The sequence below is a fragment of the Clupea harengus genome, chromosome 12 (assembly GCF_900700415.2).
Source record: "Clupea harengus chromosome 12, Ch_v2.0.2, whole genome shotgun sequence".
Taxonomy (NCBI): Eukaryota; Metazoa; Chordata; class Actinopteri; order Clupeiformes; family Clupeidae; genus Clupea; species Clupea harengus.
Window position 1 is genome coordinate 25,199,582 of NC_045163.1, and position 65,267 is coordinate 25,264,848.

General features: G+C 44.2%; 5 protein-coding genes across 8 annotated transcripts in view; 4 read left to right on the top strand and 1 right to left on the bottom strand.

Moving 5' to 3' along the window:
* Positions 1-2,437: 2,437 nt before the first annotated feature.
* Positions 2,438-4,480, top strand: rbp4l (retinol binding protein 4, like). Its single transcript, XM_012837836.2, has 6 exons — positions 2,438-2,529; positions 2,914-3,031; positions 3,198-3,334; positions 3,493-3,605; positions 3,728-3,940; positions 4,252-4,480. Exons 2-6 carry the CDS (start codon positions 2,915-2,917, stop codon positions 4,260-4,262), a joined length of 591 nt encoding a protein of 196 aa, XP_012693290.1. The 5' UTR covers positions 2,438-2,529; position 2,914; the 3' UTR covers positions 4,263-4,480.
* Positions 4,481-8,559: 4,079 nt separating this feature from the next.
* Positions 8,560-14,980, top strand: slc26a1 (solute carrier family 26 member 1). Of its 2 annotated transcripts, none has more exons than XM_012837634.3 (3): positions 8,560-8,635; positions 12,313-12,963; positions 13,146-14,980. In XM_012837634.3, exons 2-3 carry the CDS (start codon positions 12,340-12,342, stop codon positions 14,661-14,663), a joined length of 2,142 nt encoding a protein of 713 aa, XP_012693088.2. In that variant the 5' UTR covers positions 8,560-8,635; positions 12,313-12,339; the 3' UTR covers positions 14,664-14,980. The 2 variants fall into 2 exon arrangements, with proteins under 2 accessions (XP_012693088.2, XP_031434101.1); XM_031578241.2 differs by lacking the exon at positions 8,560-8,635 and adding an exon at positions 9,734-10,429.
* Positions 14,981-15,927: 947 nt separating this feature from the next.
* Positions 15,928-26,087, top strand: zgc:86764 (uncharacterized protein LOC797431 homolog). 2 transcript variants are annotated; one of them, XR_004164848.2, is made up of 15 exons: positions 15,928-16,035; positions 16,554-16,686; positions 16,766-16,888; positions 18,301-18,534; positions 18,859-19,029; positions 19,301-19,447; positions 20,181-20,331; positions 20,562-20,698; positions 22,226-22,321; positions 22,938-23,084; positions 23,937-24,032; positions 24,198-24,329; positions 25,240-25,314; positions 25,749-25,897; positions 25,929-26,087. XR_004164848.2 is itself a non-coding variant. In XM_012838031.3 (14 exons), exons 1-14 carry the CDS (start codon positions 16,019-16,021, stop codon positions 25,824-25,826), a joined length of 1,737 nt encoding a protein of 578 aa, XP_012693485.2. In that variant the 5' UTR covers positions 15,928-16,018; the 3' UTR covers positions 25,827-26,087. The 2 variants fall into 2 exon arrangements, 1 of the variants encoding a protein (XP_012693485.2); XM_012838031.3 differs by having other exon boundaries at positions 25,749-26,087.
* Positions 26,088-26,870: 783 nt separating this feature from the next.
* Positions 26,871-53,366, bottom strand: si:dkey-247m21.3 (5-hydroxytryptamine receptor 4). Of its 2 annotated transcripts, none has more exons than XM_031577623.2 (7): positions 53,209-53,366; positions 47,560-47,653; positions 47,004-47,150; positions 44,521-44,721; positions 42,176-42,329; positions 40,561-41,147; positions 26,871-27,939 (listed from the first exon to the last, which is right to left on the bottom strand). In XM_031577623.2, the coding sequence occupies exons 2-7, from the start codon at positions 47,586-47,588 to the stop codon at positions 27,846-27,848; spliced, it is 1,212 nt and encodes a 403-aa protein (XP_031433483.1). In that variant the 5' UTR covers positions 47,589-47,653; positions 53,209-53,366; the 3' UTR covers positions 26,871-27,845. The 2 variants fall into 2 exon arrangements, with proteins under 2 accessions (XP_031433483.1, XP_031433484.1); XM_031577624.2 differs by having other exon boundaries at positions 51,272-53,366.
* Positions 53,367-61,263: 7,897 nt separating this feature from the next.
* LOC116222818 (putative cytochrome P450 120) overlaps positions 61,264-65,267 on the top strand; it is a 44,254-nt gene continuing 40,250 nt past the window's right edge. Inside the window, exons 1-3 of the mRNA XM_031577672.2 lie at positions 61,264-61,879; positions 63,138-63,215; positions 64,310-64,394. Of these exons, the coding sequence (XP_031433532.1) occupies positions 61,690-61,879; positions 63,138-63,215; positions 64,310-64,394 (353 nt within the window). The 5' untranslated portion in view covers positions 61,264-61,689. The remainder of the gene's footprint in view (positions 61,880-63,137; positions 63,216-64,309; positions 64,395-65,267) is intronic.

The following is a 65,267-nucleotide window of genomic DNA, read 5'->3' on the forward strand; positions in this document are numbered from 1 at the left end:
GCATACATTTTGAGTTACGGTTAGGATAGGGCTATGGTCAAGGTAATATGACTTGATAGGTAGGTGAGAATTAGGCTCAGTTGACAACTGAAAGTTTGTTGAATAGTTTGAACAGCTACTAACAAGGATCATTGAAATAAAGATTGTTTTGTTGTGTCCTCTGAATATGTTCAATTGAAAAATGTCCCAATGTTACAGTAATAATGACATAATATGCTTGACTGTCATGTTCCGAGTTATATAGTGATCCATGTGAATCAGCACGGCTTCTTCTGAACATAAACTCTGACATAACAGGGCCATAGGAACAGGACCACACACAGACACACACATGCGCTTGCACACACAGACACACGCATGCACACACAGACATGCACACCACGCACAACCTTACATACACACCTGCACACACACACTCACACACATACACACCTGCACACACACACACCTGCGTATAACAGATTTGCATCAGTCATCTACAGACTGTCTTTGCTGTTAATGCCAATTAATTGGCTAATTAATGCCAAACATAATGAAAATGGCAGTATAGCAATACTGAGATCACATGGACTCATAGACAGACCATAGTCACCAGATCTGTACAGTGGAGGTCAGATACGGATAGCCCAAAGTAGTCTGACCAAAATAATCCCACTGTTTGTCAATACCCAGTCACAAATAGCTCCCATTGTGTAAGAGCACACACACACACACACACACACACACACACACACACCAGTCGCTCATGTGTTACTAATCGGTTTTGAACTTCCAGAGCTACACAATTCTAACAGGCAACGCATATATCTGCAGCATGCTCCCTTGTTTATGACTCATTCCTTTTCAGTTTGTGGGAGGCTAAATGTCACTATTATATATATAATATAAGCACCTGGAGGCAATTGAAATTGAATTTAAATATTACACTTTACACTCAAATAGTAATTGAGTAATTACACAAAGTAATTCAGGTGTCAATGCTATAAACAAAGTCAAACGTTTGTAGGTTTACCAAGCATGTTTAGTAGTTTGTGTAGTGTACAAATTCAACCCAAATGGATTCTCACGCTGGTCACTGTCTATGTTCATTAACTGATTGCCATCGTATGCTTTGGCATCCTATAGCAAACTTTTCAAACTATATAATAGTGTTGTTGTAAAGTCCTCAGAGGTTTTTATGAACAGTTCTGAAGATTATGAAGCTCCATAATGTGAAATACAAGCACTATGGGTTAAGTCTTTGTAAGCATCCTGATAAATGAAGTATACTAATAGTAAATAATGGTCGCTGTTACTCCTTCATGGTATTTTGAGGAAATAACAAAAATGCGTTGAGTAAAAAATATAGAATGACTCCCAAATGATATATACTTCTATTAATGGTAATGATAATCTCCTATCATGCACAAACAGTACAACATTGGTGCTCATTTAAAATCTATAATCATATGTGTGTCTGATAAACCCAAACATGTGATAGAAAGCATTACTTCAAGTCCTTACATAACTGAAAAAAATACAAAACCCCTACCAGTCAGCAGAGCTGACAGCCATTACACAACCGGAGAAGACACAGTCACAGACATAAACATGGGGTAATTATAGAGGAATGGGTTTCTACGTGTCCCTTTAGAGGCCACAGACTTGAGATGAGGCAGATGAAATGAGTGCCACATGAGGTGGGAACACTGCCGGGCGCAATAACAGAGGGATTACATAACAGACGAGGAAAGCTGCTTGAGTAATCATGGTCATGCCCATCACATCGAGGTGGCAGTCGGCCAGTAGCAGCTGCGCGGAAATGGGGTGGGTGGGGGGGTCACAGAAATAGCCCACTGGATTGTTTGAAACCGATTGACTGACTGAATGAATCAGCCTCAATACCTTCACCAACTCAGACATTTGAGGAAATGAAAACATTTTGTAAATGAGCACGCAGCTTCAAATGTACAACAGTGCAACATGTGTTTTCCTTTAATATTAAGTCTGCTGCATTGCTCTGTGATGATACTATTCCAGCTACTCAATCAGCCACTGAACACTTTTCTGTGTATTTAACAATGTATGCTGTCTGTGCTGCCCATGTGATGCATTAGGCGGCAGGCCAGCAGTCAACCCAAAGGCTTGAAATATTTCATCGGAACAGTCACTAAGCAGACAAGACAGTAACAATGATTTTTGTTTTTGTAACAGCTGCTATTATTACCTACAATGCCTTGTTGGTCGGGGCTGCGTCCCTGTGTTTGTTAGTCGTTACATAAAGACGTAATTGTTTTTACAGCAAACATGGGAGGGTTCAGCGAGAGAGAAGCCAGCTTACAGTAAGGATTTCTACAACCAGCTTATCCTTAGATTTAAGCACCTTATTTAGTTACAAGAAGTGAAAATAATCAATAAGCCCATCTATGGCAGGAATATAAAAGGGCGTCCTCGACAGAGAGACAACACAGGCAGGTGGAAAGCCACAGAGTGCATCCACACAGCAGAAACTTGACTTATTCTTTGGCTTTGATCAAACCAAACAAGCAGGTAAGGTTCCCTGTGGTTTACGGATTGGAGATGAAAGCATGGCTTGGTTTGTGGGTGGTTGGGGTCGGCTCCAGGCAGTGAGAGATGTTATGTTTTAGATCGGCTCGGCTTTTGGGTTGCGATTTTGTGCTGCCGATGGCTTTTGGTGCATTTGCGGTTCCTTGAAAATCCTCTCTACTTGAGAATCTGCTTTGCATTGTGTTGTATTTTCCTACTGTCTGCGATCTCAGCTGCCTGTATGCAACATATGTCCTAACAACAGGATCATGTACTGAGGAACTAATTTACAGTTAACGTTTTAAAACTCGGAGAGTTAACAACAGCAATTTCTACATCATGCCTTGGTCGCCTTGTTCACCATCACTTGTCTTCTTTGCCACACAGAATGGAATACTACAAGTTCGCTCTGCTCGTTGTTCTGCTCTCCTACGTCGAGCGCTGCTGGTCCGCCTCCTGTGTGGTGGACTCTTTCACGGTCAAGGAGGACTTCGACCCCAAGAGGGTGAGTCTGAAGTTGTGAGAAAACTACTACCTTTCCCTGTCTGCGGGGATACTGAAGGGGCTGAAATGTTGCATTTTCCCTCTGGCTCTCTGCTCGTCTGAGTAGCATAAGTACAGGCTGTGGGCTTTCCTCAGTTAAACCCCAGACTCCTTGTGTTCTTCTGCAGTATGCTGGCAAGTGGTACGCCCAGCAGAAGAAGGACCCCGAGGGCCTGTTCCTGCAGGACAACATCTCCGCCGAGTACACCATTGATGACGACGGCACCATGACTGCTTCTTCCAAGGGCCGTGTCACCCTCTTCGGGTAAGCTGTAGACCCCATTTGTGATGTGCTGAAAAAAAAAAAAACGTAACGGACGGGTTAACGGGATGGATTTGTTTTCCATTGGTGTCTCCATCACTTCAGTTTAGCATCAATGCTAATGTGCGCTGGATTTGTTTGTGTTTGTTGTGTGGTCGCAGATTCTGGGTTGTGTGCGCTGACATGGCTGCCCAGTACACTGTGCCCGACCCCGGCAGCCCCGGCAAGATGTTCATGAACTACCAGGGCCTGGCCAGCTACCTGTCCAGCGGCGGTAAGCCATCATCACAAAATAAAACACAACAGCCTTCCGTTGTCCATTGCAACGTTTTCATCTTCTTGCCATTTGTCTGTGTGCTGAGTTTTGTGCTCTTCTTCCCCCTCATCGTTCTCCAGGTGACAACTACTGGATCATTGACACCGACTATGACAACTACGCCATCACCTATGCCTGCCGCACCCTGAAGGACGACGGCACCTGCGAGGATGGCTATTCCCTGATCTTCTCCCGCAACCCCCGCGGCCTGCCCCCCGCCATCCAGCGTCTGGTCCGCCAGAAGCAGGAGGAGATCTGCATGGCCGGCCAGTTCCAGCCGGTCCTCCAGTCTGGTAAGCGTCTCACACAGCTTGAGAGCAGGTGGCAAAGCGTTTCCAGCAGCCATGAACTCATCATTTAGGAACGTACATCTTTCTAAGTCAACTGAATACTTTCAAAGTCAACTGAATACTTTCAAAGCCAACTGAATACTTTCTAAGTCATCTGAATACTTTTTAAAGTCAACTGAATACTTTGTAAGTCATCTGAATACTTTTTAAAGTCAACTGAATACTTTGTAAGCCAACGTTGAAATGGCACCATGAAGACTAGACCACATGTCTGACCTCCCTCTCTTGTCCATGTGTTTGTGTCTCGCCCACAGGAGCTTGCTAAGCGGTGGGCTCACCTTCAGAGGGATTCCTTCGGCATGCTGGCATGGGAGGGGGCATCCAGGGCATGGGAGGGGGCATCCAGGGCAACAGTGGTGCTTGAGAGATGCGTATAGCAAGCTGTACATTGGGAAGAAGCCTTTTGTGATTCACTCTCTCAAGGGAAACTGGTTGTGTTGTACCAAGTGACTGTGACAAATAAAATATTTTTAAACAAACAAACATTCTGGTGTTGCCCTGGTGATTTCATGGAGGTATTGTCCTCTCCTGTCCTCTCCTCTCCTCTCCTCCACTGTCCTCTCCTCTCCTCTCCTCCACTGGTATTCAGTTAGACTTTCTAGTTTATATCAGCTGTAGATTGATGTGGATTTAATGGGTCAATGTTATGTTATTACTATTCGAACATATACCAACACATGAATAGGAATCTTCATAATCATTATATGAATTATAGATATTTCATTTTGTCTTAAGTAGTAACATTTTTTTTAAAAATCGGCATTTTTAGCAAATTAGCAAATATTCTTTCAGTTGCTATGACAGTAAACATAACTTTATGCTTACCAACCTAAAAATGACTATATGTGCCTTCAATGCTTTACTCTGAGAGAGAGAGAGAGAGAGAGAGAGAGAGCAAGAGAGACCGAGAGAGAGACGAGAGAGAGAGAGGTCTAATCTCATTTGTAAAACAAAGCACTTGAAAAGGGCAAGGTTCATGACATGTCCACCTCTACAGCAAAATGTGACAGGTGTCTAGTCTAAAAAAAAGATTATCATCCACTTAAGATTGTACGGTTGGTTAGCAGCAGATAATTATGGCAAATGACGTTGGGCAACTCCTGGCACCAACCGTGTAGAATCTTCCAGAGAACCACAAAGTTCAATCATCAGTACAATGTTACACAAAACCTTCCAGTCCAATTAGAAGCTCTACGTGAAGCTTTTAAAATAATTCCTTTCAATGTTTATGTTGAGACACCACTTAAAAAGCCACCTACAACATTAACTGCAGGGGGGATCCACTTATGTAGCCTGAACAATGAGATGATGAGTGTGAAATCAACAAAGTCAAAGTCGTGCAGAGGATATCATCAAAATGGTCTATAGTAGAATATCATTAGTCAACCCTGTGACCATTTTTGCCTTGTCGCCCCAAGACAGGATTGGTATGTTTGGATAGGAAAAAGAAAACTGGTCAGTGACCGGTGACTCTGCCTCAATCTATTTTCTTCAGCCTTTCTGTCCTCTTGAAACGTTGAGCCCATACATATCAGTGTGTGCACCTGGGCGGCTCCCTGCCCTACACAGCCAAAGGCTGAGACCCCGGATCACCTGAGGTCTATCGTCACGCCACTCTTAAGTGGGAGTCTGTCTCTGATCCATTTCTGCGCCTGCACTGAACCCTCGGCTAAAGCCGCCTACCACCTGGATTACGGGTTCGAGGTTCCAAGCTGTCTCGGAATGTTGGACACAACGAAGAGATAAACACAAATTGGGCCAATGAGGTTAAGTGTTGGTGAGGGAAACAACCGCGTAGTTTCAACAACGATGGACTTGAAAAGTAGTTCCTTTGCTGAGTTTCAGGAAGTACATTGTAGATCATGATGTTAGTAGTGCCAAGGTCTTGGGTACATTTAAATCTTAACTTCATTCACAGAAACATTCTGTGTGTTTGGAATGCAGTATTTTTTTTTTCCTCAGTTATTAACTACTGCAATACACATTCCTGTCCCGTTGCGGTATTATCTGATGTGATATAACTAAAATGATTCAGAAAATAAACCATGTTTACAATGGAGTTCAATGGAGCAAGGAAACCGGTTTTTATCGGTTATACCTGAGCTGTTTCAAGCTCGGCCATAGTACACAAACCCAGAGGATGCTGAGTCCACTATTGCTGGGACCTACTGGGTTTCTGGGACCAGATGGCTCTCTTCACGCCAGACGGCAGATTGCACTGGCCGAGCCGATGAAAGCATCTGATGAACAAGACCTTAAGGAGGGGACAGAGCTCATTTTGTAATCAGATTTAAAAGCTCAGGCAAAACTCTGGCTAGGGTGGGTGTATGCAAGCAATAAGAAAAACTCCAAAACGTCTACCTGTGTGTATCAGAGAAGGTTGCCATCATCATTCACCAGTATGGTTGAACAAATATAGTTTCCACACTGTGGACACTGGGACAAATAGGACCTGGGCTCACCCTGTTTCAGTACCACACCAGATCCAATCCAATCTTAGCTTGTTTTCAGGTTGATTTATGCTACATTATACGATATACAGTATCACAAAGCAACCAGCACAGCATTTGTTTCCTATGTTAAGGGTTAACAACTTCTCTAGATGTAAATTGCACTCCACTCCAGTGTATTTTGTAGATTTGGTAGATAAGGATCTACCTAGATTTGGTAGATAAGGATAAGGATTTTTGTAGCTTTGGTAGATAAGGTTAAGGACACAAGATGGATATGCTTTAACATCATAAACAGTAAGTGTGGTTCATGATTCTTACGTGAGTCCTCACAAGCACGACCCTCTGATCAAGGTTTGACTGCTTTCGTCAAACCTTTGTTTCCCCCTAGTGGTGCGATCATGTGCCTGCCCCTTTTGTCCAGCCTTGGTCTAAGGTTGAGACTGACCCACATGAAATATGAAAAAGATCAACAGGTTTTCATGATCAAAACGAACAAATGCGTTTTTCTTTTCATGCAAACTACAGTGCCCATAAAGCCTGTCCAATGGGTAACAACAGTTGAGAAATCATAAACTTTCACGTATAAAATATAAGCCTTATCGCAGTGATCAAACCTTTGAGCTCATGGGCAGAATACATACCTGGGAAAAGTTATTGTTTTCCAGACCAACTGCAAAATCAACACAAACCCTGAAAAGACAGTAAGGCAATGAAGCATTTTTTTGACTTCTAAGTAGCATAAACCTACCATCAGTCATTTAGCATTGAAACGTCTTGATCCTTCATATAACAAATTCATTGTTGTAGATTTTACAGCTGTCCGCTACAATAACGTATTATTAACTAATTGTGTAATAAGTGACAAGGGCGCTGAAGCAAGTGTGAACTTTGATGAGCGTTAATAATAGGCCCTCATAAAAGTGTCAATTTAGCTGATAGATGGCATTAATATCAGTGATGCTATCTCAGTGAAGGTGACGCGGCTGTGGTGCAAGCCGAGGATAAAGCAGAGCACAGCATTTTCACACAACCCTAAGCACTGATGTGTGAATAGGACACCGCACACACAGATAAGAGCGCTTCCCAAGCACGAGACCTTGCAATAGTTTACCCCCGTTAACGGATTGGCGGGCAAAACATTTATGGTCCGAGATTGTCGGCGGGTTGATTTTTCTCCAACGAGTGAATGGATAATGATGGGTGAGCATGTCCTCTGAGCCTCCGGGAACACGAGTGGGTTTGGAGACATGAGGCACGCCGCCTGCCCGCCCGCCCGCACCACACCAAACAGGCCAGCTGGCCCCTGTGAAAATCCTTCCGTGATCCCTCAACTGGAAAGTCCGAACTACATGTTCACAGTTCAAAAGGTCACACCTGCAACAGACCAATCCCGTTAGCGATCATCATGTTCATGCATCAAATGATCATTTCACGCCACTGCTGCATAGAAGTATTTCTGGGAGAGTTTCAAACTTGACCTGAAAGTGTCAAGGATGATTCAAATTAGATATCAAATTACAAATACTGACTGATAACAATAGAAATATCTATACTCTTAGGAGTCTTGAGTCGTGACAACTTTGGATTACTTTCCAAAGAGGCAACATATTTATGAAACTGGTGTCACAAACCTAATCGCCTTGGATTTGATTCCCTTGGATTTAAACAGGAAACTATATTGTGAATATTGTGTATAGTGTAAAATTAACAATACAGCCTCATCAGAGATTAACTAAATCTAACACACAAAAATACATGTACTGATATATGCATTATATACAAAGAAAATGTGTGTGTTTGTCAACACAAGAACTAGTAGCTCTCCTTTAATCAGACCAAAATAGTGCAGTAAAAATGCATATTTTTCATTAATCCTTGTCTTTGTCTTGCACAGACACTGTGCTGACCCATAAAGATAAAAGGGCATTTTCTCTCTCTCTCTCTCTCTCTCTCTCTCTGGCACAGCAGGGGGCTCTGTTGCCATAGAGACAAAGCAGCCATCCCACACACCCCCCCTCCCTTCTCCGCCTGCCTGTCAGGGATTGGATGTGGCCGTGAGGCTTGTGTGAGATGTGTTTTCCCACAATCCCTTGCTCCATTCATCCAGCCACTGCTCACCGGAAGACTCAGAGCAGACAAGGCATGGCAGATGCATTCTCTCCCTCTACGTGCTCCAGTTGTGTGGGTGAGTGGGGCTCTTTTTTATCAGTCAGGCGTTTCTGAAGACGACACTAACGCTGTGGTCCATTTCATTTAGACAAGAAAGGGAGATGAGGATGCTCCCAAGCCAGTGGAAATATAGAGAGCCATGATGGCTCCCTCCATAGAGGCTGAGCCAAACAATGACCCATCTGTCAATAAATGGGTCGCTGGTATACATAATACGAGAGGTAAATATCAGGCATATGTATTTGTAAGCTCTCTGTGATGTAGGTTGATTTAGAAATCATCTTCTAAATGGATATATAGTATATGCAAACAGAGGCGAGCGTAGCCATGGCTCCCTCACTGGCCATTCATCTGACATGTTTCTTGCCCACACAAATATGTGTGAATATGTGTGACCCTTTTCCATACTCACACAAGGCATAACACACTAACAACTAAGAACTGAAAGCTTATTTAGATGGTGCTAAGAATAGTGTTTTGGCAGTAACCAAACCAAGGTTTTATTCTTGAAACATTGACACCCCGTGGCTTTCCTAAAATCCCCCAACTCTCCAGTACACCCTCTCCATGATTTCTTAGTGCTACATTTATTACCATAACATGAATTAAACACGCGTGACTGCCATGCAGCTATATACACTGGTGCTGTCCGTCAATACCCATCAGAAACAATGGAGTCATTGTGTTCATGTATGAGGGACTGCTGAGGAACAAATAGTCATCATTGTCCTGGCTCTCCCTTTTCATCATTTGTGTCTTTTTTTATATGATTATAGACTCCAAATATCTGAAAAAAAAATTTCCATTAAACTGTCCCACAAATGTTGTGGTGTTTGGATTGCCCCGGTACTGTGAAGAAAGGAACATAGGAGCAGTGGGCGCTAACATCTGGATTTTATGCTTCAGAATTGGCAATCGATTCGCCCTCACATCACAAGATTGGTGGGTCACAAGCACACTGTGCATGATGCATTAGGGCCCCATGTCTGTGAGCAGAAATTGGGGTCACAAGTCAACCTGAGACCCAAAAAAAAGTCAGAAAGACTATCACTAATCTCAGAAATTCAATCTGCAAATGTACCGAGCTTTAAAAACATTGAAACAAACAACAATATTTTTACATTTGAGAACACTGCCTCTCTTGTTTTTTGACCTTCTGATTGGTCTGTCAAATTGTATGCAATATATTATTGGGGAGACTAATAACCCATGTGTAGGCATGCAGCAGAGAGAGCTGTAATGATTAGCTGAGATAAACGCACGCTATCTTCTTAGCCTGTTAGCTGTTCAATTAGCCACAGAGGAGACACAATGGATTACGCTTTTAGGAAAACATCCTCTTAATAATTACTCAGCAAATGTCAATCAGTGTTGAAATGAATGTGGTAAGATGAAGAAAACACTGTGTGCATCTGCAAGAAGACTGTGAGAGAAAGATGCATGTGTGTGAGAGAGAAGTCAGACACCAACCCTTTACCCTCCCACTCCCATTCAACCGGTCAAAGATTGACTTTTTCCCTGCCCTGTTGCCCCTGTTGTTTCTTTCCATATTGCCCAAGCCAGAGCTCAGCAAATACACAGACATCACACTTCACACAAGGCACACTCTGCTCTGGCCCACCCCGTGTTTATTCAACCTATCAGAACCATCTTAACGTGATTAGAGACTTCCCCTCTTTTTTGGTGTGGAGAGAGAGGAGAACATAAGGTTTACTCCATGACTGTAGGCATACTAGACTAGACTCGGTCTACTGTGAGAGCACGTTCTGGACTCTCTTCTGCCAGCAGAACACTGACTCTTGAGTTTAGGGTGAGTGCATTTGCTTTTTTTTTTCTTTCATACAAGCTACTAGAATTGTTTGTGGAATATTACTTTGGAGTGTTTGCTCTTTATATGAAAGTTCCTGTAAATATTTTCAACATTTCACAAAGTTTTTGTGGATTATGCATTGTGCTCTGTTAGTTTTTTTTGTATTTTATCAAATGTGTGATTAGGTAATACCGACAAGAAGGTCAGGTGACAACAACTTAACTGTTTAGAAATGCAAATAGTTTGTTCAACTGTGCATACAGATGTTTGCATTACCGCAGCGAATTAGCACAGTTTCCTTCACTGTTAAACATTTCCTGTGAAAACTACGGTAAGTTACTGGCAGCTATTGGCCAGGAACAAAGTGTAGTTCCTTTCTTTCCTTGTCCTGTTAAGACAAAATATTTCAAATATATCATTATATCATTTGATGATCTGCGATAGTACTGTAGTAATGTTATGCAGGGAAGTACTGTAACTCCTATTTGCATTATGGCAAAATGTGACTGATTCCAGTGGGAATATATCGAATTGCACCAATATGGAAATCAATGTTAAATGATCCGTTTGGACTGGCCTTTTTTGTGTAATTACCTTTAGCATTAGTTATGATGGTTCTGTGGGAAATCATTACTTCTGGAATGGTGTAAGAAGCAACACAGTGACTGATGATATAAACCTCTACAGATGTTTTATCAACAATATACATTCTTATTAGCATGTGTGCAGCCTGGGTGTTGAACTCAAGAGTCTTGATGTTGTTGTCCCCCCAGCCCTGACAGATGAGCTAGAGGAATTCACATAGATGAAAGCATACAGAGATACATATATTTTTAGTACGGCCTTAAAATGAATTCAGACATAGAGCTTAATATGTGTTGTGCATCAGTTTATATTGTTACACTTTTGGGTGCAATGCAGTTAACACCTCTGGGTCGGACTTCTGACCTGATGTATTAACTGAAATAGCTTAATTGTCATTTTTGCTCTTTTCCCGCTTTTTGAGTTCAATTCAAATCAATTACATTCATTTATATAGCGCTTATAAGAATGTTCCCTGTTCTAATGCCCCTAGACCCTCCTAGAGCAAGCTTTTCACAGTAAAAGGTTATATTTTTCCACAATCAAAGTGTGTCTTACGTCTTACACAGTACTATGCATGACATCTGTTCTACAGTAAGATACTGTTTCATTTATGTGCAATTTCCCTCAATGCATTTGTGATTTACAGTACTGCACTGCAAAGCAGTTACACAATAATGTACTATACAAATCACATTAAAAACAAAAGTGCAGATTTCACACACATGTATAACAGTGTTGGCCTTACCTCTCTTAAACCAAATGTTTTCCTTGCATCAAAGACAGTTTATTCGAGCATTTAGAGCGATAGCTCATCTCACAGTGTTTAATCTCATCCCTGTTTGATTTATTCTCCAGGGCACACAGTGATTGCGTAACCATTTACTCGTTAACTAAAGTTTGCACTGAATATTCCCCCTGGCAGACAAAGCTGCGTAAAATACTCAATGTCAACCGTTTTTTTTTTCCCTCAACATCAATAAAACTCAAAGAACTCAAGTGTCAGGATGCCATGTAATAAAAGATTATGGACACAGAGACGTGACAATAAAATTTACAGTGGTGTTCCATTATCTGAGCGCTTAACTGGTTTCCATTTCAGGTAAAGGATTTCTTTTGTCAAAATAATCTGTCATCAGTGCATATGGTCTCAGGCAACAATGATCAAGGCTGACATCTTTTGATAATGGCTCTAAATGCCTGGGTGATTGAAACCACTAAACGCCTGGGTGATTAAAATCACTGCTTTAAAGCACTTGTGGAAGATAAAAGCCTTCTGAGAATATACTCTCTCATTTCAGGAGCTTGGCTGAAAACCCAGTCACCCCATGGGTTCCCTGTTGCCAGACAACATGGAGGACAGCAAATCATCTGTAATAGGACCCTTGGAGAGGAGAGTCCGGCGACGCAGAGGCCCTTTGGAGGTGATAAAGTCCAAAGTGAACCGTAGCCTAACCTGCTCCGTGCCCAGGTTGAAGGGCGCCCTGACTGGACTCTTCCCCGTGGTGCAGTGGCTGCCAAAATACAAGCTGAAAGAGTATGTGTGGGGTGATGTCATGTCTGGCCTTATCGTGGGCATCATTCTCGTCCCTCAAGCGATCGCCTACTGCCTGCTGGCAGGCCTGGAGCCCGTCTATGGCTTGTACACGTCGTTTTTTGCGAACATTATCTATTTCCTGATGGGCACCTCCAGGCACGTGTCAGTGGGCATCTTCAGCCTGATGAGCCTCATGGTCGGCCAGGTGGTAAACAGAGAGGTCTACCTGGCTGGCTTTGATCTGGATGAGGACACTAAGCAGGGACCAGCCAGCGGGGGAGCACTGAACTTCACAGAGGAGTCCTTCGGTGCTGTTATGAACGTCTCAATCAAAGTGTTGGACATGGAGTGTGGGAAAGAATGCTATGCCATCGGGATTGCTACTGCACTAACATTCCTTGCTGGGATTTATCAGGTATGGGCAGCTTTTAAGTATATACATTATTAGTGCTATACTCTCTATTCTGCATACACTACTAACCGGCTATTTACTATCCACGTCTGCAATCCTGATTAGTGTTATTATATATTTTGTATTAGTAGGAGTGTTACAATAACACCCACCTTATTTTTAACCTGTCTTTTGTATGTGCCCAGGTGTTGATGGCTGTGTTAAGGCTGGGGGTTGTCTCAGTCTACCTCTCTGGACCAATGCTTGACGGCTTCGCCACTGGTGCCTCGTGTACAATCCTCACTGTCCAGGCCAAGTATCTTCTGGGACTGAAGATCCCTCGTTACCAAGGCTACGGCACTGTAGTGGTTACCTGGATCAACATCTTCAAGAACATCCAGAACACCAACTTCTGTGACATGATAACAAGTGCAATTTGCATCAGCATCCTGGTGGCTGGCAAGGAGCTCCAAGAGCGCTACAAGGATCGCCTGAAGATACCAATTCCCACAGAGCTGGTGGTGGTCGCAGGTGCGACCATAGCATCCCATTTTGCTGACTTCCATGGAAGTTACAGCTCCAGCATTTCCGGGGCAATCCCCACAGGCTTCATCCCTCCAAAGGTCCCTGCTTTGGACATGATGTCCCGGGTTGTGTTCGACGCAATCCCGCTAGCAGTCATTAGCTTTGCTTTTACTGTCTCCCTATCAGAGATGTTTGCTAAAAAGCATGGCTACTCGGTTAGACCCAACCAAGAGATGATAGCCATTGGCTGTTGCAACATCATTCCCTCCTTCTTCCATTGCTTCACCACCAGTGCAGCCCTGGCTAAAACCATGGTTAAGGACTCCACAGGGTGCCAAACACAGGTGTCCAGTATCGTGAGTGCCTTTGTGGTCCTCTTGGTCCTGCTTTTCTTTGCTCCGTTTTTCTATGCCTTGCAGAAGTGCGTTCTGGCTTGCATCATCATTGTGAGCCTGAGGGGCGCTCTTCGCAAATTCAGGGATGTGCCCCAGATGTGGCGCCTCAGCAAAGCCGATGCCGTGGTCTGGATTGTGACCATGGCCTCGACTGCTCTCATAAGTGTAGAGCTGGGACTAGTTGTTGGGGTGATGTTCTCCATGATGTGCGTCGTAGCGCAAACCCAAACTCCCAAAGTGTCTTTACTTGGTCAAGTCGATAACTCCAGCCATTATGACGACACAGAGGAGTACCACAATCTACAGACCATCCCCAAGATCAAGATTTTTCGGTTTCAGTCACCTTTATACTATGCCAACAAGCACATCTTTTTGAAGTCCTTGTACAAAGCCGTTGAACTCGAACCGTTCATTGAAATGACTCGGAGGAGGAAAGCAACGAAAAAAGCTAAACAGTTAGCGAAGAAAGCAGACCCAACTAATGGCGAGGTTAGCATAGGTCTCGTCCACAATGACTTAGAATTCCACACCATCATCTTAGATGGTTCATATATCCCCTTTATTGACTCCACTGGGACGACCACATTTAAAAATGTGCAGAAAGACTATAAAGAAGTTGGTGTCACTGTTCTCTTAGCCTGCTGCAATACTTCCGTCATAGACTCACTCAGGCGAGGAGCCTTTTTTGGGCCCGCTGACAAGGACATGCCCAGCTTATTGTTTCATACAGTTCACAGTGCTGTGGTGTTTGCCAGTGACATGCCGTCAGCAGCAGCAGCAGCAGCGGGCAATACACCTGTATAAATAACCGGGATCACTAGAGTCAACATGTGGTTTCTTCATTTTATTGGAGAGGTTAAGGGAAATACTGATGCCAATATACATGCGCAATCTATTTGTGAATGGGAAAATATCACTTTACATAAATGACTTTAAAGAATAAAATAGCTTTAATGACCATACTTGACTCTAAAGGGATATTCTCATGGTATATAAGTCATCGTTTTAGAGCATTGATTTTTAAGAGACCATATGACTGATACCCTTTTTTACTTCACTAATTTTGTTTATTTGTTTAATCATATTTGTAACTTAATAAACATGCGTATTTGTATTAATCAGATGAACCTGGTGCTCTTCTACCCATCATTTAAAAAAATTGTCAAACATGTTTGTGTTCTAAAAAAAAATCTTATTTATAGATATGCCATATTTTGATAACTATAGACTATTACTAAACTGCAAATGTTGTCTTTCTGTGTTTATGGCCCCACAGAGAAACCATTTGTTATTTGTTATTTTCTGTGGAATACATGGTTTTGTTGTATTTTTTGTAATAAAAATGATGCATAAAAAAACTCCACCCTGCTGAGCTGGAAGGCTGTTGTCTCAAGTGTGCATTATATAACACGGACACTGGTAAATGGCTATCAAGAGAACAATACAATATAACATCCAAGTACAGCATATTCTAAACCCATAGGCCCTGAATTCTGATCTCAACAGAAAAGTAAATAGAAGTCAGAAGTTACAATCTAGTTGTTGGAGGCATAGGCTAACTGACAACAATGAATGTGATAGGCCCTACTTTGTCTTAATATTCATAATTCACAATAGTTGACTGACATTATGCTAAGGAGAGAAGGAGTGAACTGAATGGAAAAAAAACTAAACAGACCAACCTTCTTTGAAGAGGATAGCCCATCCGCGGAAGGAAAGAATTGAACGCTGTCAGACATGCAACCAATTGTTTTTGTATTCAGCCTGCATATACAAGTAGCCAGGAACTGTTTCCTTTAAGCCAATACAGTGATACAGCTATTTGCATAGTATTATGCTGTCTACTCTGTTATACAGCACAAATAGTATTTTTCGCGACAGAATCATTTTAACCATTTAACATATTTGCTCATGTATGGTAGCTTCGTCCACTTCAGGTTAATATCAGCATATTCAGAACATCAATTAGGACTCCGAAACAGCAGGGGGCGATTACAACGGATGGTATCGTAACATCGATAGTTGACAAATCCAGGAAGGAAACAAGATGAAGAATTCAAATTTCGCCGCGTTTACGTCACTTAGGCTGGGCTGCTAGGCTAGGCTGCTCGTTGGTGTAATTTGCGTTGGTGTAATTTTCTCACAACAATCGTCTCAAGATGACATCTCGGAAAAGGTAACGGCGTTAGTCTAAATATTGAACATATCCAGTCACAGCTATGAAACCATGGGAGTTCTTTACCGTAGGTCTCAAGCTCTCTGCCTTTAGCAAGGGCCGTTTTTTCAATGTCTATGGCTCGGACAGAAGTCACTGAGTTTTCAGTCAGGTTAGCCGATAAGTTGCGTTTGTTCGTTAGCTGAAGTCCATGTCAATAAAATAACGTTAGCGGATAAAGGATAGACAGGAAACCTTATGGCTGATGTTATTCTAAGCTAGCCTAAGTTAGTAAATATAGCTAGGGTTATTGTGCTGGTTGGCTACTTAACGTTACTCAAGCCAGCTGTTTATTAAAGCTTGCTTTTCGCCCCTTTGCTAAAATAGTTTCTTCGTTTTGTTTACATTTTAAAAAGCAGGGCTAGTTTTCAATAAACAAACGCAACTGTTAACTAACATTAAGTTACTTTTGAAGCCTGCACAGTGTTTGGTTGGTGGTATAGCCTAACGTCACTCTCCTGGATATATATTTTCTTCAGCGAAACGATGGCCTCATCCATCATCTCTGGCATAAATATTGCCATGGCAGAGCTCGTGGATATATGGAATAGCATCGGCATCGTAGAGGAGCAGAGAGTCGAACGGATGTTGACCGTGAAGAAGCACATAGAGGTTTGTTATGTTTCATGCGAATAACTTGAAATAATGCATTTATGAAAACCCTGTTCAAAGTTTATATTTGTATTCAAAGGATCTTTTGAGGGATATGATAACGGAAGAGGAAGCCCTCAAGAACCGAATCAAATCGAGTATTGCGATCTCCCAGAAGCAGCTTGATGAGTTATATGAGGAAATGTCAGCGGAACCTTATAAGGTATGTGCCATCTTTCCAACGCGCTGAGTGGTAAGAGTGTCAACATGGCAATATTACATTAAATTAAGCCACATGAAGACTAAAACGGACTATATCTCAGGCTGACTAGCTGATTTTATACGCCCCGCCCCAAGCAGATTCATACCCTGCAAACCACGCCCACTGGAGGGGAAACCACCAATGGCTGAAATGCTGACAAAATGCTTGTAGCTAAAAAAAACCTTCCATTTCACTGTCAAAGGATTGTTTTAGCACCCTATGCTTTACCAGAGAAGAAAAGGTAAATTGACAAATTCAATATCGTCAATCTATTTAAGTGCCCCCTTCTCCACCTTGCTTTTCTTGGAAAAATGAAACCACTGAATGGCAAGAAGTGAACTTCTGTGATATTTACTATTTGACTGAATCACCAGGCAGGATCATCATTTAATCTAACAAAGATCCAGGCCTTGCATAGCTCAGTTAGCTTCAACCTCTAACATATTTGATAAATAATCAAGGCATAAAGACTTATGTGCGCTCTGTCTCTGTTACCGTGCTTGCACACCCCTATATCTTCTTACTTTGCTGAAGAAAACTAAAACTGGGGCCAAGATGGCAGCAGAGGCTGAAAGCTACATTTAGCATAACATTTATATGAAAGGAATCTAGGCTACTATTGGTGTCGCCAACATCAATTGCTATTAATATGTTAGATTAACTTAGTTGAGGCAAACGGACCCTATAGGTCTTTATTTAAGCACTCAAGCGTTTGAGCTAGTTGGCAGTCTAACTGTTAATGTTAACCATGCTTGGTAAATTAAATCCAGCACTCTGAAAATGGAGTGCAGCTCTGTAGCAAAAAAAAAAAAGTTGCATATTCCATTTCTACACAAATTAACAAACACTTTTATTTTAGCCTCTGAAATGGGATTTTGGCAATTGAAAAACACAATCCCTGACAATGTGGGTTTATGTCAGTGACTGCATCCTTGCTTTGCATTGGCACTAGCACACCTGGAGGTACAAAGTGGTATTATTTGAGGACCGGCGGGGACTAGCCGGATATCATGCTAACTTTAGTGGGCAACACAGTGTTAAGACAATACGTCAAATCGGTTATTTCTTCACATTCCAGTTAATTTCTAGCTATACGTTTTTAAATTAAATCCTGTAACACCCACAATTAATGTATCACCTTTAACAGTAAAACAGAAACTGGTCCAGGAGGTGTGTGTCTTTGGATGTGTGTGTCTTTGGAAGTGTATGTATGTGGATGTGTATGTCTTTGGAAGTGTGTGGATGTGTTGTCTGTATGTGGATGTGTGTGTGTGTGTGTCTTTGGATATGTGTATGTATGTATGTGTATGGTGCTATTTGTTTTTACTAATGTGCGTACAAATGTCCTTTTCCGCTGTCCATTCCTCCCCCAGCTGGACGAGGGCCAGACCATCCTGCAGATTCAGAGGAACCTGCGTCATAAAGTGGACGCCCTGCAGAAGGAGAAGAAGGACCGCCTGCAGGAGCTGAAGACTCTCCAGCAGGAGGACGACCAGCTGTGCGTCCAGCTCTGCGCCACGCCCTACTACGTGCCCTCCAACACCGTGCCCTCCCACGTGCAGCTGAAGGCTCTACGGGAGCACGTCCAGGACCTTGCTGCAGAGAAGGTAGCCAACAGCACAGCACAGCATTGCCGCATTGCAGGAAACAGATGATGGTTGAGGCCTTTATTGGAAACATACCTTTAGTTCTCATAAAAAAAAAAACAGAGCTGTTTGAGGAAATAAAATGGAATACAATGACTTGAAATGTTGGTGGGGGTATTGGTGGTCAGTTGGGCACAACTCCTGAATGTTTTTTTTTTTTTGTCTCAATGTCTGATGTTCATTTAACAGAATCCAGATCCAAATTGTGTCTGTGTGATTTCTTTGCCTTTTTTTTTTTATCACTCTCTCTCTTCTCCTCGCTCTGTTGTTGTGTCCGGCCTCCAGAGGAGCCGGCTGGCTGTGTTCACTGCTCTCAGGGAGGGCGTTGTGTGTCTGAAGAGTGAGATGGGGCACGATCCAGAGACCAGCCTGGAGAGGGAGGCTGCGAGCGACGACCCTGACGTGTTCCTGCTGACCCACGGAAACATCAAAGCTCTTCAGCTGCTGGTTGAACAGGTACTCCAGAGTGTAGACATCATTCCAACAACCATCTTTTCCAGCTTAAGACGCAGTTCATCGTTGATACACCAAAGCTATATACATTACACCCTGTCACTAATTCATTTGAATTTCCTTCGTGTGAAGTCTGGTGAATATCTTCCCCTGTGTGATGATGTGTTCAGCTAAAATAAGTTGGGTCTACTCCACAAACTTGACCATTGTCAGTGTTTGCCTCAGCAGCGCCCCCACTGGTAACCTCTGGTAATGCTTATTGTGCTTGGTGTAGCTGAAGGTGAAGAAGGAATCACTGATCTCCACCCGAGACAAGCTGAAGGAGCGAGCCATGTGTCTGTGGAACCGCTTGGATTGCCCTGAAAAAGATGGCCGCTTCCCGGTGGACACTCAAGGGACCCTCACAGACGACATCTCACGGGTAAGGGCCCCCGGGAAAGTATGCTAGTTGGGAGACCACTGCAATCACTTTTTTGGATGGAGCAGAAATGTAGTTTGTTCTTCAAAGTAAACAAATCTCACAAAAAAATGTACACTGTAAAGTTCTTAATGATGACGATATGTGACACTTGAGTATAAATTGGGTCCAGGCTTTGGGCTCTGTTTGAGACAATGTGTCTGGTTAATGGGGATGTATAAACAAATAAAAAAAAAAACGAAAATGTCAAAGTTGTGAGGATACTTGCAAATCTTGTAGCGTGACGTGGATGGGGTGTGCATCTGTGTAGCTGACAACTGACTGGGGATGTGTGTGTGTGTGTGTGTGTGTGTGTGTGTGCGCGCGCAGTGGATAGGGTGTGCATCTGTGTAGCTGACAACTGACTGGGGATCTGTTTGTGTGTGTGCAGTGGATAGGGTGTGCATCTGTGTAGCTGACAACTGACTAAGGATCTGTCTGTGTGTGTGTGTGTGTGTGTGTGTGTGTGTGTGTGTGTGTGTGTGCAGTGGATGGGGTGTGCATCTGTGTAGCTGACAACTGACTGAGGATCTGTGTGTGTGTGTGTGCGCGCAGTGGATGGGGTGTGCATCTGTGTAGCTGACAACTGACTAAGGATCTGTGTGTGTGTGTGTGTGTGTGTGCAGTGGATGGGGTGTGCATCTGTGTAGCTGACAACTGACTGGGGATCTGTTTGTGCGTGCGTGCGTGTGTGCAGTGGCAGGTGGAGGTACACCGGCTGGAAGCGCTGCAGAAGTCCCGGCTGGAGGACGTCATCGAGAAGGCCCGCCTGGAGCTCATGGATATGTGGGATAAGTGCCTGTTTGGGTCTAAACAGAGGGACACATTCCACTACTACTTCTGTGATGGTAGGGTTTCCTCCTCGCTGGTGTCTTAATGTTGGCATCTGTCTGTTTCGGACCCTGAAACTGATAAATAACGGTGTGTGTTTACGCCTTTTAATTCAGATGCTTTTCGTAATTTTTAGGTCAAACTGACCAGGGTTAGGTCATAGACTTTCCTTTTTTGCAAAGTGTTCGTTAGATACATGCAAGTATTTATGAATTTGTTCATGATCTTAATCCTTCTCTGGATTCAGTTAATTACACAGAGGCGCTTCTGATTGCGCACGACTCTGAGCTGGTGAAACTGAGGGACTACCATGACAAAGCTCGCCCCCTCCTGGACGCTCTGGATAAGTGGGAGAAGAACTGGGAGCTCTTCCAGGATTTTGAGGTACTCCCATCCAAACCCAAGTGGTTCAAGTAATACGGGGTTACAGAAGATGTACACCCGATTCTGTCATCTTCTGAATTTTATTCTGATGCGTTTATTGACTCCATTCTGTGATCTCTTCTGATTGGACTTTGTGAGCATGATGAGAGTGAAGTCTTTGATTGGCTCCCAGTCAAAGTGAAAAGCTACCCCATTCCCAAACCTTCGCATTCCCAGAAAAGCGTGTGATCAGATTAGCATGCGCTCATTACTCTAGCACTGTGATCAGTAAAGTAATGAGTAATGAGCGCATGCTAATCTGAACACAATACATGCAAAGAGGATTGAAAAGGAACTGGTTTTTATTGACTAAAATAGGCTTGGGCAGTATCGATTTTTCTATACAGTCATACCTTTTTGACAATTCACCAGGGTATAAGGTATATCAGTGGTTCCCAAACTTTTTACAGTCCCGTACCCCTTCAGACATTCAATCTCCATCTACGTACCCCGCCCCGTTTAAAAAAAAAAAAAAAAAAGTTTTCCTTTTCACCTTTTTAGGTGAATTCCGTTTCGGCTCATTTTGTTCACCATGAGGTAGATTGATGGCTTAAAATGAGTGAATAATATGTGCCACAAGTGACCCAAACCTTCTAAGGTTGTTGTTTTCCAGCCAACAGAACAGAAGACTAAAAAAACATTATTTGCAGGCGATTGGGAAGATGAGCGAATTAATTTTACAGGCCGTTGAGCAGGGGGGCGTGGCCGGAGCAGAGTTCAGCACAGACGTGACATTTTGTCAGTGGTTTTGTTTTTTAATTAATGCTTGTTCATCGTTGCGATCGTTGTTGTGTTTATCAGAAAGAAATACAGCCTTGCAGGGCAAAATACAGGGGAATTTGGGCGATTTTGATGCACAAAATGATGTTTCCGTCTGAAAGTTGCAATTCTGTTTCAAAGGGTACATTCTGCGAATTCCGTCCGTTTTCCGTTATCGCGGAAATGTTCTCCCCGCGTACCCCCTGAACCACTTTGCGTACCACCGGGGGTACGCGTACCCCAGTTTGGGAACCGAGGCGGTATATGATGGCATTTGTGTCTTAAAAAGGGAAAAACTGAGTTACTGGTGATGGAGCCCATTGTAGCATATACAAAGCTGTGTGTCTAACATGCAGTTAGCCTACCTAGACAAGTCTTGCTGGGTTTAAATACTTAGGACTGTAGAATAATGAATAGATAAGAAGCAAGTGCCCTTCCTGTGGCTAATAAACTGCTTTTGCAGTTGGAAGAAGTCATGTCAAGATGGTTATATGTGGCAATATTTTCATGATCTCATAGCTAGTTCTATTTAATGAAGTAGCTAGGAGACATGTAGAGCACAAATGATCTAATTTGAGCAAAATTGCGTTAGCATCATGCCCTGTAAACTCTGTAATTGTGGAAGAGTAAACGGAAATGATCTGTGAAGTGATGTGACTGCCACTCCCTCTCCTCTCCCACCCTCCTCTCCTCTCCTCTCCCCTCCTCTCCCCTCCTACCCCTCCGCAGAGGAAGGCTTCTGACCCAGGCAGGTTCTCCAACAGAGGAGGAGCCTTGCTGAAGGAGACCAAGGAAAGGACCAAGGTCCAGAAGATGCTCCCAAAGGTACAGCATAGCTTTCATTGGGTTAAAAGTGCTGTCTGCCATTCTGGGAAAAGGTTGTTGATATCACTCCCCTAACTTTTGTGCTCCTGAAGCAACATGTTTTTTTTAATATTTTTTTTATTATGTTGATGGGCAGTTAACCATTTACTATTGTTACAGTTACTATATAACGCGTCATAGTTCAGGTCATTTGTGCGTCCCCCAAGGTCAGACTGTCTATGTCGAGTTCTACTGTAATGTTGAGAGGCGTCTGAGGGAGAACGTTTGGCACAACTTAAAGTGTGCCGCTCTGGCCTTCAGGTGCTCCATCATGACTCCTTTTCAACCCCACTGCTGTTTAGAGCGGCCAAAAGTGCCAAAGGACAAAACCCCCCCTAGAGGAGCGTGACATACAGAAACTGTGCTGGTTTAGAAAGGCTGACTGCCTTTAACATACTGTTCAAAAGCAAAGGAGATGGAGTGTGACGGCTGTGAGAAATAAAGACGAGAGCTGTGGCACCCTCAGTGAATCCACAAGATTCAATGGTGAATTCTGTATGAAAGGGAAGGTCATTTTCTGACAGTTCTTTGACTGACATTTTTTTGTGTGCCTGTGTGTGATTTAATGTATGAATAGCTTGAAGAAGAGATGAAGGGGGCTGTGAGCGCTTGGCAGAAGAGTCACGGCTCTGAGTTTCTGGTGCGAGGACTCAAGCTCATGGACTACATCGCTTCTCAGAGGGAGGAGCACAAACTGCTGAAGGACAAGGAGAAGAATGAGAGGGTATGTCGCTCTCACCACGACAGACAGACAGCCACACAGAGACAGACAGACAGACAGACAGCCACACAGAGACAGACAGACAGACAGACAGACAGACAGACAGACAGACAGCCAGCCACACAGAGACAGACAGACAGACAGCCAGCCACACAGAGACAGACAGACAGCCAGCCACACAGAGAGACAGACAGACAGCCAGCCACACAGAGACAGACAGACAGCCAGCCACCCACACAGAGACAGACAGCCAGCCACCCACACAGAGACAGACAGACAGCCACCCACACAGAGACAGACAGACAGCCACCCACACAGAGACAGACAGACAGCCACCCACACAGAGACAGACAGACAGCCACCCACACACAGACAGACAGACAGACAGACAGACAGACAGACAGCCACACAGAGACAGACAGCCACACAGAGACAGACAGACAGACAGCCAGCCACACAGAGACAGACAGCCAGCCACACAGAGACAGACAGCCAGCCACACAGAGACAGACAGACAGCCACACAGAGACAGACGCACAGCCAACTCTCACAAGGTCAGATGGGACTGCTTCCCTTGGTGACAAGGGGGCTCATCAGGGCCTGAGCTGAAATGTGGTGGTGGCTGACCTGAGCGCCACCTACAGCTTGATGAGAGTGTCATTCATTCTTGCGGTTTCCTGTTTGAATCAACACCACTACTTTGAGCTTTGCCTTCACAAGGTGCTTAGTGGTGTTAGATAATAAATCTCACCTCAATTTTGGCCAATTTTCCTCTGTCACCAGACCTATTGTGATTAATTAATTATATTTTTGGTATAGTATGGTATAAAACAAAGGTTGTTTCTGGGTTTTCAGATGACCAAGAAGTCAGAGAACACTATATTTAAGACTCCCACCAAACGGCCCCTGACGGGCGCTTCTGGAATGGCCACGCCCAACAAGACCAGAAAGGTACGGCCAATGAACTGATCCGCTTACATTTAACTGCCCGATTCTGCTTGCATCCGTTTTCAGACATTCACTGACCTGGTGTTATGTTTAATATTTAGAGTGTATTTGCTAAACTATACAAAACCAAATCTGCTGCTAAAAATTCCCACAATGCTCTTGTCTTAGCAAACACCCAATCAGACAGTTTTGCGGTGCAACAGTACCAGTGTAAGCAGCGGCAGCGGCAGCAGCGGCTGCTCCAGCTCATCCACCTACCTGTCTGTGCCCTCAGCCAAGCCTCCGCAGGGGTCCACAAAGGTACACGCATGACCTCAGCTTGGTTATTTACATTGCGTTCATTTACTCAGTTAGTAGTATTACTTACGTACATTTACTCAGTTAAATGTACTACTTACGCAATCACACAAGTGCACTTTGAACAATATTTGGGTTGGCAAAATAACATGTTGGTTTCCATTACTTATAATGACACGTGTAAAAAAAAAAAAAAAACAGTTAATGCAGATTAATCTCATTCTATGATGACTGGTACCTCTTTTGGGGAAATCTATGTCAATCAAATACAAAACAAACAAGTGTACCACACCATAAACCACCACATTCATTCTGAAAGACATGGGTTTCTTTAGTTGCACAGTGTATCATTGGATAAATTGGCTGCAGCCAATAAAATGTCCTGCTTTTTCAACAGTGACACTATTGGTCCGTACCTTCACTTACACTTATTGGACCAGCAGACACAGTGACATTGACTTTGAAGATCTTAACGTTATCTTTAAAGTACCATTGACATTCATGATGGCTGTAGACAAAACCCAATTCACACATTCAGCTGTTTGCTAGTGGAAAAGTGTGTCTTTCTAGAGATTTCTCCACAGCTGGAAATGGAACTAATGCAGTGTTAGAATCTTTCTGACCTTGAAAATCAGCCTGGCAGTTTTTGCGTAATCCTGCTAACAGACACAACAACAAACCAACAAATGGCAATGAAAACAGAACCTCTTTAGCGGAGGTAACAAGGTTGAACACCCTTCTCTTCACCTGTAGATGGCGCAGTTGTTCTTGAAACCCTCCTGTCTCGTATCAACCTGGCTCATCTCGTAGACAGGGAGTGTCCTGTATGGAGCATGTGCCTAGTCCTTATATGTTTTATATGGTGTTTTTTTTATATTTATATATATATAATTATTTATTTATTTCTTCATAGAAAAACAGAATTCTTGAACCACTCCAGGTCTTCAACTATGAGCAATCTCCTGGCATCACCTACTCTGACTTCACGGTAAGGGTGACCTCTCCTGCCCAGCCCTCCATGTTTGACATGACTGCTCAGTATTGGTCATTACTAACCCCAGGGACCATTACTTGCGGGGGGGGAAAAGAAGAAATATGCTTATTTGGACATTTTTCATAATGCATGTTTTATTTTTCTGATAAGTAGACCTGGTGTTGGTGCCATTCCTTGTAGTCATTTGGGCATGCTCCCCATCGCTCTCATGCCAAGCCAAGAGTGCCCATGGCAGGGCAAGAGGTCCAGCTAAATACCTGAGCATTGCAACAAGTTTCTATTTATGAGCCCCTAACAGCGTCAAGACTTAATGCACTGACCTGTTAAAATCCCATAGCACAGAAGAATAATCCAATTTTGGGCTCTCCATCTGTAATAACATGGGCAGGATGTCAGCTTTACTGAACATTGTTTTGTCTCCTCCTCAGACTGAACTCTCTAGAAAGGCCAGTCAAGAAGCCATACTCAACAGCACCGTGCTGCTGGACGTGGAGAAGAGGAACTAGCGAGGAGAAGCCGTTGCTGTATGTCCGGCTCGATTCGGACCACTTTTTGTCCTCATCTTGGAGATCTGTATGGGTGCTTCCAGGGAGGACCTGTCACAGGTGGTGTGCCGGAGGGAGGACCTGTTACAGGTGGTGTGCCGGAGGGAGGACCTGTTACAGGTGGTGTGCTGTGGCCTTCAAAGCATGCTGTTTGCTTTTTAAATATGTTTATTTTCCTTTAGTTTTTTTTTGGGGGAGGGGGGTTTCTTGCATTTTTAAACACTTTGTGTGAGACCACACACACATACACACACACACACATACACATGTCTCGTTTGCGTGCCTTTGTATTCCTTTGTTTGTCCTTGTATATATTTCTCTTTCAAAGAACTGTTACTTTGGGGGGGGGGGGGGTCAGGGAAGGTCATATATATATTCTTTTAAACACAGAATATGAAAATATTTGTGTGGCTCCTTCATATAAAATGAATGAATAAATATATATTTTCAAATAAATGTTGAATAAAAGTATTCTCATCTTTTACGTTTTGGCTTCAAGGTCATTCCTGATCCGAAAATCAGGTCCAAAGCAGGCAGACTGGAGCAGGTCTGGAGATCAGGTCCAAAGCAGGCAGACGAGAGCAGGTCTGGAGATCAGGTCCAAAGCAGGCAGACGGGAGCAGGTCTGGAGATCAGGTCTGGAGATCAGGTCCAAAGCAGGCAGACGAGAGCAGGTCTGGAGATCAGGTCCAAAGCAGGCAGACGGGAGCAGGTCTGGAGATCAGGTCCAAAGCAGGCAGACGAGAGCAGGTCTGGAGATCAGGTCCAAAGCAGGCAGACGGGAGCAGGTCTGGAGATCAGGTCCAAAGCAGGCAGACGGGAGCAGGTCTCTGGAGCATTAGCTTAGTCACATGGGCCCCAGTGCACTGGGTACCTCCTCCACTGAATGTAGCCACATTCAAAGATGAAGACCTTATTACATTAAACTTCTCAAAATTGCACACGAGTCGATATAGGTTAAAAAGAGCGATGTAGATGTAGAACAGAGAATAGGCCTGTTGTGACTGGGTTTGCCATTTCTTTTAATCGAGTGAAAGGTTTTTATGTCTAATTGCCTCGTACAAACAATAGTATAATGGTGCTCTTATGGTATAATACGTTCAGGACAACAATAAACATTAGATTACTGAATCACTAGAATTGCTCAGTTGCATGGCATCAAATTGTTTAGATTACAAAGAGCTACAATGGTGTATTCATCAAAGTCAGGCTGAAATGGAGAGGAAGAAAGCTGTTGACACAGGGATTCCAATACCTAATTAACTGGAGTAGCCCGCACCTTTTGAAAACGGCTTGCTGTTCTGCCAGTCATCGCATGGAGAATTCAATGTTCATTTGACCCAAAGCCAATTCAAACTAAAATAAAAAAAATGCAAGAGAAAAAAACTTTACAAAACGTTGTCACATAGCAACAAGTTATTGCTCCTGAGTCCCGAAGCGCAAATGTGCACGTTAAAATAAATAATATTTAACCCCCCCCCCCCATCCCTGTATAAATGGCACAATACAAACCTCTGGTATTTTCAACATGCTGTGGAAAGACACCTCGACGAGACATTTAATCAACATGATACTGAAGACGACTGATGAAAACGTGAAGGGTCTTGTCAAAGCTTTTCAACGTTTCTTTCAGCAGGAAATATGAAAAATTTTATAGAGAAAAACACGAATTCAAAATACAAGCCCATCTTGAGCTCTTAAAACATAAGTGCCTTAATTTTGCTGTTGTTGAGGCTTTAAAAGCTGGCGTACATTCACGAGGGAGTGTTGTACAGTGCATAATCGCACAATAACCTTCAGCAACACCGTAAAATTGGTCCCGTAAGTATCATTTAATACCATTCAATATGTCCTTTTAAATAGTTTTTTCATGTTCCTCTTTCATCTGAAGAGCAGGTTCTAGATTCTCCCGTCTGTTCCAGTGCAGAGAATGACGTGCCCACACTGATGCTCATTCTGTGCGAGTTTATCGTGTAAGTGTCATAGCGCGCCCACAGAGTCCTGCGACTCAAGCTCACTCGATAGAATGCGTCGTCCATTGTCACTGTAGCTTCGGTTGGGCAGAAGGGATAATCTGGTGGGAGAAGACAAGACGTAGGCAAGATTAATGTGAATTGCACAGACAAAATAATGACTGCTGACGTGATCGATGATTTGACATTCGTTACAGGGCAGTTCACCATCAAAGTTGGAACTACGGGAGTTTTAGCTGAAGGGGTTTCTACATACTTATTTCCTTCAAAATGAAACGTGAACTGTGCGCTTTACCACGGAAATCATTTCATATATTTTTTCCCCTTCTTGACAGCTATGTAGTTTTGTCATTTTAACCAGCCCAAACCAATTTAAGAATGGCATTTTAGTGAAATCCAAATTATTCCCACTAGTATGTTATTGGACTTTCAGGATCAGTGATATAAATCTGCGTAGAATCCTGTCAAAATAATATTAAGTTAAAAGACGAGATTTAATTCAAACCATTTTAATTCAAACAACATTTCTGACCCTCCATGGTTGTGTTCTCTTTTGAAGTGATTGACCAATTTTAAGTTTTGAAAATGGCCGAAATGTTATGGGATGAAGTTGGCTTACATATATGAGACTGCGAAACCCATACTTCTAAGACATGAGGATGAATTCCTAACGTTTTGTATAATTTACTTCTCGACCTCAAATCTAGATCTTTAAAGTTGTTTGGGAAGTAAAAGACTTCGAGGCAACTACAGAATGACAGGAGGTATATCAACCTTAGGAGGATACCTCTAGAAAGTTGTCCAGCTTGTGGCACAAGACCTGTTTCTTCTAATATATTCCCTTTTCTAGTCAGTCTGTGGTGTCAGGTTAAAGAACATGCTCTTATTTGCAGTGGATTTGCATGATTTACTGTCCAACTAATCCTCACTATCCCTTAAGACGTGAGGTTCAAAAACGGATATTATGTAACTGAGGTGGCTTCCTCCACACTTCATAAGGTTCTTACTCGTTGGCCGATAACACGTGCCAGATTTATTCATTGAACCCACATCAGATACTTGACAAAGAACAATGGAATTATGATCAAATACCACACTATGCCCCAAAAACACAGCCCCAAACTACCACAAATCACGAAAAAATACACACAACATCCAAATCTGCGAGATTGTTTTAAACACCATGGAAACATGTAAACACCATGGACACAGACGATGGCATGAGGGCGATCACGACACAAATGAGTCATCGTTGACTACCTAGACGTCCTGTTGCAATGGGCATTTCCACGGTAACCGTGTTTCAGGAGCTGCTGCAGAGCTGGCAATGGCACCTCATAACATGTGTTCCTGATTGGCAAAACATACAAAATAAAAACACAAATGTACACCAACGTTTACTTTGACAAACAACAGCCCCTGTTTTCATTCTCTGGTCATGATTGTTTTATCTGATTTGTTGGAATTTATCAAATATGTGTGCAAGACAGTCCTGATGTACCTGTGTATGTAAGGTTAAGTCTACAGGCTTTAGGCAGTTTATCTCTGCATAGTTCATATGAGGTATGGTCTCTGCAGAAGCACAGGCCCAGGCTTGACTGACACGAGAGAACGTGTGTTGACCTTGAATGATGACTTTGGATTCAAGTGAACTGTCTTTGATGATGAGTGGAGAAAATTGCTTTCTCACATTTCTGACAAAATTATAAATCGAGTACCAAACCATTTCCATATGCTGGTAAACGGACAGTTATAGGTTGATGTGTGTGTGTGTGTATGTATGCATGCACTCTATTAAGACTGGGTTAGACAAACAAATAAATGAAATCTGGATACTGAGTTGTATCCAAACCTTCTGTTTTAACGGCAGCAATAGTTAATAATAGTAACAATAGCAATAATTGACAGTCAAATTAGCAATAACGTATTTAATAATAAGCCACCCCATACCTGCTAGTATCTGTTATAGTTGCTATGAAGATGCAACAAGGTAACACTGAGGCCAGCTTTTAATGAACTGTTCAGTGAGCTGTATGGAAACCTTATACTGTCAAAACATATCAAATGTTTCTGTAAATGAACCTACGAACTGAATATCCTAAGGCTTCATCGTATTAGATCAAACTTTCCCAAATCAACACACCTCCAGGGAAGATGAGAATGTGGTACTTGAGGCCTCGCCCTTGGAAACTTCTATCCTAGTAACTTAATTCTAAGCATCCCTAGAGAATGAAAAAATCGCTATTTTTGTCCGCGTACACAGTTCATTTTAGGGCAATATTTTCATTGGAGCAAAATAATAATCAACTCTTATCTTAGAGCACTAAAACCAGAAAACTCTGTTTACCACATTCCCATAGAAAATCCCTCCCATCTCAAATTTAGACTGTATGATTCCCGTCCAAAAGACACTCTGGTTACTAACTGCAGAAAGAAGGCAAACAAACTTTGAAGGCATTGCTGCGATCCTCCTTTTCATCCACCCATCATTGGCTTCTCTAGAGGCAGTGAACTGACAGGTTTCAAGAAATGTTTTTGGACAGTCTTCCATAATCAGGGCGATTTTTCTGATCCTCTTCTCCTCCTCCCATTTTTTAATTTTTTTTGGTTGGCAGGTCACCCAGAAAGGATACAGCCGTAGATACCGATCTTCAGTCTTTTAAAAGACGTTAATGCATCCGAGGCGGGGTCATATTATCGCGGATGTTCCGTGTCTAAGTATATTTGCACAGTGCAGAGAGAATGAGTGACCTAGTTCAAATGAATTCTGGAATGCCACGTAAAGTATGTTGGTGACATCTCTGTAGCGCTCGTTACATCAAGCAGGAAGGAACTCTGCCAATGTCCACCGACATGTCCGCCGCCTCTGACATAAAAGGACTAGATTTAAACGAGGGGACTCATGCTGTGTTACTAGTTAGGCTGGGAATGTGTAGAAAGCATACTGTATGTGCAATAGTATAGACTTCAGAATGCTTGCTATGTTTGCTGTGTTTGTGGCAGTTCAAATTTGAGGTCACTACAAGGTCACTTCGACATGGTCCAGCATGAAGTAGCCAGTCAATGGGCTTGAAGGGCATCCCTGCCTGCTGGTCATGTTGACTGGGAGCCACATACTGACATTGACAATGGGCATTGACTCCTAGTGCTAAATAGAGACATGCTAAATACCTTTCTTATGGAATTGTTATAGCATTATTACATAATAATGTCATAAGCAGTCATATTATTATTATTGTTATTATTATTAGTAGTAGTAGCAGTAGTAGCAATAGTAGTAGTAGCAGTAGTATTAGTTTTATTGTTATTTCTTATGACATATGATTATGGCATTATAATGGCCCTGCGGTGGATGGAGTCTCCAAGAGAGGCTAAATTCAATTCAATTCAATTTAATTCAATACAATATTATTGATATAGCGCCAAAACAATAAGATTGTCACTAATGCACATGTTTTGATAGGTCAGCATGTCAATGTGCCTCTGTCAAATTAAAAATTCTGTTGAAAGAGAGCATACTGTGTTCTAAGAAAATGCAAACATACCACACACACACACACAATCCATGAAACTACAAATTCCAGTTGGTATGAGCAATGAAAGAGGGCCCTTTTGGGGGAAATGTAGTGTACTACTAGCGTAGTCTGGCCCGTTAATTTGACATGAGTGGACAGGCTAAACCATGAGGGAAACGCATCTAGCCCCTGTTAGTTTGACATGAGTGGACAGGCTAAATCATGAGGGAAACGCGTCTGCGGGTAGAAACACAGAAAACCTGGCTGGGTTGGCTGGGGCTTATTTCGGGAGCAAGTCGGAAGCAAAGTCCCTTCCACTGATTCCATTGGTCCTACAAGGGGAGTGTTTTTGTGAGCAGAGGTCCAAAAATGGCTTGACGTAGTTTGCTTTTTTTTTGGTGTATTAACTTACGTAATAAAACCAGGGATCCCTTGGGGATAAAAATTCATTCCAGCAGGAGAATCAGAGTTCAGAAGGTTACATATTGAAATCAAAATTAGCTCAATCTGATTAGATTCTACAAACAAATTCAACTGCTTGTCTGTGCAAATACTGTTTTGATAAAACTTTTCAAAAGCTTTTGTGCCACAAAATGGCAGAATTATCTAGGATTCTGCAAACATGACCGTGATTGCAGTTCACCATCTGCTACGCCCTGTGTTCAGTCCAGAACAGCATCAGGGGGAGATGGACTGGGAGTTGCCCAGGGGTTGATCTCCATCGCCGGCCAAACTGACACCGCTCTGGGAAGCACTCAAAACAACGTTTGGCCAGCCCTGCCGTGGAATGCTTTCGCCATCTTGTCATAACCCTAATCAATCGTGGCTGCCTGGAGAGCCCAGTGAGGTTCAGTGGCATATTTTCACGCTGTTGCAAATGATTTGTACATACAGTGTCTTTATAAACAATGTACACACAGAGTGTGGCGAGGCGAGAGCACCACGCCGCTGGAGTGAAGGGCTGGCGTTTTGGCCTGAGATTGGCACCAGACCGCTAGAGAAGGCCTGTGGAATTCCCAGCCTCTGTGCCACAGCAACTGCAAAGTCACTCCAGTACCTCAAACCAGAGTTCTCTTTCTGACTCTGATACACAGATACAACTACAACCAGGGAAAGGGTGTCTGCGTGCAGTAAGACATCTCACAAACATGAGCCTGAGCTGTCATTAACAGGGTAGGACATTCAAACACTGTCGGTTACACTGAATAAACTACAAAGTTGCCTATAAGAGTTACATTCAAGATCCTAAACCATTTCCAGACATATGCTCTTGCAAAGTGTTCTGAATTATACATTTGAAATGTTTTAATTGGTTGATTTAATTATTCGGTTAAATATACTAGTGTTGTTCATATTAAAACTGGCTCTTGAACCCAAATATATCTCCTGCAGCTTAAGAAACTCAATAAATCCCCCAGCACTGAGCAACTAAATGGTTGAAGTCAGAATATGTACTGTAATTCACTGCAGACAGACAATTAGGCCAAACCTTGTGACTTTCAAACACAATAGTTACCACAAGAAGGACCTTGATTTATAGATAGGCCAACCGCGTTGCATGCTTTATTCACGGTCAAAGGATGCAAAAGCACATTTTGTGCACAACTGAATGTCCTCAATATTGAGCGCATACAATAACTGTTCCTATGTGCTTTAGGGAATCTCAAAGGATATCTGCATTAGCCAGGCTCCTCAGAACATAGGATGTATCAGTGCCATTTCATAAATATAATGCAATGAGCGAAAATGTTAAATCACGATTGAAGAAGTCAATCACTGTTTTACTGACAGAAATGAAATTGCCTTGAGGATTTGTAGACTATATGTGAATGTAGTCTCTGAGTCCTACTCTATATTAAGGCAATGCAAGATAACATCATTGATCCGCTTCAACTGGGTTAGCCTCTATTTATGAGTTACACTCATGCCCAGTGCTCAGTAATATTCCCCAGATGTCAAAACCAAGTCTTACAAGAACAGACTCCCCTCCTCATTTGTCATGCATTCTTAAAACGTAGTCTTAACCGCGATTGCCCTCCTTCTAACAAAGCACGCAAAAACGTCACAACAACTGGCCTACATCAGAATAATGTGTTTGACCTTTGAACTGGAGCAGTGGAAACATTTATGTCCATTTCAAAATATTTTAAGAGTTGCTCAAGTGTCATTTCAACATTCAGGCCCCAGAGACAATGATATACTTCTGACGTGAGGAAATACCCCAGTCGGGAGATAGTGCAGAATGTGTCTGCCCAACATCAGTCAGGAAAATAAAGAGTGTTGCTTAGAGTTTTAGTGTTCCTTGAAAACACTGAAATCATTAAAAACATACTCAGCACTATCCCCTGTGTCTTAAGGGCAATCATTCTCACAATGACAGAGACAGACCCATTCAATCTGCTGGACCTGGACTGATAGTGGTGAGGCCTTTGGGGGGTACGGGGGTGGGGAGAATCTGGGGTTACTGGGGAGGAAAGTATTAGGTTAGATTTAAATTTAGTTTACTCTTTTACAATCTGCCATTTACAGTTTAAAGTCATCAGTGACGCAATGTATCCCTGGACGCACAGCACTTAACTATTGAACTTTGCTATATAATTTACAATAAATTGTCACATTGTGGACTAGTACAGGTCAAATATTTCATACCCAGACCAAATCACTGATTGCAGGCAGAGGTTTCCTCCCCTGTCTGTCTAAAACTAAGTCTTGCCAAAGAGACCCTTAAAATACTATTTTTATATGTTTGCTTAATCAAATGACAAGAAAGAAAATAATAGCTTCAAACATCTAACATCCATGAAACATAGTGGATAACCCCAACGGATAGAGTTTGGCTGACTTTGGAGAAGCACGGTTACCACATACCTGAGGAAAATGAGCATATCTCCCGTGCCCTGAGAGATTGCACTCAGAGCTGTCTGTCTGAGCTCATTAAACGCTGTGCAAACACACTCTGGCCCTGATACATAAGTATTGGCCAGGACAACATAACCCAGCCAAACTCCCCACTGATTTAAAAATACCACAAGCACAATTCGGATAATTATTCCTGACGAATTTGCCAGTGTTGCTTGACTGGGCGAAATAGAGCTGCCGTTATCAGAGGATAGGGTTATTATTATTATTACCTACCTAATAATAATACCTAATAATAAAAATACCTACCTAATAATAATAATAATAATAAACTTTATTTGTCGTTATCAGACTGTAGGGTTATTGTATGAGTACGTCCTTCCTGCTGACTGCTTGGCTCTGTTCGAAGATAGTTCGGAGAAGAACAGAAAAGAACATGTTATCTTATTGAGATCAAAATTGAAAAAAAAAAAATAAGTGGAATTTTTATATTCAAGCATTTGTTTATGTGACCGTCATGGTGAACCTGCGAAATGGAACCTTTCATTTCACCTTCAGAGCAACGATTCCGACAATAAAGAATACTAACAATAATCTGATTGGTTAACACAATCTCAGAGGCTGATTGTGCGAGTAAGTCTATGTATTCATCAACCTGAAATAGGTAGTGGAAGAAGTCTGCCAACAGTAACATGTAGATTATGGAATATATAAAGAAACAAATGATTGTGAGATTGAGACAAAAGCCTTACTTGACCGCATCTTACATAAATCATGAGACAGCATCCTCTGACTAACGAGGGCTTGCAGACGCGGGTGGAAAATGTTGTGTGACAGAAAAGCTGAATGCTAGTCATAAATCGCCTGTATCAAAAAAAAATGTCAAAATGGGGTCATGTGCTGCACAAATGACCAAGTAAATTGTTTGTGTGTTTTTGTGCGTGTCAGCTTTTCAGACTCCCTTGGCTCTTGTACTGAAATGGCAGCAACCTGAGATGGGAGGATTTTAAGAGTATGAGATTAACCCTGTCCCATTTTTTGCCCCAAAATGGCAACATCCCTTTTTTTTTCAGTTATGGATTAAACAGGATAATTTTTCAAATGCTTCCAGCTCACCAACTGCAGATAACTGCACATGCGATTTATTCCTTAGCTACAGTGTCCATGGTGATGAGCAGCAATGAGCCCACCGATGACTGAGAGGCCAATCTAAATGCCAAGCTCATCTTTAGCCGGAGTGTCAGCAAATAAATACAGCTTTAAAAGGCTTTTATGAATTCAGTAGCACTATTAAAAAAAACACACTGAAAACATAGCCACCCCACCTTGGGCTAACAGTATAAACGTATCTGCAGTATAAACATATCTGCTATCTCTACAGCAAAATAGCTGTGTAACAGAAGTGTGCCTCTGTATGCTGTAAGTAGACTCGTTTTACCACTCCCTGATGACAGAAACAACAGTAGACTTTTTTTTAGAATGATAACAAAAACATTATATCTTACATGAAGACAGGCAAAAATACTTGCCTTTTAACATGCCAAAGCCTATGTTTAAAGAGTTACTATAGCTCACATCAGCATTTACTGTGTAGTTCTGCCAATGCTGTTTGTGTCAATCTCCCTCTAATGGCCCAGCATCTCCTTACTATCAATGAAAAAGTACATTGCAAAATCAATACAACACATCATCCTGCAGTCTGCCTGGATGAAGGAAGGCTGGCATATCTATAAGACTGCCCTGTGTGGCATATCTATGAGACTGCCCTGTGTGGCATATCTATGAGACTGCCCTGTGTGGCATATCTATTAAACTGCGCTCTGTGTGGCATATCTATTAAACTGCACTGTGTGGCATATCTATGAGACTGCACTCTGTGTGCTATGGAATAGACTAGAAAAACAAGAAGTAAAGAAAAAAATCTCCCACCAATCCCACCCCCATGTTTACTGCCTTCATTCATTAGATTTGAAATGAATGCTAAATGAGTCACTGATTATTTATGTAAAATCCCTCTAAGAATGCTCCGCTGCCGTTCTAATAAGGGTTTTTATTACTGAAGTAGGTCACCGCGGTGGTAAATATGCCTGAGATACACCAGTGCCACTGCGCTCTACCTGTCGGCGTACTCTCTTAATAACATGAAAACGTAACCAAGAATGTCATTACCAGCATTCAGAAACCACAGGAGCAACTCCTAACATCTTGCTTTTCTATCCCGCTACCCATCATGTGGGCCTGTTCATCTTGTGAGCATTAGAGTCACATGCCAACTTTATTTCAACCAGAGCCAGAGAGATTTCAAACTCTGCCTGTGTTGGTTTGACACGATATGATGGATGCAGAGGTAGGCAGTCGGCCTGAGTAGCGGTCAGTATCTATCAGTCTCAGAGGGGTTAAGAGGAGGACAGACCCTCAGATCTCAGCCAACCTGTACAACACACTACACAGTTCACTCAAAGGTTCCAAAGCAGCACACACAGCTCTGTATTGTTATGAGGGGGTCAAAGGCAGAGTTCCCCCGGACTAACAGAGCACACACAGGAGGAGCGACCAGCATGGACAAAGGGACGGTCAATGCACTCAGTGCTCAGGACAAGGACCATCTCAGTGGCTTTATGCAGTGTGTGTGTGTCGTGTGTGTGTGTGTGTTGTGTGTGTGTGTCATTTGTGTGTGTGTCGTGTGTTGTGTGTGTGTGTCGTATGTGTTGTGTGTCGTGTGTTGTGTGTGTGTGTCGTATGTGTGTGTGTCGTGTAGTGTGTGTGTGTCGTATGTGTTGTGTGTGTGTGTCGTATGTGTTGTGTGTGTCGTGTGTTGTGTGTGTGTGTCGTATGCGTGTGTGTCGTGTAGTGTGTGTGTGTGTGTGTCGTGTAGTGTTAGTAACACGAGGGAGCAGCATGTTTTTTGGACGCGCTGTTCGAATCCGTTCCATTGCAGGATTTAAATGCACTGAAGAGCTTAACACAGCTCAACACAGACCGAGATGCAAGGTCTCACACGGTGATCAAGAGTCCAAAGTCCTTCTCTGAAATAAACAGCATTCTTTCCTTTTTTTTCCTCCTTCTTCTCTTCAGAGCGTGCCACCTGGAAACGTGACTCGTTCCCCAAAACAAGCCCTTAATGCCCGGGCCGCGGCGGCACACTCTGTGAGCGGGCACAAGGCCGCCCCGCGGGACAGACCCGACTCCGGCTCCGGCTCCGCTCGGCCAGAACATCTCAGGCTTACAAAGCTTGTGTAGAACCTCCTAGAACACATAGGGGTTAAGAAGGATAGACACCCACTCATACAAAAAGAGGACACCCGTCACTTACGGCAGCAGTCTGACAAAAAAAACCTTAACATGAGGACACAGACAGACAGAGGGGAGGGGCAGAGAGAGAGGAAGGAAAAGAGAGAGAATGACAATAAGATTAAGAGATCTAGACATGGAGAAAGCCGTCACAACATCTGGACAATCGTCAGCCTAACAAAGCGAACGTACAAAATGTCATTTCTGGAATTTCGGTAAATTGTTGTAAATGTCTGAACGTGAGATTTGATGCGCGTGTGTCCTGGAATGGGGTCAATGGGGTCAGCACCAGTTGCACACCCACTGCGCTCTTCTTGCACATGACATGCTGTTCCTCACAGATCACTTCCATCAACTCTCAACCCTCACCCAGCGCAGTGTCTCAGACCAGCCTCCATACGCAACAAATGAGTTTCAAAATGTGAAAAAGATGAAACGCAACACACTGAAGAGCACAAGAGACGACTCGTTAGTGGCCTCTCTCAGCACCTAATTGATGATAAAAAAAGATTATTGATAATATATCTGCAGTTTTAAGCACTGGGAGCTACACAACTTTGAATGCAGTGCCCTTGATGACTGTTGTTCTGAACTGTTATGAATTTCCGAGGCTTTGGCTAGGTATACTGTGCAATCTATAAATATTTACCATCCCTGTGATTGGTTTCAACAAACATAAATTACTCCAAGCAGTAGGGGCTGAACTTTGCACTTGTGAACTGAGCTTGCCTCATGCAACTCTCCACGGCATTCTGGATTTCCACAATAAGCCAAATCACCCATCCAGGCTGGCGGCGCAGGTGCAGGTGCAGGTGCAGCCACTTTTGGAATAATTCAGTGTTTCATCCACTTCAGTTGGGCTGGTGAAGAGCAGGGCACTCAGCGGCTCTCCCACTCGTCCGCTCCCCTCACACCCAAAAAAGAAAGTTTCGCATCGATTTCTCTCAAATAACGTGGACATTTTGGCCAGATGCTCAAAACTACACAAAGTAAGCATCTTTGTCTTCTCACTTGCAAATACGTTGTCTCTAATGACACAAGCTTGCTCTTACCATCCTGCAAGCATAACAACTGAAAGACTTAAGAAAGTTTCTGGTGGTCTAAATTTCCACATTCAATACATATAATCCTGGATAACTTGCCCCCATTATATTTTGTCTTTAATATCTGGGGATTTGCAGCAAATGTGAATGCTAATTATACCATACAATATACTTTAAAAGAGGACCAGCTCTCCAGTGTATCGTCTCCCACTGGTATAAAGGTAACCAGACAAGGGGTTGTCACCTTAAAACACAGACAGATAGAGCGAGACGTATTCCCAATGTTTGGGATCAACAAGCATTTCTCTGCCAAAAGAAAAATAGGCAGAGCTAAAACATTGATCTAAATATAATGACCTATTTTGACTATGGCCAGCGCCGCTGAACCCATCAACAGACATATTAACACGCCATCCGGAACGATTTGCCGACGGCTTCTATTCTAGTTTCAGTAATTAAATTCCGAGCGGAAAAAAGCAACATCTGCTTTGTGTCTGGGACTCTTTTAACACGCACAGACATTAGGGTGGCGCTAATACTATTTGTTTTTTCACTTCCTGTTCGACACATTCTGGGGTTTTCAGCTGTGCCCAATAAAAGAACACGGCGCGGTGCGTCAAACCCACCGACTGCCATGTTTGAAATGTTCTTTTCCATAAATGAGTTAAAGGAAAACACATGCGGGTGAAGAGCTGTTTAGCAAAGTTGTGCAAAGCAAAAAAAAACATAAACATAAAATGTGGAGGGGGTGAAGCGAGGGAAAAAAGGCCACAAACAGCACTGGAACAAAAGAGCCAAGTGGAGACACACCCACTAAAATAACATGTAAAACTACTGTTCCCCACCTTAAAGGGGCAACAAACCGCCGACAACAACCTCATTAGCACATAAATAATATAACAGCAGCCAGTCAAGTGAGAACGGCCACAACATGAAGTCACACTGTTCACAGAAATAGCAACACAGTCACTGACACTCGTTGTGGTTTTTGTTTAGTCTTTGGGTCCTGGCGAATCCAAATGGCAAAGCTGGTATTCTGCTCCGCAACCCTGTCCATTAGAGGAGTGTTTGGTTTTGTTTTTGGCTTGGACAGGCATGTGTGAATAGGGGTTTACTACGGTGATGTCAGCCTTCTAAAGGCCATTTCTGAAGAGCTAGAAGGATCTAAAATGGTCCGAGACTTGACATGTGGGGGCCCTCATTCAAGCAGCACTTCAAAACAGACACCAAGCACCAGACAGGGGGAGGGGGAGGGGGGGACAATGAAACCTGTAAAAAATTCAGATTCCCCCTGTGCTTCCTCATGCAGTGACATCTACTCACCTTGACATTCCTTGGTAGCATAAATGAGAGAATATGAAGGCTTTCATGCACTCGATTGCTCCCTGATTCTATTAAATGAGCTGTTAAATGCTGCTAATAATAATGATTGATTGAGCAGATGGTTTATGTCATAAGGATGGCTTGTGCTTTGAATGTGTGGGTGTGTGTGTGTGTGTGTGTGTCGTGCGTGTGTGTGTGCCGTGCGTGTGTGTGTGTGTCGTGTGTATGTGTGTGCCGTGCGTGTGTGTGTGTCGTGTGTACGTGTTTCTTGTGCTTTGAAAATGAATGCAGGGATCCTCTGACTGCATGACACACTCACTAAGACTCCCTGTTTACAGCCTGGGAAAGGAGATATTGCATTTATTAAACATCTCTGCGAACTGTGGTTATTTTTCTTTGCAGCTTATTTTACGATGTCTATATACACAGGAACATGTAAGAGCATTTCTATAAGTTATACCAGATGACCTAGCCTCCAGCTGCTATTTTTAGAAGCCCAGGAAAAAAAACCTCCCAATAATGACAGACAGAGACAAACATGATCCTGCAGATGCCTGCAGATAAGCTGTCAAGGCAGGGGGAAGGTAATCCCCCGTCCCAATTTTCTTCCCCAAATTCATATCTTTTCACGGGGCCAGACAGGACGCTGCCCCCCAACCACCCCACACTCCACCCCCACCACCAGCCTTACCTGAGAGCGATGGTCGTGCCATTGGCTGAGCCTGAGTGCGCGTGTGAGGGTCCGTAGCTGCTCTTGCGCACGTATCGCTCGTCCCCGCAGCACAGGATCATGAGGAAGGCCCGGCGGAAGGCCCGGTTCAGGAAGGCGTAGAGGAACGGGTTGAGCCCCGAGTTCACATAGCCCAGCCACAGCCAGGCGGTCCACATCTGCCAGGGTACCGTGTACTGGATGAAGGGGTCCACCACGTTGGTGACGAAGAAGGGCGCCCAGCACAGGCAGAAGCAGCCCATGATGACGGCCAGCGTCTTGGCCGCCTTGGTCTCGATCTTCATGCGGCTGGAGCCGTGCGTCTCGGACGAGCCGCCGGTGCCGCCACCGCTGCTGCTGAGGTGCTCCGGAGCGGAGCCGGCACGCTGGAGGGTGCCGATCTGCCGCGCGTGCTCCATGGCCGTCACGTAGATGCGCTGGTACGCCAGCACCATGAGGCCCAGCGGCACGTAGAAGGCCACGGCCGAGCAGATGAGCGCGTACGACGGGTTCACCAGGAACACGCAGTAGGTCTCATTGGTGCTGATGCTGAACCTCCTCTCGTCAATCTGAAAGACAAACCAGACATGGAGAGTCAGCAGAGAGGAGAGAGGGGAAATAAAACAGCAAGGTCAAGCTTTTTTCCTTGCCAACATGAGATAAGAACTGACTTTTTCACCCCCCTTTGTCTGTGAACTGGTAATGATGCAGCTCTACAACTTCAGGCGTCACATTGTCCTTTTCTTTAGAGTGCTAAAGTATTAGCCGAAAGCTCTAGGGGGACAAAAGGAATTTCAGAGGCTTTGGATAGGTATACTGTGCAATCTATACATATTTACCATCACTGTAATTGGTTTCAACAAACATAAATTACTCCAAGCAGTAGGGGTCTGAACTTTGCACTAGTGAACTGAGTTTGTCTCGGCAAATCTCCTCCGCCATTCAAGACCTGACCCTACACGGTGTCAAAACACTCAACACTGAACACTGAACGCGTGAGAAGTCTGCTGTGCGTCCAGTCAGCGGTCAGATGGAGGCAATAATGTCCTTAAATGGGCATTTGTTCAATCTCTGCCCTGTGGTTCAGGTTCAAGTCAACAGAACATGTAAGGGAAATAAATCATGGAACTCCTTCCCCTCGTGACACGGTATTATTAATAATAAGTAGAGTAGAGGGGACTGTTTTGTCCGTGTCTATTGCCTTGGCGTTAGAGTAATCTAAATCTAAGGCAGACGTGACGGGATAAAATATGCAGTGCAAATATGAGAATATTTTCTCAGATAATAGTATGATGATGTGTTGATATTAGGGGACTGAACATAGACAAGACAGGCTTCATGTAAGGCTTCGTATATCCTGTGTCAGAAGCCAAAAGTTCATCGGAAGACATTGGATCAGTCAGGGACATCATGTGGCACTCTCTTTTTCACACGCTTAAACATGATAGCAAAGTTAATTTCCATGAAAGTCCCAGTCCAAATCATAGAGAGCTAGTCATTGTTAGTTTCCTTGTGGAGCTTATGAAATACTGTTATGTAGAACTTGGCCCCAACTCAGGGTTCCTGCCCAGCCAGACCCAACCTGTAGCCTACTTACAATCTCCTCGATGCCAATAGTGTTCCAGCGTTGCATGATGGGAAGAAAGGAGATGAAGGAGGGGATGACCCAGCACCCTCCCAGCATCAGAGTAACCCTCAGCGGAGTCATCTTGTTCCTGTACACCAGCGGCTGGCAGCAAATGGCATAATACCTACAGCAGAAGCCAAACCAAGCCAGGGAGATATGTTACAACGTAAAAAAAAAAAAAATACAGTTAATAATCCAGAGCCACGCTGACTGTTTTAATCTGTGAGTCACTGACTGGTGAGTCATCCTCACAGGGTTATGTAACTGAGCTTAGAAGAGATTTGATTGACATCCATCAAACGATACACTAATCTAGTTGTGTAATTGTATTTTTCAAGAGGTGCAATTTTCATACACATCCATTCATACCTCTGATTAAAAAATGAAAAAAAAAAAACTCTTGACTTTCACGGGCAATCTCATGTTCCTTGTTCCTTTGTTGTATGATTTCATAGTCAGAGAGAGTGGGAAAGAAATAAAGGAACTGAACTGATTTAAAATTAGTGAATTGTACGGGGTGCAATCATGACTCATTGTACTCCATGTCATGCAGGTGTGAATCAGTGACACCGCTGTGCTCTCCAAAATGAGATCAAGCTCAAAGTAGGGCCTAACCAGAGAAATGATGTGTATATTTCAGACTTCTGATATTAAACAGAGCACTTGTGCAGACAGTCAGTGTTATTAAGCAACTGTTAAATAATCAGAGCATAATTAAAAAATATGATATGACAACCTCATTAGTGGTTGATTGCCACATTGCAAGCCAAATGGTTTGCTGTGTTGAATGAAAGCAGACCCTCAGAATTGACATTTCCCAGCAAAAAAAGATCTGATCTATGTTGCAGATGCCTTCATTATGAAGATAAGTCAGTGGACGCGCACAAGATGCCTACACAAATTAGGGGCTGAGAGTGAGACAACTGTCTCGTGACATTTTGGGAGGTTGACTTTTTTTTTACATTAACCTTTGGTTCCCTTTCACCACAGATCTGCACCCCCAGATAACGTGCTGATGGGAACACAACATCCACCTTTTATGCGTAAAAAGTGCTTGACAAACCAAGAGTGTGTTAAAAGATACACCACAGATGATGCTGAATGTTTAAATTTACACTAAGTTGGCTAAGCAGAGAAGACACACGACGGTTAAGTAGCAAAGAACAACAACAGTACGCAAAAACTGCTCCTTGTATTTGACGTTTTGATGATGTTATCAATCAATCCAACTGCTGCCTGTAGAGATGCCTATATTACAGCATATGTGACTCAAATTATCTGTATATTCAAAAAGCTTCAGGCTTTACTATTCAATAGTCCAATATTACATCACGCTGCAGCATGCGTGTGGTTTAATGTAATATCCGTGTTCCAGCAGGATTCCCTCTCTCCCCCCAGGGAGGAGCAGCTATTATGTTCCATGTTATGTTTGGATGTTGCTTAATGTGATGTGTGGCCGCTTCCCCAGGTCTGTTGCGTCAGGCGCACAGAAGTCTTGCTCACTTCTCACTAAGCTCCTTTAATTCTTCAAGATTCCTGTCACATCGTTAATGCAACGGGATTGAAATAGTACAGAGATGGTCTGGCCTCTGCCTCGGAGCGGAGTGCGTGTGATTCACCGTGCCTTCAGGAGCCCAACTCTGGTGGCAGAGAGGCACACTGACTCCAGAGAGGCACCCTGAATCCAGAGTCCAGAGAGGCACCCTGAATCCAGAGTCCAGAGAGGCACACTGACTCCAGAGAGGCACCCTGAATCCAGAGTCCAGAGAGGCACACTGACTCCTGACTCCAGAGAGGCACCCTGGTCTCCAGAGTCCAGAGAGGCACCCTGGTCTCCAGAGTCCAGAGAGGCACCCTGACTCCAGAGTCCAGAGAGGCACACTGACTCCACCCTGAGGCTCCAGAGTCCAGAGAGGCACACTGACTCCACCCTGAGGCTCCAGAGTCCAGAGAGGCACACTGACTCCTGACTCCAGAGAGGCACCCTGGTCTCCTGACTCCAGAGAGGCACACTGAATCCAGAGTCCAGAGAGGCACACTGACTCCAGAGTCCAGAGAGGCACACTGACTCCTGAGTCAGTATAGAAAAAGCCTCCTAGTATTCTGCATTACACTGTGTGCTCCGCCAGGCTTCAGGCAAAACCGAATGTACATCTGCCCATTTAACCCCATCACACTTTAATCTACTGCCCATTTAACCACACCACACTTTAATCTACTGCCCACTTCAAAAACGATTTTCCAAGCTTGTTTGTGTCCGTAGTGCTTGTTTGGGAGATGACCTTTTCATGTGTTGTTTGGTTTCTCACGCTCACCTGTCCAGCGCTATGCAGCACAGGTGCAGTATGGACGCCGTGGTGAGCAGCACATCCAGCGACGTCCGCACCAGACAGAAGGTCTCGCCGTACCTCCAGTGGCCCACGGTCAGCTCGATGGCCGCGAAGGGCATGACCAGAAGAGCGACCAAGAGATCCGCGAAAGCCAGCGACACAATGAAGTAGTTGGTCTTCTTTTTCCTGTGGATGTACAACGAACGGTTAAGTGTCAAACAATGACAAATGGAATCACAGTTCTCTACAGCAATTTTTTACACTTCCCATGCAGTTGGCCAGGTCTCAGCCTAAGTCATTACTGAAAAATATTACTGGTTAAATTAATCAAGGACATTTCTCCAGTCACCTGTGACATGGAGTGGGAATCATTCATTCAGGCGTAGCTAGTTGAAATGTGTTGTATTCGTTGTATATGCACTTTCTGTATATAATGATACAGAAGATCTATATAAGATGTTTTCATTAACAGTTTAGAATCAGAAAGTTGGGGCATGTTCACATTTCAGAGTTGACAGAAAGTTCACATTCAAACACATTTGAAAAGAGGGCCTTGTATTTGGGACTTGATTTTTTTTTAAGGGGCAGGAACAGGAAGGGAGTATTAAAGGATCGATGCGAGGCATCCTGCATGGACATCAGATGACCCTGAAGCTGGCCAGAAGCCACTGTTGAAGATGTCAGATGACAGACAGTCAACAGAGTACTTGTTCATTTTGGCAAATGGGAACAACAGTGAAAGACGCAGCTGGAGTTCAGAGAAGACCTTCGCGTGGTCAGGAGTGTCTGACATCATGGGATAAACTGCATGCGGAGTTGCCTAGCCACAGTTGCCCACTTGACAACATCTACAAAAACTGTACAAGTGAGAGTGGCGAATGGCGAATAAGCAGGAAACACAGTCCAGAGATCCTCAGAGAGCTGGAATTATGGAAGATGGCCCAGTAAGGATAGTTCTTGTGGTTACCACTGGAACAGAAAAACAGCCACAAGCAAAAAAGGTCTTTAGGAGGGTCTCACAGAAGAGAAGGGATCTATTGGCCATCTGCCGTACGATGTTCAAGTCAAGTCAATTCAATTGGATTTATTCACGTTGCACCATAAGTAAGGGACATCATCTTACAGCATCCCGGCCCTAAGCCTGTGAGCAGGCACAAGGGTGACTAGGAGAAGGGGGAAAAAATATTTGTTTACGTGAATAACCTTTGAGTAGAACCCAGCTCAGAAAGGGGACCCCTCTGCTCATGGCTGGTCCAGAATGCTCCAGGACAGTGACCCACCACCAGGGGAAATGTCCCAGAATTCAAAGGGGTAAAATATGAACGATACCTCTTGGTTGATGACTGTAACAGGCAGCAGTGCCCAGCTGATATACAGTAGCAGCTACTGGTACATTTGATCACGTTACAAACATGTTTGTAATTATGACTTAGACCACATCAATATTTTTTAAATATAAAAATCTAGTATTCTTTCCATTCTTCCAGAGGACCACTGAAGCCCACCGATACCATGTGGCATTAATTCTTCCCCCCTCATAAAAAGAAATGTAATATTTTCAGCTTGTTTTTAAGAAAGGACCTGTTTTTCTGATCAGTGGAAAAGAAGAGGGAAATGTCATGGCTTGGCAAACACTGGGATGAAAGTAACTGTCTCGAGGATACTTCAATAATTTAATTTCACTTCATTCATCACACAAACTGACAGGTTTAACTGACTTAAGTAGGCATTATTGTGACAAGTATTTAAGAGGCATCAATCCAAACACTCGATAATGACAACCAGCTGTACGGAATTGCGGACACTTCCACCCCAAACTGGGCACTTAAATCAGAAGTAATCAAATAAGAATCTCCACATCAACCAGATGGTCTGCTTATCATTAGAAACAGCGATCCACACCCCTGGCAGCACAACTACACTTGAATCAGTCCATTTTCTTCTTTTGTCATGCTACGTAGTCTCTCAGTGCCAGGGGAGTTGGACTAGCGTAGCATAAATGAGGAGCCTGTTTCCCATATATGCCTGCTTAATAATTGCGTTCCCCAACCACATTAGCCTTCTCCCATTTCCAGTGCTTTTCCTCTTCCCAAAGCACCCGAGAGACGGGTCTGCTGAAATAGAGTGGGGGGGGCGTTCATTTCCTCACAGATCTGAAACCCACAGGGACGCAGAACCCACAGGGACGCGGAAACCCACAGATGTATATGAACACAATTGAAAGGTTTACCCTGGGAGAATGAGAATGTCTGCCTAGGCCACCCACTGGGACTATGGAGTCATTTAGAGCACCGACGAAGACCGTGTTTGAATAAGTTTTTGCTTGTGCAAATACATTCAGCAGTGACAAAGGTAAAGAACTAGGTTTGCTCTGAGCTCTAAATATGCTTTCATAATATAGACATAAGTGAAAGCCTCCTGAGCTTATGAGCTCAGTCTCCCACGCGGTGTCCGGTGTCCTGCCTTACCGTAGCTGTCGGTCTTTGCAAAGAGCCACCATTACCAAGAGATTGCCCAGGACTGTCATGATGATGATGACCGCCAGGAAGATGGTGAGGACGATCTTCTCCAGAGAGTTGAGAACATGAACGGAGTCCACCAGGTCATCAACTGAACTGCAAACAAAAGGCAAGCGTCAAACGCCTTAACAACCGTAACCGCCACGTCACTATTAGTACTCCCTTGAAAACATTAAAACGTTTTATTTAGGAATTAACACACCACAGATTTTGGCTATGTACCTTATGACTAGCTGTCTACAAGGGTAGGACATGAACAAGGGAAATACTATGTGTCTAACCTAAGATGACATGTTAACCTATTTATGCTTTACCATATCCTCACCCCCTTCTATATATTAGGAGACTTGCATGTCAGCAGGTTGTTGTATCATATTATATAGCCCTCATATGGCCTTCCATATGTCACATTGACATTTATTAGACAGAGATATGCATTATTCATCCAAGGGAGGAGAGAACTGGCGCATGGTCTGGTTATTCATGGCTGTTTTCCGGTGCTTACTCTTCAGCTGGGTCTGGTTGTGTGGCCATCACTGGTAACCGTCATCAGGCTGGTCAGGAGGGGCACCTCTACATGGCTCTACGCATCCGGTCTTCTGGAGGTGGAGGTGGAAGAGAGAGAAAGAGAGAGAGAGAGAGAGGGAGGGAGGAAGTGAGAGAGAGAGAGAGGGAGGGAGAGAGAGAGAGAGGGAGGGAGTGAGAGAGGGAGGGAGAGAGAGAGAGAGGCCGAGAGAGAGAGAGAGAGAGAGGGAGGGAGTGAGGAAGAGAGAGAGGGAGGGAGTGAGAGAGAGAGAGACCGAGAGAGGGAGAGAGAGAGGGAGGGAGTGTGAGAGTGAAAGGAAGACCAGATCCCAATGTCTCACTGACTGAACACACAAACGACTCAGCCGCTCATCTGCCGGTGTTCCTGGCGGTTCTAATCCACGGCGACAGCAGCATGAGTTGTGTCTAATCACCACACCACTCCTACGGAGCGCAGAGCCGCTCACAGAGCCGCTCACAGCGCCGAGATCGATCTCCCACAATCCCCTCTCAGGGGTCCAGGAGGATGGGTCAGTCAATAATAAATCTGTGCTGCTGGGAGTAGGGAGGCTCCGTGCGACTCTTGATATTTACTGAGTCCTCTAGTAATCACCACATCCAGCTTCTTAATTTGGTTTGGCCATCCTCTTGCCACGGATGATAATGAACCCCAACCTCTGCTTTTCTCCCTTAACAAAGCTTGGGCTTCCTGGAAATGAGTTTCCTGGAGGTAGTAAATCAAGACGACAACCCTTCAGATAAGGTGGCTTCAGTCCGCAGACGAGAATGGCTGTTCGCAAGTGAGGTAGAGGACTTTATCTACAGCCAGAAGTTTTTTGTTTTTTGAGTAGCACACAGAAAATGCTAACTACTGGGTGTATCAAACATGATTATGATATACAGCTTCCTTTCCTTAAAGAGCTTAAGGATTCAGAGCACTTAATACCATGAATGGCAGTGCGACTCTTAGTAAAATAAAAAAACAATTCACTAGAATACTACAAGAATTCTTATTATTCTATCTATTGTATTCATATTGTTGTAATTGTAACACATATTCAAATCTTCTCCCACACACTCTCTCTCTGTCAATAAGTCTACCCCTCACTTTCTCTGACAACATCTTAACACCACAGCTTACACCCCGGAGGCAGTCGGGGTCAGAGAGCAGCCTCTTCCATCAGACGATCCCCCTGACAACAGCCAAGCCCCACCAGAGACCCATGCCACAGACCCACTCCATCTCCATCCCCTCCAACCCCCCCCCCCCCCCCCCCCCCCCCTCCCCTGCTCCTACTGTGAGAGCTCACACCTTTCCGCCTGGGCTCGTGGGCCCCGCTGAAACGGAGGTGTTCGCAGCTCCGGAAGGGTAAATAAATGCGACGTGTGATATGTTTGCCCAGATGGCAGCCACCTCCAGCTCCACCTCCAGCTCCAGCTCCTGTCACAAGGGACACCTCCACATATTATTCCTTTTCTCACACATGCTACATCTTCCTCCTCCTCCTCTTCCTCCTCCTCCTCCTCCTCCTCCACTCCAAGTGAACTCATCATTGTGCCTGAGAGACAGCAACAGTCAAACATCACATGAGCGGAAAAATTCTTTGCAATTTCATGGTTTCAAGTTCTGCGCAGTGGACTTGGCCCGTAGACAGTAACACAAGTCAAGTTCAATACCATTACTGAGATACTGTAGGCTACATATATGTTATGGCAGTCAGGATTGGTATCATGTGTGCTATCTAAAGCCATTAGAAGTACTCTAGTCGGAAAACTAATCTCACAAATGCGTCACAAATACTTTAAAAACATTTAATTTACTCTTCGGTGTTTCCAGAGTTATAAAAAATTATCTCAATATGACAATGTGGCCTCAAACACTTGACTGCAACAGCCTCCAGTAAGGACCAGACTGGACATCCATCTGTACAATATTTACATTAGTATGAACCTATTAGCGCTGGTCCGTTGCCAGGATGACTATCTGTGGTCATAATGTGCGTGCAATGTAAAGATGCCAGATAGCCCCCAAGAACACTGTAAGGTACACTGACAATGACATCCCCTTATTAGAACCAGGCAAGAAGCTTTTTTTTTATCAGTGCCATCATGTAGGAACACTGTGTCTGCGAACAGAACCAAAATGAACACATTAATAATGTTTTATGGCATTTACCAATAAATGAATAAAAAAAAACATGTAAAACAAGCAGTCACGCCTCATTAAAGCACTGTGCTTGTTGATAAATGGCTCAGATGTGCGCAGCAGAAGGAAACTCCCAGTCATCCACACAGCTGTTACCGCCTCTTAACCCTCGGCTCAGTTGAGCCAAACCAGAGCCTCTGAAATCAGTGTGAATAACTATGCATGCCATCCAGCAAACAGGCCGCCTGGCCTCCTGTTTTTTCACGGCCACAGACCAGAGAATTACGGATGAAAAATTGAAAATTACAGTCGTGATTACGGGCTCCCTGGAAACTCTCTGTAACGAGAGCCGCGCGCATCGCCCTCGCCCGCGCTCGCCGACTCTGAGCGACAAGAATTTGGGGGAAAGAATGAGTGGTTTTGTTTTCCTCACTCTCGTGTGGCGTTAAAAAAGAGATATCACTTCCACGTGAGACACGCTCATTCCCACAATGTGCCAAAAGCATCACACAAAAAACGGCATGCTGCAAAATTATACTTAATGGCTTTCTGTGGGGGTCACTGCAGACATCCTCGCACTGTTTCTTCTGTTGCTTCAGAGAGAGAGAGAGAGAGAGAGAGAGAGCCGGCATATAAATGTTCGCTTGACTTGATTGACAGATGCAAATACCTGGTCCAAGTGTCCCATATAATGCCTTCTGCCATTTGAACGGCCCGGGCTATAAGACTTAACAGACCCATTTGCACGGTAGATGAAGCTGTTGAACAGAAGATAAAAAAAGCGTTTCTCTCATGAAACGGCTGCCATCTATCTCTTTCTCTCTCTCTCTCTAAGTCAGTAAATAGCCAACCTATCTGAAGCATTCACATCACGGGACTGAAATAAACTCCTCTGCGAAAATCCTGTGGCCGTTGCTACTTTTCGTAACCATCAACACCAAACACAAACAGCCTCCCGCCACACACAAACGCCATTTACACCTTGAGCTGGATCTGTCCGTGAAGCAATCTCTGGAGCCAAGACAATGACTCTTACCCAAAGGAAACAGCTATGATTGAGAGAGAAACAACAACAGGCGTTTCGTTTGCACTGCGTATGAGGACAACTAGAAGTGGTCTGGGTGTCAAAGTTAGCACTACTGTTGTTCTTCCATTATGGTCTTACTTGCTACCTACAACCTTTCTCAGGGCTGGAGGGAGAAGAAAATCGTCGTCATTAGTCTCTCCGAATACATCTATTCTCCACCTCCACACGAAGGCTATTTCTGTAGCCTTAAGAGCACAGTACACAGTTCAAGGTGATCAGAGTCTTTCAAGGGCATCATTAAGGGATTCCTTTTAAGGCTCGAGCTGCGCTTAGTCTTAAATAAAATACTGCCTTTCCAACACTTGTTTGTTTATATCATCCTGAGCTGAGTCAGGTGGCACTGTTTATCATTACAAAACTGAGACAGATACTCATTCAAGATATAATCTTCTAAAAAATGAAAAAGACGATGAGCACAGGCATTGTCATCACAACGCTGTCCCATTGTGAACTCCTTACCGCTTAATGAACTCATGCCAGTGATGCACCATAACAGCCGGATAGAAATGGCATCCTGTCCTAGCGATAGTCCTAATGAAAGAACCACAGGAACCATCTAAGAACTACTGAACAGACACAAGAGAGGTGCAACGCTGGGGTCTTTATTTTCTCCGCCACACCATGCAACTGCTACCAGAGGGCATTTAACTTTTCCATGTGGTCAGATAGATTATGTCAGACAGGGTGTACGTACAGTAGAAGGCACAGAGGAGCAGGAGTCCAAACCCAAAAGAAGTCACTCCGTGCATGGAGAAAGTGCTCTCTCCGAATAACAGGAACCAGATGACCTTAATGGCTTTTGAAAGAGTAATTTTGCATGTGAGTTTGCTCCGTGGAGCTGTGACAACCGGCCATGGAGGTTGACACAGCGCCTGAGCCACAATGCACTATGGAAGAAACTGATTGTTGCAAGCACTAGCCATGATGCAGTTTCCCCTCCTTTTGATGGGAATGGACAAAGTACATTTTCTCATGGCTGCACTGTCACGATCAATGACTTGTAAGGAGGCTTTGGCCGTTGGAGTTGGCCAGGATTCCGTCTCAACCCATGTGAAGCGGCTGAACATGACACTGAGCCCTTTCCCCTCACACACAGACAACACAACATAACACACACACACACAACACACATCATCCAAGAAGGTGTTTAGATGGGGAAAAGCGGTAAAAGCTATAACTACTACTGTCCGAAGCATTCTTCAAAAGCGAGTTCTAATTTTCTTTGAGACCTCCAAGAGATTGCTCTTTGATTTGACATCACAGACAGGTTATCTGAAGCAATCTTAAGTGCAGGGGCTTTTATTGCAGACTGTCATAAAATACATCAGCTTGACTGTCAACATCAGCCTACACCCGATCTGGGCAATTTCACTGTAGTTCCTCTCTGATAGATGATATGCATGCGAAAGATCGTTGGTAATGCACAGGTAAAACACCCTAAGCAAGGTCTCAACAAACACATGAGACACCGCACACTCACACAGATAACATCTTTTATCTACAGTTACCATCTATTTACAGTCAAGTCTGGTGTCTGTAACGACAGAGGAAAGGTAATCACTACCATAAATGAGATAGCTTGTCTGCAGAGTATAGCTTTTAGCGGATGGTTAGAGTGTAATTTGGGATGCACAGATCCTAAACCGACACGCAGAAAATACGCAACAGGATTCATCACAGTTTATCAAGGTAGCAAGTTTGCGGGAGAGCACACATGAACAGTACGTCTATGCATTATCGTGTGAGGGAATCAGGAGACTAGCCAACACTGAGGTAGAGCGAAGCAAAGCTTTCAAGTGCACCTGGATTTCTCCCGGGTCATCTACGACATGAGGTGATGACCAAAACATCATGTGCCGCCCAAACGCCAAGAGAAATTGTCAACAGGTAAACGAACGTGAAATGCAAAAGCGGTCCAGGGAGATACAAATTAGGAAACAAATATTTCCTAAAACAAGTGTATCCCACCACCCCACGTCATCTACAAAAGTTGTAGGCCACTTCACGTCATTTTCATTATGTAAATACAGTTCAGATGACAAAGTTAATCAAAACACGCTTGACTAGCTACATAAGACACTAAATAAATGGAGTGGGTGGTTTCCATCCGTTAAAAACTCAGCAAACTGTCACATAATGCCTTTTTCTGAACATTAATCAGGATGTTTCGTTTGTTTACGTCATTCGTCTAAACGGCTAAGAAGTTTTGACACTGCACAACGGTCCTTTTTACATCGATAATTACCCCAAAAGCAACTATTAGCGCAGTTAATTGTCGCCTACGGGGATTATTTAGAATTTCCGCCATATACAGAAAGATACATACAGATTTCTTTTAATAATTACAGTGAACTTGCTATTAATAACATGAGCATTAATCATTCAAATTAACTTACTTGTGCTGTAAGACGCAGATATGAGAGGTCAGGACCGCGTTGGGTCACCATGCGTTTTCATATTACCTTGGCACTTTGAAACGGATCAAAGCCATCTTGGCAGCAGATACAGCCAGGGTACGCACGCACAAAACGAGCTTACCCATGAACGGCAGGTTGAGAGTGGCGTGCGTACCTCGGTTTGACTTATTTTGAAGGTTGCGCGCGTTGGAGTCAGGGTAAATTCGCGCCATCTTGTGGGAAAATCAGTCTACATTCTATAGCCATGTTTTCACCTCAATCCTTTTCTTTGGCGAAAATTCCACAATTGTAATGTATTGCAGCAACGCGACAATTCAAAAGTTTCTCTTTAATGTTTTGACATTTGTTGAACTATACACCAAATATTCACAGATTTAATATATTTGGCAAGGACAGCAGTCATATACGTGGACACTGGGTAGAGGTGGACACAATGCTAACAGACAGAAAATCACACATAAATAACTACACATTGCACACAGATTTCTGACATTAAACACAGAATTTACCATTTACACCTCACACAAACAGGATTGTGGGGTAAACTCGCATCACACACACATCAGGGAGTGCACACCCCCATGCACACTACACAGCGCCCACCAAAGTGTCCCCAGTGACCCAGGCATTAAAACAATGAATGTTTCTGAGAGTCAAGGATGCTTCCTTGGTAGGACGCGTCCTTCAGAGGCTAGGCAAGACCCCTTCCTAGCATTTGGAGAACCAAGAATGGAACAGTCCACGCTTCTGTTTTTTTTTTAAAGGCTCTGGTACGTGCACATAAGATAGTGGGTGATTTAAGAAAGCAGAGGATACTCCATCTGCATCCTTAGAATTCTCTATAGGAAGGACTCGGGCCTTGGTAGATTTAGGAGGACCCTAAACATCGGAACAGTCCTTCGGGCAGGTTTTGATGACATAGCAGCGTTGAAACGCAGCCGTCAAGGATCCCTCCTTAGGAAACACTCCTTGAGAAACACCCCTCGTCTCTCACGTGCAGGGGACCCTGTCGTTGACACTGGGAGCGCCCCATGGGGTCCACTCGTGGAGAGGGAATGTGGGTAGGCGGCGCGGTTAGAGTCTTTCAGTCCTCTTCAGGACGAACCAGGTGCCAATAGGGTGCAAGCCAGTCACTCAATCCACTGGCTCGTCAGATTAGGAGACACCCCCTTCTTGTGCTCTGGACAATAGACCCATACCTTATCTCTGTGTGCGAAGTGTTCTCCAGAGCAATGGGTGTCATAGGCTCACTTTCCCCTCAGCCGCTCTCACAGGTTGTAGTAGCAAACCGCTGCACCAGTCCATCACTCGGGGGATGCAACGAGGAAGTCCTCCTCTCTCTGATACCCAGCCGCCAGCAGACCTCACTGAACTCTCCTCCTCTCCCTGATACCCAGCCGCCAGCAGACCTCACTGAACTCTCCTCCTCTCCCTGATACCCAGCCGCCAGCAGACCTCACTGAACTCTCCTCCTCTCCCTGATACCCAGCCGCCAGCAGACCTCACTGAACTCTCCTCCTCTCCCTGATACCCAGCCGCCAGCAGACCTCACTGAACTCTCCTCCTCTCCCTGATACCCAGCCGCCAGCAGACCTCACTGAACTCTCCTCCACAATGACAAACTTCATCCAGTTTGTTGACTGTGCAACTGGACACACTAAAACCCTGGATTTAACCCTGGCCAACATCAAGGATGCATACAGCGCCACAGCCCTTCCCCCAGATCGGATCAGAACCTGGTCCACCTCTCACCCCCAGTATGAGCCTCCGGTCCAGTGGCAACCTGCAACCACCAGGACATTCAGGAGATGGTCACATGATGCAATTTAGGCTTTGAGGGGCTGTTTGAAGGCCACGGACTGGGAGGTTCTGACATAGATGGGCTAATACAATGCATTATGGGATACGTAAACTTCTGCATGGATGGTGTCATCCCCATTCACAGAGTACAGTGTGGGACAGCGTGGACAAGGCCAATGAGTAGAACCTGTTTTTAACAGGCTTGACACTGGTGGCCTTGTCCACCCACCCCCGTTAGCCCCCCCCGTTCATTCACACCACCCGAATAATCGCCATGCAAATCCCCTAAACTTTGGCGAATTCCAGGAGGACAGCCAACAGCTTGGCAGTAGTTCCCCTCGGGTGGTCTGGGTGAGAGGCTGAAATATGCGATTGACGTTCTCGCCGTGCTCTCCCTCCTGCGAGGCCCACGTTACTGGCATTGGGGTCCAGGATGAACGGACACTGCAGGTCTGGGAACGCCGGCACGGGAGCCTTGATGAGTGCCGCCCCGGAGTCAATCAAAGGCGGCAGCACAATCGTCACGCCATTGGAATGGTTGCCCTTTCTGAGTTAGTCAATGCAGCGGGCTGGCAGTGGTGGCAAAGTCTCTGACGAAGCGACCGAAATAGGACCCCAGTCCCAGGAAGCTCCGCAGCTCTCCGACGTCACCGGGCACAGGCCCGTCTCTCACCACTGATACCTTTGATGGGTGAGTGGGCACCCCTGACTGGGCACCCCTGCCACACCAACCACATGGCGCAGGAATGCTTGTCTCTCGCCAGGAACAGACGACACTGTTTCGGGCGCAGATGCAGGTCGGCTCGGCGGATGGCTCTTCCATCTTTCTTGACCAGGACAGCAGGCACACACACACACACACACACACACACACACATACACACACACACACACACACACACACACACACACACACACACACACACACACACACATACACACACAGACAACACCACACACACACACACACACACACACACACACACATACACACACACATACACACACACACATACACATACACACACACACACACACACACACAGACAACACCACACACACACACACACACACACACACACACATACACACACACACACACACACACAGACAACACCACACACACACACAGCAGGCATGGCCTATGGACAGCAGGCATGGCCTATGGACTGGGGAAGGCTTAATGAGGCCTACCTAAGCCATCTCTTGAATCTTTTGCTCAGTTGCTGCCCACCTGTCCTGTTAGACTTTTGTATGTAGTCTGACATGCCTTGATGTTTTTGGATATTTCCTCTAACTAAAAACATTGATGCACAAGTGGCATATATGTAAAAGATTAAAAGGTTTCTGGGGGTGTTCTTTTTATGACTCTAGGACAAAAACTCGCAGAGCTTTAAAGGCATATTGACAACAAGAACAAAAAACGAAATATCCCTCCACAGGGATATGGTCCCCAGAGGGGCAGACAGCGGGGGCGGGGCGGGTGGGGCATGCATCTCCAGTGTTGGTGTAGTGCTGGACCAGGCTGGTGAGCGTGCAGTCTTCGTTTCCGGCTGCAAAGATGACGGTGAACTGCTCCTGGAGCTCGTTCAGCTGACATCTCTGGGTTGACTCTTTCAGCTGACATCTCTGGGTTGACTCCAGCCCCTCGCAGGTCCACTGGCACAGTTCCTCGATTGCCTGTGTGGTCTCTGCTGTTGGTGGTGGTTTTGGCATGCTGGCCGGTTCAACTTCTGGATGCAGCGGCCAGCTGGCGACTCTGGAGGCCACTGCTGGGGTGCAAACATTCCCACCTGGGGCTCAGTGGCGGTCAGACGGGCTCTGTCTCTGTCACGATGGGGGCATGGAGACCCTCTGGACTGGCGAAAACAGCTTGCGACGACCTCTGCGGCAGCAGCAAAAGTGCTGGACTCTTGCATCAAGACGGCGATCTCTGGTTGTGATCTCTGGACCCGGCAGTCACAGCACAGTCACACGACCTAGGCTGCTGGTGGCGTAGTGACAGCTCCTCTCCGTTTGCGATGCTTTTAACGACGGCTGCGGCGTGAGCAAGGCACTGGCCTCTCTCCAGCTGGCAGCGGTTCTTTTCCGGCAGGCTGTGTTGTGGCTCTTCAGGCTGTTGATGTGGATCTGGTGGCCCCTCTGATGGGTCGATGGGTTGTCTTCTCCAGTGGCCGTGAAGGGCTGGAATCAGCTGTGCTCTGGACACATCCACCATAGCCCCCACTTGGCCAGCAGATCTAATCCAATCTTAGATTTTGTGGTTTGGAAGGTTAGAAAGATACAAATTGGAATTCACCATTAAAATGATAGAAGTTGATAGAGAAAAATAAAGAGTAGCCTCACAGACCAAATTCATAATACAAATATAAATATAAATAACTTCTGAGATTAAATTCGGACTTTAACCTCGGAAATTCTGACTTTAAACTTTAAACCCCATAAAACGAACTCATAAAACACCCCCCTATCCCCCCCTGCGCGCTAGAAAAACAAATCCCCCCATAGGTAGCCCTAATACGCATACATAGATAGCCTATGGAGCAAGCGTAAAATGTAGGCTCGTGGCATGGAATTTCTGTAGTTCTGTATATGCACAAGTGGCATATATGTAAAAGATTAAAAGGTTTCTGGGGGTGTTCTTTTTATGACTCTAGGACAAAAACTCGCAGAGCTTTAAAGGCATATTGACAACAAGAACAAAAAACGAAATATCCCTCCACAGGGATATGGTCCCCAGAGGGGCAGACAGCGAGGGCGGGGCGGGTGGGGCATGCATCTCCAGTGTTGGTGTAGTGCTGGACCAGGCTGGTGAGCGTGCAGTCTTCGTTTCCGGCTGCAAAGATGACGGTGAACTGCTCCTGGAGCTCGTTCAGCTGACATCTCTGGGTTGACTCTTTCAGCTGACATCTCTGGGTTGACTCCAGCCCCTCGCAGGTCCACTGGCACAGTTCCTCGATTGCCTGTGTGGTCTCTGCTGTTGGTGGTGGTTTTGGCATGCTGGCCGGTTCAACTTCTGGATGCAGCGGCCAGCTGGCGACTCTGGAGGCCACTGCTGGGGTGCAAACATTCCCACCTGGGGCTCAGTGGCGGTCAGACGGGCTCTGTCTCTGTCACGATGGGGGGCATGGAGACCCTCTGGACTGGCGAAAACAGCTTGCGACGACCTCTGCGGCAGCAGCAAAAGTGCTGGACTCTTGCATCAAGACGGCGATCTCTGGTTGTGATCTCTGGACCTGGCAGTCACAGCACAGTCACACGACCTAGGCTGCTGGTGGCGTAGTGACAGCTCCTCTCCGTTTGCGATGCTTTTAACGACGGCTGCGGCGTGAGCAAGGCACTGGCCTCTCTCCAGCTGGCAGCGGTTCTTTTCCGGCAGGCTGTGTTGTGGCTCTTCAGGCTGTTGATGTGGATCTGGTGGCCCCTCTGATGGGTCGATGGGTTGTCTTCTCAAGTGGCCGTGAAGGGCTGGAATCAGCTGTGCTCTGGACACATCCACCATAGCCCCCACTTGGCCAGCAGATCTAATCCAATGATACAGGGATCCAAAATGGATGATGACCAACCTGTGACCAACATCCTCTTCCCCTCCACCTCCACCCTCTCTCTGGTGACAGCTTCCCCTCCACCTGCACCCTCTCTCTGGTGACAGCTTCCTCTCCACCTGCACCCTCTCTCTGGGGACAGCTTCCTCTCCACCTCCACCCTCTCTCCGGTGACAGCTTCCTCTCCACCTGCACCCTCTCTCTGGTGACAGCTTCCTCTCCACCTGCACCCTCTCTCCGGTGACAGTGGCGCAGCCTTGTGTCTGCCCTGCCTGATGGTCGTGGCTGTTTGGCTCTCCCTCTACTCCCGGTCAGTTTGGTGCATGTGGTGCTTTGGTTCAGTGGACTACAGGACGTGCTCCACGCGCTCAGCCTCGTCCATGGCTCCCTCCAGTGGACTACAGGACGTGCTCCACGCGCTCAACCTCGTCCATGGCTTCCGCCAGTGGACTACAGGACGTGCTCCCCTCGTCCATGTGGACTACAGGACGTGCTCCACGCGCTCAGCCTCGTCCATGGCCGCCGCAATAGAGCTGGGGGCACTGATGTGAATGTGCTCCCTCAGCTGCAAATCCCAGATGGAAGCTTGAAGCGCTAGCTCCTCTTGTTGGCTGGCATCGAAAGTTGGATAACCCCCCAGTGAGCATATAGGCGAGCGTGGGCAGCCCTTCTCTCTCACTCTGGCTGAGCGTGGGCAGCCCTTCTCTCTCACTCTGGCGTCAGGTGGCCAGCTTGACGTGGGCAGCCCTTCTCTCTCACTCTGGCGTCAGATGGCCAGCTTGTCACGGAAGAACCATTGGCTAACACCTCCTTACCAAAGCACCATTGCTCTCACTTTTTCAAAACTCTTCACACAATGTGCTTTATAACACTCACACTCACACATCAGTTAACTTTTCATGGAAAAAGCACTACAACCACCAAAACACTTCATACTTCACCCACAAGTGACTCGGGCAGCCATAACTTTAAAATATAACATTTGAAAGCGCTACAAAATGCCCATATTATGTGATGCCGTATCCTATATTTTTTGCATAATTTGGTATTGCATTGCAAAAGAAGTATGACACCTTTACAGTAAATACTGTAATAACAAACAAATCAATCTGAAATGCTGCAATATGTTTCATCAATTTCTGTTGTACCAAAAGGTGTGTAGATGCTACCATTTGATGTCTGCTGTAGCCCTAATGCTGATCCATTGTCTCCCCTGTATTTGGAATCAAATTTTTATCAACTTCACATTTACTGCAAAGACAAGCGTGACACCAATATCAAACTTTTTAATCTGTTTGTGGGCCTTTAAAGTAGCATTATGCAACAATTTGACACTTTTTGAGATATGGTTTTATAGGCAACTAGTTTAGGTACCATCCTCAAATTCATTTTGATAGCATATGGTCATGTAAAGGACAGATAAACACCTGTGTATTCCCCACTAGCCATCCAGGATATGCCTTATGCAGTTCTGTGTAACGGGCTGGTACACCCTGCAAAAATGGAAGAAAAGCTTTCACACGCATGACATTGCCAAATAAACTGCCAAATTACACCAGTCAGTGTGTTGGCAAGCTTCTATCAGTGTCAGCTGGGCTGTTGGTGGTGTTTGCAAGGTTTTTGCATGCCTTTTAGGTAGTTAGCTTACTAGTTTTGGAACAGAACTACGTATTGCTGCTTTAACAATACTGTAGATACCACTCTGGAGTGTGATACATTTACTCCATATGGTAAGTGGCGTCAGAGGTACAGTGGTTAGTGTTCCTAACTGACATACAGCCGACCCAGGTTCAATTCCTGGGCAGTGCAGGAGGCCATTGTAAAGGCCGAAATATAATTCTACGACTCCGTTACTCCGTGGTCACGCAGTTTGGGAGGTGCACGTCAGGCCACGGAGAGGTGCTCGGAGAGGGTTTGCCACGACGGAGAGGGCTCTCCGTGTCTCCGTAAACGGACGACCATGAAGTAAAAGCATCTGCTAAGTAGCAGACCTTTACTGTAGCTGCATTTTCACTTTGTCTCATTGAAAGCCCAGCACTTATAGATACAGCAGTAATAGTGGAGAAATCTCTCATTTATATTTCCTCTACATACATGCACATTTGTATAACCACTTTAGTTGGTAACAAGCCTGCAAACACACAAAACAAAGCAAAAACTGGATAAATGTTCCACCAAATCTTGTGTGTTGTTTCAAAAAACAGCATATTTCCATCTATGGTGATATGCTAAATTTAGGTTTGGAGCAGAAAGTTTTAAACAAAGTATCTAAATGTCACAGTATCTACTGATATGATAATTGTATCAAGTTTTTTTGATGAGTAGGCCTATATTTAGCCTATTGATGTTAGTTGACTTTAATATTGGCTAATCGTTATAGATTGTAAATAGCCTGTATGTGCTACACTACACACAAACATCTTAGATTTTGTGGTTTGGAAGGTTAGAAAGATACAAATTGGAATTCACCATTAACATTATAGAAGTTGATAGAGAAAAATAAAGAGTAGCCTCACAGACCAAATTCATAATACAAATATAAATATAAATAACTTCTGAGATTAAATTCGGACTTTAACCTCGGAAATTCGGACTTTAAACTTTAAACCCCATAAAACGAACTCATAAAACACCCCCCTATCCCCCCCTGCGCGCTAGAAAAACAAATCCCCCCATAGGTAGCCCTAATACGCATACATAGATAGCCTATGGAGCAAGCGTAAAATGTAGGCTCGTGGCATGGAATTTCTGTAGTTCTGTTATTTTTTTTTATTTCAAAAGATAGTCAGTGTCCAGCTTTTCATAACGTAGCCTCCTGCATTAACATGTAGCTACCAAAATCATCCGCTCGGAGGATAAACACTTCCTGTATTTTGAAACCGGCTACTCCATGGAGACTGTACTTGTGTGTCTAGTCAAATTCAGAGGCTGCGATCTGAGGCATTAATGTGAATTTAAAGTAGCCAACCATATGCTGGCTTTAGGTAGAAAATGTTTAGGGTTATTTGTAATGCATATACCTGTTGGTCGCTTCTTAGGGTACTGACTTAGTTATTCTACGCCTGTATGACGAAAGGTATCAGAGGGATTAGATGTGCTGTGTTTAAACAAAAGGATGTCTAAATTACCGGGATCTACGGGAATATCACTTCTGGGTGACAAGTCACTGGAATTTTATCGGGACCCAATAACTTTTTGCGAACGTCGCATTGAGAAGCATGGCAGCCGAATATTTCAAGCAAGGCTTCTCAACAAGTCAACATCTTTCGTGTGCTCAGTGCAAGGGATGAAAGAACTTCTATGCGGTAGGCTACGTTCATTTAGAGGACACAAAGGTTGTGTGTGCGTGTGGCGTCACCATGACGTTGCGATTTTAGATAGCCATGTTGATTCAACGCACACATCGTTTGTACTACTTAACACTGTAAACAATTCAAACGGGGTAGCATATGTGAGAACATTTTACTGTGGGTTATATTCGTCCGCTTGGTAGCTTTCTGGCTATTTCTATTGTTGTTTATAAACAATTGTAGTATATACATATGCGATTACATCTGTTGTACTGCTTGTTTAAATGAGTTACGTGCCTCTGTATGCATGGTTTATTCCCGTAGGACTTCACTGCGTTTTGGAATCCTCGGTGGATTAGAGACTATGTCAGGCGTTATTGTCACGAGACAGAATATCCTACCCGTGACCCTCATGCCAGAGGCTTTGAGAATTAATTGACCCCTGTCACAAAAAGCTTTGTGTATTTGGCCCTTACGAAATACAAAGACAACCTTATTTTATGGAAATGTCCTTTGGAGCATTTTAAACACCTGAAAGAAATTATATTATGTATACATTTATAATTAAAATGTTAATTATAATTTATAGTTAAAATGATGGCCTACTTTCAGAGTAGCAGATTTTGGATAGCTAACTTTGAACCAATGCTGCACAGAATAAACTGGTCATACATATTACAAACTATTTGCCTATTGTAGCCTATGGCAGTTCTCATTTCAGTTCCTCTTGACACGGCCTATGTTTGCTTAGCAGTTCAGATATCCTAATAGGATATATAAAAGGAAGCAAACACTGGGCACAAGGAAGCAGTAATCTGTGAGTACTCGTGCCACTGTTCTGAATGGGTGTTTACATTCTTCTAGCACACAGGAAGTTCATCTTCGTCAAACCAGGACTTCCTGTCTCTCAGGCACCCTTGTGTTTTGGTTGTGGCTATGGGACCACGTTCCTGTAGCGAAACAGATGAGATGAGACACATCTATTTCCCAAACATTTTATGACTAATGTTATGAAACTGTTATAGACTATTTATGAAACACATTCAATTTCCCAAACAACGAGAAGCTGCGTTACATGTCTGTATTGCTTGCCTTCTGCTGTATGTGGACTTAAGTAGTGGCATGGTCAGTCTCCGTGTTTCTGCAACTGACTTGGCAGTTTGCTGTCTGAGAGAATGCAGGATGAATTAACAGCTGCCTTACAGATGGACATGATAGCTTCGGTTAAGATCTGACAGTTGGTCTGTGTACTGTATATGTTTTTTTCACCCAGATAAATCATCTGTGTTCCTGAAAGACCCCACTGATGTCATGACGTACATGTATGGAGACAACATTGTTACGACCAATGGTGAGATAATACTCCGGCCGCAGTCCACCCAAAAAAAAGTCACATACTTTACTTACCTGTTGCAGGACACCCTTTGCCTTTCTCTGATGACGATACTCCTATTGCCAAGATTGAACCCAGTCGGGTACATTTTCAGAAAACATGAAGAAAAACGCTCTTGCCTTTGTATTTTTATCCTGTATGGCCCCAAAGTACCCTTCAATAAATATATTTAATTTTTTTTTAAAAAGATTGAACCCAATTGGTTATTACAGTAAAGCTTTTTTTGAAGTATGCTCTCAAGAGTAAACACAAGTACAAAATAGTGTGAAATGTTGAAGGGATGCAAACCTTTTTAGGCTCATTACTGTGTAGAACTGATTCTGTTAGTGGCTAGGCACTGCTTTCACCATAAATTATATAAGAAATGATCTGCATCTTTACTTCTAGATATTCTTACATAACTGTGGCATTGAAACTATGTGGTCCAGGAAACTGGTAGACATTTTACATATGGTTGGCTGTTATATCAAGAAACAAGAAAAAATGCATTAGTATTGTATCCCCTGTTGCATAATATCGCTGGTATACTGTATATATTATATCAAAATTGCCACAGGTCTTTAAGCATTATTTTTAAAGTTAGTACAGTGCTGTCCTTTTTAAATATTTAATTTAGCCCTGTCTGGTTGCATTGCACATGTATTTTTTTTTTATATACAAAAATGTGTGTTCGTCTTGGTCTGCCTAGACCGATGTCAGTGTTCTCTCAGATTACCGAATGGAAAAATAACACCAGCACTGTTTCATATGACCGTTAGAGGGGGCTGTTGCACAGAGAATAGAGCCACTGGGCCTGCCCTTGCAATTTCTCTACGTTTCATAGTCTGTCACCCAGCAATAAAACCGTCACGACTATAACATCACTGTCTTTTGAGAAATAAAAACTCTCTGATACCATCATTCATATTGCTCACATCCCATTAGCAAACTCAATTATGACCAAATATTTTATCAACCCAAAATATCCACTGCCTGTAATCTATCAATCAGTTTATGCGGCTGGTCCTTGAGCGGGCTGTTAATGACCTCTTTAATCTCTGCCACTCATTCAGGGGAGGAGGCCAGTCTGCTTCGCTTGTCCCTCATGAATCTGTTCACGGGGAAGTGCCTGGCATCCAGCTCTGATTACATCACCAGGTAATGAACGTGTCACCTCGTCAGGACTCCCCGACCACAGCAGGCCCACGGGGCAAACAACAGGCTCATCTCATCTCACCGAGACGAGACGAGATTGTCTACCTAATGCCTAAAGAAGCAATACACAGTGTTGTTGTTTATCAACGCAATGCACGACTCTAAATGCTTTATGTCCAGACACAAGGAAAACCATAGCACAGAACTTGGATAAATAACACAACGGACACAACCACCTAACACATGTTTGGGAATTCTGCTGTGCTGTGTGTAAATAAGTCTCTGAAAAGACAAGAATCCCAGTGCATAAAGGAGATGAACCTGTTGTTTACTGTGCAGTCCAGCAATGTTCTGGAGTCATGGCGAGATCTCGTCAGGACTGCAGAACATCGCAGGCTTGTAAAGAGTAAACAGATGGTTCACCTCGCCTGTCACCATACCTAGCGTATTCCCAAGGACTCACTAAACATTGTTATTATTTGCGTTTAGTGTGCAACACACACATCCCAAAACACAGCGCAGCAGACAGATACAAATACAGGTACATAGAAATCCACCATTTTAAAGTCCTGGTGGACTGTTTTTGAATTACAGTGGAAAGATGAGTGTCAGAACAGTGTCTTTGCTGAAGGATAAACCCTCAGTAGAACAGGCGTAGAGGGATGTGATCCTACTGGTGAATGAAGAAAGATGACATGGGTGTACCTCATGACCTAATGAAGCCTACGTAAGAACAATACGTAGACTGACTGTACATCTCTAATGGGGGTTAATGCCATTCTTAGAAACATCACTGCTGGCCGCCTAAATGGCTTAGGCAAGGCTCTTAATTATGTATCCATGCTGAGCAGCATGAAAACATATGTTGAATCATTT

Coding starts and splice junctions, on each gene's coding strand:
- zgc:86764 (XM_012838031.3), top strand. Junction 19,448..20,180: donor TCACAGACGACATCTCACGG/GTAAGGGCCCCC, acceptor GCGTGTGTGCAG/TGGCAGGTGGAGGTACACCG. Junction 24,033..24,197: donor CGCCCAACAAGACCAGAAAG/GTACGGCCAATG, acceptor CTCTTGTCTTAG/CAAACACCCAATCAGACAGT.
- slc26a1 (XM_012837634.3), top strand. CDS start 12,340: ATGGGTTCCCTGTTGCCAGACAACATGGAGGACAGCAAATCATCTGTA. Junction 12,964..13,145: donor TCCTTGCTGGGATTTATCAG/GTATGGGCAGCT, acceptor GTATGTGCCCAG/GTGTTGATGGCTGTGTTAAG.
- rbp4l (XM_012837836.2), top strand. CDS start 2,915: ATGGAATACTACAAGTTCGCTCTGCTCGTTGTTCTGCTCTCCTACGTC. Junction 3,335..3,492: donor GGCCGTGTCACCCTCTTCGG/GTAAGCTGTAGA, acceptor GTGTGGTCGCAG/ATTCTGGGTTGTGTGCGCTG. Junction 3,606..3,727: donor CAGCTACCTGTCCAGCGGCG/GTAAGCCATCAT, acceptor ATCGTTCTCCAG/GTGACAACTACTGGATCATT.
- si:dkey-247m21.3 (XM_031577623.2), bottom strand. CDS start 47,588: ATGGCCACACAACCAGACCCAGCTGAAGA. Junction 41,148..42,175: donor CTATTGGCATCGAGGAGATT/GTAAGTAGGCTA, acceptor TTTGTCTTTCAG/ATTGACGAGAGGAGGTTCAG. Junction 27,940..40,560: donor GGCACGACCATCGCTCTCAG/GTAAGGCTGGTG, acceptor TTCTCCCACCAG/ATTATCCCTTCTGCCCAACC.